We start from the raw sequence: 57193 nt of genomic DNA on the forward strand, positions 1-57193 counted from the left end.
TGTCCTCTGCACAAACCATGATATATCTGCATATATGCATCCAACCAAATCAGTAAAACTATTTGGCACTTTTCAGTAAACTTATTGCATGTTAACTTTTCAACAATATATATATATATACATGTATATATAATTATATATAACAGATCTTGAAAAAAACACACATCAAACTTCAAATTGTATTAGTAAATTAAAGGCTTTAATTGGTATTGTGACATTGACACCACTCATGCATGATACTATACAATTATACAACTATGGAACACATTATTTATGAGAAATTCCAATACATCAACATATCGTCTCAGATTTAAGGCAGATAATCTAGTGCTTTTTTGCTGCCATTTTTACTATTACACATATTTTCATTTTATGTTATGATGCATTGATTTTGTTTCTAAATTAACCAAGCAATCATGTTAAACTTTTGAAGAAAGGTGTTGTCTGATAAATATAGAAAATATAATCACTACAAAGTGAACAAAATTCAGTTGAATACTGTGACCAACAAAGATTTGCCAAAGAGCAATTCAGATCATGATTTAAATTAAATACAAGTAATATGAAAGTCTGCCTATTGGATCCCAGTTAAGACTTATTTGTCAAATCTGCACATTAATTTTCCCTTAGCCATGTAGAATTGGGGACTAAATACCATCAAGTCATGTAAAAAGGAGCAGGGTATAGCACGCTGCTATTGATCTCTTGAGCTTTCACATGAATTTTACGGGCAATTTTTATACAACAAATGATATTATATAGTGTAATGATAAAGCATTATGAGCACAAATTATACCTCTTACTAGTGGTGCAAAAATCATTTAAGTGTCACATTTCAAAAGAAAATTTATATAAAAAGGTATTATTAATTGTTAAAACGTTATAAAAGGTTATTTCAATTCACTAAAGCATTTAATTACAAGAACAAGTGCATTTTATGTCCATTACAATACATGTAACAGTATTGGCATTGTATTTATCTGCATTTGATGTGCATTTAATACACTTAAAAATGCAGACAAGACACACTTCTAACAGAAACAAATGTATTTTTTTCTGCATTTTTCCAGCATTAATACTCTTCAAGTGTATTTTTTATCATCCCAAATACACTTTACAAGGAAAAAGGTATGTTAAAATGCATTTTTAGTTTGTTTTAAGTATATTTTCAAATGCATTAAGACACTCTTTTCTTTTGCAAAAAATGATGAACAAAAACTTGAAAATATTTAATATACTAAAGTGTAGTAATTATTAAAGTTTTGTATGAGCATCAAAAACAGTGTCAAATTCATACCAGTGCCTATTTAGTAGCAGTAGGCCTTATATGGTTTACTTGTGGTAGAAATAATGCATTTTGTATAATACAACATACATAAATTAAAAAATATAGCTGCCCATACAGTTCAATACAATGTTCAATTAACTACACTGTGCAAAGTTGAAATATGACATCAAGCTTGGAATAATCTTTTCAATAATGAATAATATGCTGTTTTAATTTATAAGTGAAATAAACACTTGCATATAAAAACTGATTTTACATCAAAACTAAATGTTTAATTTGATTTTTAGCTCCACTGGCCAAAGGTCCTGTGTCCATCGTGCATCCATGCATAAACTTTTCCTTTAAACATCTTCTCCTAAACTACTGGTCCAATTCTGATGAAATTTCTTAGGAATGTTCCTGGGGTGAACCTCTTTCAAATTTGTTCAAATTATGCCCCTGTGTCAAATTTGACTCTGCCCTGGGGGTCACAAAATTGAAAATTTGCTTAAATAAGGCCTATTTTGTGAAAACTTTCAAAATCTCCCGTCCATAACCATTGGGCCTAGGGCTATCAAATTTGGTATGTAGACACATCTAATAGTCCTCTACCAAATTTGTTCAAATTATACCCCTGGGGTCAAATTTGACCCTGCCCCGGGGGTCACAAAATTGAACATATGCTTATATAGGGTATATTTTGTGAAAACTTTACAAATCTTCTCGTCCATAACCATTGGGCCTAGGGCTACCAAATTTGGTATGTAGTGGCATCTTATAATCCTCTACCAAGTTTGTTCAAATTATGCCCCTGGGGTCAAGTTTGACCCTGCCCCGAGGGTCACAAAATTGAACATATGCTTATATAAGGCCTATTTTGTGAAAACTTCAAAATAATTCTTGTCCATAACAATCCGGCGTAGGGCTATCAAATTTGGTATATAGTGACATCTAATAGTCCTCTACCAAATTTGTTCAAATTTAATCCCTTGGGTCAAATTTGACCCTGCCCCGGGGGTCACAAAATTGAACATATGCTTATATAATGCCTATTTTGTGATAACTTAAAAAAAAATCTTGTCCATAACCATTAGGCCTAGGGCTACACAATTTGGTATGTAGTGACATTGTATAGTCCTCTACTTAGTATGTTCAAATTATGCCCCAGGGGTCAAATTTGACCCTGCCCCGGGGGCCACAAAATCAATTATATGCTTATATAGTGCCTATTTTGTGAATATTTAAAAACTCTTCTTGTCCTTAACCATAAGGCATAGGGCTACCAAATTTGGTATGTAGTGACATGTTATAGTTCTCTACCAAGTTTGTTCAAATTATGCCCCTTGGGTCAAATTTGACCCTGCACGGGGTCACAAAACTGAACATACACTTATATGGGGCCTATTTTGTGAAAACTTTAAAAATCTTGTTGTCCATAACCATTGGGCCTAGGGCTACCAAATTTGGTATGTAGTGACATCTAATAAACCTCTACCAAATTTGTTCAAATAATGCCTCTGGGGTCAACTTTGACCCTGCCCCAGGGGGTCACAAAATTGAATAAACGCTTTTAAAGCGCCTATTTTGTGAAATCTTTAAAAATCTTCTTGTCGAAAACCATTTGGACTATGGCTACCAAATTTGGTATGCAGTAACATCTTATAGTCCTCTACCAAGTTTGTTCAAATTATGCCCTTTGGGTCAAATTTGATCCTGACCTGCATGTCACAAAATTGAACATTATATACGCTTATATCTTGCTTATTTTGTGAAAACTTTAAAAATATTCTTGTCCTTAACTCTAGGACCTAGGGCTACCACATTTTGTATGTAGTGAGATATAGTAGTCCTCTACAAAATTTGCTCAAATTATGCCCCTGGGGTTAAATTTGACCCAGCCCAGAAGGTCACAAAAGTGTACATGTGCTTAAATAGGGCCTATATTTAAGTATTTGCACATGCAGAGAAATTTGTTTCAGCCTTTTTTCAGCAGTGGAGCGATACAGGGCCATCATGGCCCTCTTGTTTAAATACTCAAAAAATGAAACCGGTTTCATGCTTGCATGAACACAGTTTATAAATGCTGTCAGAATTATAAAATATGCAATTACTATAAATACAAATGCCAGGGAAAAGTGCTTTTTGTACTAAAAAATTCGAATGAAAATTACAAAAATACATTCTGAATACTTTAGTATGTAATTAACAGTTTTGTCTGAGAAAATCACTAAATTTTATATATTTATTCAAATTCACATAAATCATTTTTCAAAAACACATAATTACTTCAAATCCTTCCACACAATACTGAAAAAAATGCACAGTTTCTGATTGTTATTGATTCTTTATTAATTTATACATGTACCATTTTTTAATCTGCATCCTCAATTGTATAATGCACATTTTAATCTGTTTTAACAATTATAATATAAAGATTAAGGCTGACTCAGTAAAATAATAATCCATGATTTCTGCAGTACTTGCAGACAAACTAGGAATACTGCTGTGATATTATCTATCTATCTAATAGGATATAAATTTGGCTTCAATAGAAAAAAATCAAAGCATACACATGTATAAAATGTGTATGTATATATTAGTTAAACTTAAATTGATTGGCCATCGATAAAAAGATATTATATATATATATATATATATATATATATCCTTGTAAAACTAAAAATTAAATATGTATGTTTCTATTACATCATTTAGGACGTTTATTTTCAGACAAAGTAGAGTGAAGCTTAAAACAGTATCCAATTGTAACAGTCAATTTTGAGAAAATCAACCTTATAATTATTTTCTGTGTTGGCCAATGTCATAATTGGTATAAAATGTATATTGAACTGGAAGTTTTCTTTATTTTAAATGATAACATTTGCTTGGTCAGCCATAATTGTCACAATCAAGTGGTCTTTTTACACTGTAGTTTTCTCACTGACTATGGGTTTGTTCCGAGAATGAGCCACACAAAGTATCGTTGGGGAGATGAGTTGTCAATTTTATGTTTATCAGTCTTTCATAATCCAGTAAACCTGTAAAAAGGGAATTTGTAACTAATAATCACACAATATACACAATTAAAATTGTATGCATTTAGATTTATTTAGTACTGCACATTAATCATTTTCCAAAAATATGTAGCAACATTACATTATATAATGCTGCAATACTAAAGTAATTTACTAATTAAAGGTCGCTGATGTGTAATGGATGTGGTGTCCACCTAATGATCTGGAGGTCACTGGTTTGATCCCCAGTGTGTGAGCATTCTTAAGAAATCTCCAAGAGACACCCAAGTACTGGTTCTAGGCCCAGGAAACGAACTCAAGAACATTTCACATACATGTACGTAGTTAGTACTTTAAATTTAATCGAACTAAAAATGGGTTAAAACTAACAACTGAAACCCTTATTAAAACATTTTATTTTGAATCAAGCAAATGTGCAAATTCATTAAAAACAATGAGTAAAATTTAAAAATTCTACTTTAAAGTAATCATGATAATTGAGATCATTTTCAGAATATTTAATGATGATAATGATACAATTATATATTCCCTAAATGATAAAAATAAAACATGTCATGTTAATTTATGAAAAAAACGTTTTAATTTTATCAATATCATGTTAATTACAACTAGATACAGGCAATTAGATCAGAAACGTGCATTAATTATATTAATGAACAACCCAGACATTTGACATTTGTAGTGATTTATGGTCACTATTTGATTAACGTTCTATACATGACCTGTCATAAAAGGTATTTTTTTAGCCAGTACTACAATCGGCAATGATAGTCTGTATTGCATACATATTTCAACGTCTATTATCGATTCGCTTCCTCAAACTGAACAAATATTTAATGTTTACATCGCGAAACGTAATGCATCCAGTTTCACTTTCGGTTTGGTTGGTTTTGTAAACACCGTAATTTTATCTTAAAAATTGGATGATAGGGTGATTAAATAAAAATGGAAAAGTAAATCACTTGGATAATAGGTCAAAATGCAACACAAATGAACGTTAATAGTGCTATTTATATCAAAGTTTCGGTAAAAAGTTTGGCGCTAGTTCAACGCGCATCGTATACAGCCTCATAACAATAGACTGACAACCTTTTGGGTAGTAAAGTAGTAATACAAGGCAATATGGCGACCGTTAGCCACGAGGCCTATCTTACGGAGGAATCCGAGATAGCCGATGTATCACGATTGCTGCTTCCACTCAATATAAGATGGGGCTGAAAAAACAACATGTACATATTTGTTATTATTAATAATATATTACATTAAATATGGTTGGTAATGTGATAATGGCTCATTTATTTAAGATATCAAAATTCATCTGTTAAAATATTATGATGATTCTAGAAACGATATAATATTTATTTATCACTGCAAGTGATACATTTCCACGTACACCTATCAGAAACGTATGTTACAATAAGTTTGAGGGTACTGACTCATGAACTTCGATGTTATTGTAAACTTAAAAAGAATTTATCTTCCGAAAATGGGTCAAGTGTTTCATCATTCTAGATTTAACTACGTCAAAATCATTACCCAACTCTTAAAATTGACAATAATTAAGAAAAACCAATGGCAGCATCATTGTTGTACAAAAGCAAACTTAACAACAGATATATTTAAATAATGTTGTTATCGACATATCGGTATGTAGTTAAAGCGGTGTCATAAGCATATAATATTAACAAGAAATATCTTTAAAAAAGATATACGGCGTTGATAGTTCAACGAATGAGATCAAGGATAGCGAATGTCTTTTTCTGTGCAGCTCTTAGCTGCATCACACGCAGTACTGGATGTTACGCGGAGTTTTCGCGGCTTATTTTACATTATTACATATTGCTGGTCATAAACCTATAGATACAAAACAGAAAACCAAAAGAAGAATGGAAGTGAAATTAAAACATACGAGTCAACCGGCCACACGCGAAGTATCCGTATTTATAGGCGCGTTCTTCGAACAAAACCTGTTTAGTGGTTTGTCGGGCATTGCCATGTGATTCGATTATTAACAGTATCGAGAATCATCGCGCTCATGCTTAATACATAAGTCAATACGGTGGAATAATTATTGTTTAATTAATCAAAAATAGTATTTATCATTGTATTGTTGAAAACACATTTAGAATCAATTATTGACATACCATAATTATATTGCTGAATATCTTCATTTAACATATTTCTGGTCTTAAGAACATTCCAGGTCACCTAGTTCATGGATAGCGTCTTTATCATATAACGATTATTTTACTAGCCGTGAACTCCGGTGATGACCTGCACAGGTGGAAGTAACGTACCCAGGATAGTATTTTTTATATATATATTTTTTAGGAGCCCAATATATTCAAATTAATATATAAAATCATGTTTAATGAGAAAAAAATTGACTAAGAGCCATGAAAAAAAATCCCCACCCTCTGATATTGGAATCATAACAAGGTCATTAACTAGAATTTATCATAGACCTGTCTTCGCGGGCCGCAAAAATGTCAAAAGTAGCTTTAATCAAAAGCATCAATTTATCCTCCTATGGGCAATTGGACAACCTTTCAAAAAAAGTTCACTTTAAAAAAATCTGTCCAGCCGTTAACTCACAGTCGGTCGAAAACCGAGCAATATTTCGAGTCCGTTTGTCAACCCGAATAAATCTTCTACAGACTTTCAAACAATATTTTTGAGTTTTTGACCCTTAATCGATAGCTCGCGTCCTATTCCTTTAAAACAACGAGGCGTGTCAAATAATGCATGCACATGCAACCACTTAACCCTAAAAACTTATTCCAATACAATCAGAATAATAAGTATTTTTCATTTATTTACATTTATTAAAACATCGTTGTTGTTGTTGATTGGATATTTATGTGCCTGGCTCTGTCAGTGTAATTCACTGCTAAGCCGGGTTCAAGAGCGATGGCTACTTTCGTTTTCAATTAAATCAAATTTAGAGTTATAACAGTTGTTGCAAAGAAAATATAACATTTTGGAATAAGTTTTTAGGGTTAAGTGGTTGCATGTGCATGCATTATTTGACACGCTTCGTTGTTTCAAAGGAATAAGACGCGAGCTATCGATTAAGGGGCAAAAACTCAAAAATATTGTTTGAAAGTCTGTAGAAGATTCATTCGGGTTGACAAACGGACTCGAAATATTGCTCGGTTTTCGACCGACTGTGAGTTAACGGCTGGACAGATTTTTTTAATGTGAACTTTTTTTGAAAGGTTGTCCAATTGCCCATAGGAGGATAAATGGATGCTTTTGATTAAAGCTACTTTTGACATTTTTGCGGCCCGCGAAGACAGGTCTATGATACATTCTAGTTAATGACCTTGTTATGATTCCAATATCAGAGGGTGGGGATTTTTTTTCACGGCTCTTTGTCAAATTTTTTTCTCATTAAACATGATTTTATGTATTTATTTGAATATATTGGGCTCTTAAAAAAAATAAATAACAAAAAAATACTATCCAGGGTACGTTACTTCCACCTGTGATGACCTGTATATAAACTCTGACATTCACACACTAACCGCGAATTGACCCGATACCTCGCGGGTTGAAATGCAATGCATTAAAGTGAGGCCTCGCTTCCACTGCTCTTTATACTTTTGCATGTTAACATGTTGACAGGAATATGAAAGTAAGTACTAAATATGAGAATATAGCCTCTAAGTATAAACGCTTTTGCGCTGGTAATTCTCTGAAAATAAAAGGTGCACGCACAAACTGTATTAATGTCGAGAATTGAGTGTTAAACTGTTCTATCTATTAAGCCTTTTCATTAGAGATAAAATTGTTTCATGCAGTAAAACAGTTTTACAAAGAGGCGGATATGTTTCCAATGTTCTGGTGGTATACTCAAATCAGCCAATGGAATAAAGGAAGTGTATTCATTCGTACCTAGCCGCGGGAAATTTTATTTGAATTTTATTGGACACTTACAAAGGTCAGGTAAGGTGAAAAGCTGGCTTAATACAGCTTATGCCGAACAAAATAAGACACGATGAAATAGCATGTTCGAGCGTGACAACAACAACAAATACATTGGTATTCACAAGTGAAATAGAATTGATTCATATATTTGTTACAGCGACCTGGCGGGTTTGTGACTAAATTCTGATCTGGTTCATAAATAAAAAGGTTTGATAGTTTGAAGTCATGCACAAACTGTATCAGTCTTTTTTACTATAACCACGAGAAGTTACCGAGCGAAATCGAATTGGGAGAACAAGAGAGATCAAAAGACCACACGCGCGATAACAATCCCGAGGGCTCTATATTGTAGCATGCATTTTTGTACCTTGTATAAAAAGGAACTTATTAACAGACTCGCTATAAATTATCCAATCGTTAACTTCTACATTTCAACAGGATTAACTGTAACCTATGCTATATGTTCTACTGCTTATTTAGGTGCGCTTGATTTCTCTGCAGCAAGCTTATGAGATTTCCTCATTAACTGAGCTTATTCGTGCAGGCAAGATTTAATAAGTAACACGTTCGTCCCTTACTATTTACCGAACCATACATAGAAAACGACATTTGGTACAGTAAAAATGGTATAAAAAACTTCGAGGAAACCAACCTACACTGTTAAGCTTGCAAGACTAGTCGATTGTGCATGCAAACTTGAACTCCGTGATTTCAACATATCATGGTATTTCTTAGCATGAAGGGAGTGTTCTTTCTGTTGGTTATCACATGTATCGTTGTGGAAGCAGGAAAGCGGCGCAAACTACCGCCGCCGACAACGACGACAAGGCAAACAACTAGACCTAACCTGGCAACGACGCCGACGCCGCCAAGAGAAGGTAGCTACGAGCACGAACAGTTGACGGAAAACATAGAAAAACAACTCAAGGAGATGAACTCAACTTTGGACGCCATCTACACGCTTGTAAGTTCAATAAGTTTTCGTGTTTCATATTAAAATTAGATGTTTAACCCGAAGGAAATATAGGAGTATAGGAATAAAGTAATATTATGGGCATTTTTCACTGTTGAATTGAGCTGAAAATAATTAACAGGTCAACAGCATTAGTAAAAAATGTGGTTACTGACCAATTATCTACAACTCATCTTGCTACCAGTTGTTTATAATATATATATATATTATTTTCGATATTTTACATGACTCACACAGTCATCTTAGCCGAAATGATCCGTAAAAACAAAAGTGTGTCTTTGTGTCGTATGAACGAATCTGCATGAAAACTACATTTAGACTCACATCTTACATCGAATCATTTCTGTCGTCAGTTGTCAAAACGAAAGTACGGTTGATATTCAAATGGATTGTTTTTCTTTTTCTTGGATATTGTTTTAGTATGTTGATGCTGCAATAACAAACGTGTGTATGAAGTGATCATCATCATCTCATCATCATCATCATCATCATCATCATCATCATCATCATCATCATCATCATCATCATCATCATCATCATCATCATCATCAATATCTGTATGATTATTTTCTTCTTCGTCGTCGTCTTCTGGTTCTTCTTCTTATTATTAGTAGTAGTAGTAGTAGTACAGTAGTAATAATAATAATAGTAATAATCATAATAATCATAATGATAATAATTATTATTATTCAATGCGTCCAGATCCCGTCTTTCAAACAAGCTGGAAGTCCCGTAGTCTCCTTTATCTCATTTTTTTCAAATATAGGGAGTCGACATTCACAAACGCATTTAATAATAAAACTAGCATAGTTTACAGCAGACTGACTTGCAGTTATTGTTCCTAGCGTAGCCAAAGCAGACTGACTTGCAAAACTGCCTATCTTCATTATTCGACATGCACTTATCTTAGGAACGATTAGTTAAAACACGAACTTTGCCTCGTTTTTAGACCTTACCTGCCTACGTCCATTTTTGGAATGTTTCTTTGGATTTCGTTCAGATTCAGTAAAGAATATGGACATGTATTTTATACAACTGCCAAAAAAGGACATGCTGGAATGGTCAAAATAGATTGTTTGCCTTTTTATCAAAATCCTAATGGATTCCCGGAGGTTTCAATTTTCATTTACGTGGCTTGGTGCTGGTTATTGGCTATGAGGAATTCAATATCGGGCTGGGTAATGTGAATTAGAAATTTCGCAAATATCGCGACATATAAATGCCCATCTAGGTATAAGGACTTTTGCAAATATCGAGCCAGGAACAAAAACCAACGTGGGCATTGGGTTTTTTAACTAAAGCAAAAATCGAACCAATGTCAATTACTCCTTTTGGTTTAAGGTTTATAAACATGAGTGGATATCGCTCTAGGGACGAAAACCCTAGCTGGGTATTGTACTGAGCAACTTCTTAAATACCCAGCAAGGTATTGAGCATTCGAACTTGATTGTCGAGGAATACACAGCTGAGTATCGGGTATTCAATTTTTAGAGAATATCGAGCAAAGGTCGAATACGCGAAAAGACCAGGACAAATATTACGCTATGTATAGGGTCTTCGAATTAAAGTAAATATCCATCCAGATGCGAATTACCAATGGTATTGTAAATTCGAACATTAGCGAGTATCGATTAGGAAATATATGCCAAGCAATGTGGTGCTCAGATTTTAGTGTATTCGGACTATTGTGAAAACTGAGCCAAAACCATATAACCGGCTGGGTGAAATAAAAACAAATATCTGGTCAGGTTTAAATACCTAGCAGGGTATTTGAACCTGGTTCATAAAGAATACAGCGAAAATAATGATAGGGACGAATACACAGCTGGAAATGGGTATTCAAACTATTGCGCATATTTAACAATAGTCAAATTACAAACTTGATATTGTGTGTGAGAACTTTTGTCCGAAAGGAAAATCTATTTCGGTATTTGGTATTCACACTTTAGTGATTATCAAGCAAATGTCAAATATCAAGCTGGCTATTGGGTTTATGAACTTTAGTAAATGTCAAGCTAAGGTGCCAAGAAAACCTGAAAACTGAGCTTTGCACTTACCGCGTAAGGGGAGAATTCACAGCTGGTTATTCGAAACTGTGTATGGGTTTTTTGAACTTTAGCGAATATCGAGCTAGGCACTAATACTCTGCTGGGTTTTGGGACATAGAACCTAGAGTCAAGGTCAATTACTCAGCTGGTTATTGACATTTGAACTTTTTTTAAATTTCTAAATAAGGTCGAATGACAAGCTTGTTGTATATACCGAGAAGGATATTGAGTATTCAAACGTTTGCGAATATCCAGAAAGGGACGAATATCCAGCCATGGGAAAATATCCAGATTGGTTCTAAAGATATCAATCTTATTCAAACATCGAGCAGAAGCCAAGTACACTCGGGGTATTAGGTATTCCAACTTCAGAGAATTTTAAGCCATTCGAACTTAAGCGAATATCGATCCAATGTGAAATACTAAGCTGTATTCAAATAACTAGTAAGGAATTCAACACTGACTAGATATTCGCTTAATTGAATACTTTTTATTCGCTATAGAACCAATGCTTTATGCTCAACTTGTTTTTTGCGTTGGCTCGATATTTGCTGAAGATCAAGTTGGGCATTCTGCATTTGCTCAATATTTGCTTTGCTTCATGTGACCAATACACAATAAGGTATTTGAGCCTGACATGTTATTCGATTAAGTTCGAATACCTTTTACCCACCTGGGTTTTCGTCGTTATTGGATATTGGTAAAAGTTCAAATGCTCGACCACTTGCTGTGTTTCCGACATTGGCTTAATATTCGTTTTTCGAACATCAAATTCCCAGCTGGGGATTCGACCCTGATTCGATATTCGATAGTGCTCGAATACCAAATATCCAGCTCGAAACCTTATACCCGGCTTAGTTATTGGCCCGATCGAAACACGCAGTTATTTGAATACAAAATAACTAGCTTGGTATTTTTTCACGGTTTGCAATAGTACGAATACCCAACATTCAGTTGAATCTAACTTTGCTCGATATTTGCTACAGTTGGTATTCCCCCCCAAACCAGGCAGGCATTCGACGTTGCCTCGGTATTGAATTCCCAAACCCGATACCCAATTACCATAATAACATTGCCAACACTATGGACTTTAAACCTTTTGTTATATTTTTTTTTGGCAATGATACGTTAAGGTTTATATTTCAACTTTGTCAATGTAAATATCAACAAAACAAATGGACTCGTACACATCAAATTATACCAAAATTTGTAAAAAAAATCCTTTCAAAAGATGCATTTGCTGAAAGAAAGCATGGGTGAGTGAACAAATTATACAAATGCGCACTTCTGGTAATATGCTAGGAGAGAACTTCAAATTGATGCACTTTTGCAGACGAACAATTTGGTGTTAATTCCCGTACTTGAAATATACATGTAACACTTAAAAGTATGTATCATTTATGATTGCAAGTATGTATCATTTATGATTGCAAGTATGTATCATTTATGATTGCAAGTATGTATCATTTATGATTGCAAGTATGTATCATTTATGATTGCAGTCGAATGAGATGTTTAAAATTCGGAACGCGTGTCTGGATGAGTACAAGACGACAGGATAAGGTATAAAACTCGTTGTCGGAAATGTGTTTATAACGTATATTGTGCGAATATACGTTCCATTTTGGTTCTTCTGTCGAAATCATTTACGTTACCGTACATGCTACATGGGCATACTGTTATTAAGTTATGCGAATGACTATAGTATTCTGTTCATGAAATATATAGATTAAGGAAATTCTTCATTTTGATTGTTCATTTGTTAAGTGCAATCGTCGGAGGCGTGTTTATCCCTTTATCTAACCAATTTACGCACACAAGTGTAAACTCAATATATCGCAATTGTGCAAAACCTGTGTCATTTGATAAGCAGACCCGTTAAATAGCAAACGAAAATCCAGGACAATTTTGACTTTGGTCAGGTACGCCAAACAAACATAAGAAATTAGAACATAAATATATTGTCATATACAAATTATAAAGAATCTTGCATTTTCAGACATTTTCAGGAAACGCATTTGCTTGACTAAAACACATTATTATTATTATTTGTGTTGTTATTATTATTATTATTATTATTATTATTATTATTATTATTATTATTATTATTATTATTATTATTATTATTAATATTATTAATATTATTATTATTATAATTATTATTATTATTATTATTATTATTATTATTATTATTATGAGATAAAATAGAATAATATACATATACAGTGAAGTTATACACACGATAGGTCGCAGTGGCGTAATAGATATGGTGTCCGCCTAGTGACCGATCGGCCACGGATTCGATCCCCACTCTGGCGCGTTATTTACCCCAAAGACACCAAGTACTGGCCCGAAGCCAAGGAAACGGATTCGAGAGCGATTCAATAAGCCCGAGGCTTTCGACGCAATCGAGCTTAAATAAATATGTTTGAAATAACTAATACATACAATCATGTACCTTTGGTACATTTGATGAATCGCAAACTAGTAATTATACAACACATTAACACAATTTAAGGTAGTATCGTTGTTAGTCTGACAGTGCGTTAAATAAAGGTTTAAAAGGATTAATCGTTTCCGTTTGACAATTCGTTTTGTTTTTATTTCAGGTTTCGATTGGGCTGTTCCTGTCAAAATGCCCTCTATTGGCTGTGTTTTGTTGATATATTTTTTAAATTATTTTCTGGTTCAATAATTTCAAAAATTTATACATTCTTCTTTTTTATTATTAATAAATATTACGAATTAATTTTTCAAATAAACATATTTGCAGTAAATGTTTAAAAACAATCATCATCGAAGAAATATTTGTTAAATTCTCTGAATTATTTTTGTCATTTTCTCTCAATAAACGTAGATGTCAACAGTGGGTTTTTATTCTGTATAAAGACACAGAGAGGAACTACATCTCGAATCGTTGTAATAAAAACCTATTCGACCGTAGAATGTTTCTAATGTACGTTTTGGCCTTTATAACCATTCGTCCTAAACGTGCATGACAACTATCTTGAAAATGTATGATGCTATGTCTACGATTAATCCTTTTTTATAAAAAACATAACGTAGATACCTTTATACTTGATTTAGATTCATTTCATCGTGTCTCAGAAAGATCAGTTGCTCCGTTGTGCATCCAACCTTTGATTAAGTAAATGGTTATCAAACTTTAAAAAAAACATTCTCTTTAATTGGAATTTAATTTTAATAGTGATGTTGTGATGTAAATATTTATTTAAAACTAATAGTGATGTTGTGATGTAAATATTTATTTAAAACTTAAATTGTTTGTCAATAACTCTGACCAAAGGGTGAGGTTTGGAGCTCTGGTTAACAGGTTAAAGCCTTAAATAGCTTGAAATTGCCGTTCCAAGACGGTGATACTAAAACTGTAATTTTTAACGATTTCCGACCGAAAGTTTGGGTTGGTGTCGTTTTTTTCAATTTGGTCGAAAAGATTTACAAGCAACACATTCTACAAAAAAATCATTTGTTTATTCACTTAAGCAATTTTTATCCACAAAGCAGTGGCTTTTAAAACTTTGTTCATCACAAATGATCAGCAAACTTCTCCAGTTGCAATTTTTATTAACAATGCGATGTTGTTCTTTATTTTGCATATAATAAGGGTCACATAAAATCGTTAAATTCGCGGCCTTTATCTTTATTTATATGAGGGTCTTACATACCAAGACACGCCCTGTTCAATTGCCGGTATGATTCGTCTTCTATAATTTAATCTCAATTTCAATAACCGCGTAGCACAAATTCTGGAGAAGACGCTGCCAATAACCACTTTGCCTAATGTTTGCAACAGAAAAATAAAAACAAACAGTTTATCCCGTATAAAATCAGTAAAATGAACTTAACAACACACATATACCTTATGTGATAAATAGATCGCATTAAGGGGGTTTGCAGTGCAAACAAACCATAACTCTTACTTCTTTTTAGTGTAGTTGCTCTTTGTTAGTTTGTGTATTTAACTTTTGCAATGGTGCAAAACTTAAAAACTAAAACATGTATCAATATAATAAATAGGTAAATCGACCACGGGATGTGCCGTGCTAAAAAACATAATTCCTTTCCCCAATTGTTTAGTAATTATCCTTTGTTAATTATTGTGCTTAAATATCGTCCGGAATAATCAAGAAAACTGAAATAGGTGTCAACTTTAAACTTGAAAATAATTTAAAACAAGAGCATCGCATAACGGATGCCAACGCTCGGCTGCGGGTGCAGTTGTGAATAAATGAAAGATTGTCAGAATTTTGTAGTAGGTGGAAGCACTTTGATTTTAGAGGCAATCTTCAAAAGGTTAACAAACTGTTAAGGTTTTAGCATGACGCGGACGGCGGACGACACGACACGACGAGCTGGCTATGACAATACCTCGAGCTGTCTCCGAAAACAACCCAGCTTAAAACGAACAGCAGCATCATAGTTGTACAAGAACAAACTTAACAACAGATACCCCCAGTGTATTGGAAAATGTTTATATCGACATATCGGTATGTAGTTAAAGCGGTACCATAAGCATATAATATTAACAAAATAATACACGATGAAATAACATGTGAAATATAATAGATTCATACATTTGTTACAGCGAACTGGCGGGAAAATTTTCATTTGATACCACGTTATTTTCACAAACAAAAATCTCATAAAAAGGGTCAATCGACTATGTCGACTAGGTTCTGATCTGGTTCATCAATAAAAAGTTTCGTTATTTTTAAGTTATGCTCAAACAGTGCCAGTGTTTTCTTCCTATAACCACGAGAAGTTACCGAGCGAAATCGAATTGGGAGAACAAGAGAGATCAAAGACCACACACGCGATAACAATCTGAGAGCGCTATATTGTGGCTGCATTTTTGTACCTTATATAAAAAGGAACTTATTAACAGACTCGCCATAAAAAATCCAATCGTTAACCGCTACATTTCAATAGGATTAACTGTAACCTATGCTATATGTTCTACTGCCAATTTAAGTGCGCTTGATTTCTCTGCAGCAAGCTTATGAGATTTCCTCATTAACTGAACAATTAAATCCCAGATTTATTCGTGCAGGCAAGATTTGATTAGTAACACGTTCGTCTCTTACTATTTACTGAACCATACATAGAAAACGACATTTGTTACAGTAAACTGCTATAAAATACTTCGCGGAAACAAACCTACACTGTTTATCTTGTTAAATAGTCGATTGTGCATGCAAACTTGAGCTGCGTGAAATTTCAACATACCATGGTATTTCTTAGCATGAAGGGGGTGTTCTTTCTGTTTGCTCTAACCTGTATCGTGGTGGAAGCAGGAAGGCGCAGATACCAGACGACGACAACGCCAAGACAAAAATATACACCGGCAACGACGCAGACGCCGCCAAAAGGAGGTAGCTACGAGCACGAACAGTTGGCGCTAAACATAGAAAAAGAACTCAAGGAGATCAACTCAACTTTGGACGCCATCTACACGCTTGTAAGTTCAATAAGTTTTCGTATTTCATAATAACTGTGATGTTTAACCAGAAGAAACTATAGGAGTATAGGAATAATGGGACCAGTTCTCAAATGTACGAATAGACAAGGTTTGACGCAGATTGAAAAGTACAGAATTTTCTTAGTCCGAATACCAACAGTCTTTAACTCAAGAAATCATCATCATCATCATCAACAACAACAACAACATCATTATCATCGTCGTAGTCATCGTCATCGTTTAATATTATTATTTTTTATTAGTATGATTATTATAAGTATTTATATTATTATTATTATAAAAATAGTTATAATATTAAAAGTTATAATAATAATTATTATTTGTATTGTTCAATGAGTCTCGTTCCCGTCTTTCAAACAAGCTGGAAGTCCCATAGTCTGCCTTTATCTCCTTTTTTAAATATAGGGAGTCGACATTCACAAACGCATTAAAAAATCAAATATTCGAGATGCAATTATCTTAGCAACGCTTTCATAAAAACACGAAGATAAAATTTCCTCGTTGTTAGACCTAACCTGCCTACGTCCATTTGTTGAATATTTCTTTGGTTTTCGTTCGGATTCAGCGAAAAATATTGACATGAATTTAATACAACTGCCAAATAAGGACACGCTGGAATGATCAAAGAAGTGTTGGTAATTGGCTTTGTGGAATCCAATATCGAGCCAGGTAATGTGAATTAGACATTTCGCAAATATCGAGACAGGTTCGAATGCCCATCTAGGTATAAGCCATACGAACTATTACTAATATCAAGCTTGATACAAAAACCAACGTGTGCATTGGATATTCGAACTAAAGCGAATGTTGAGCCTAGGTCAATTACTCCTTTTGGTATTATGTATATTAGCTTTAGCGGATATCGCTCAAGTGACGAAAACCCTAGCCGGGTATTGTACATCATAATGTAAGCGATATCTAAACCAAAGTCGAATACCCAGCTAGATATTGAGCTGTCAAACTTAAGCGAATATTGACGAGGAATACCCAGCTGAGTATTGGGTTATTTATGAGAATATCGAGCCAAGGTCGAATACGCGGAAAGACCAGGCCAAATATTAAGCTGGGTATTGGGTCTTCGAATCTAAGTAAATATCGAGCCAGATGCCAATTACCAATGGTATTGTAAATTCGAACATTAGCGAGTATCGTTTAGGAAACAAATGCCCAGCTTTATATGTGGTACTCAAATTTTAGTGTATTCGGACTATTGTGAAATCTGAGCCATAACCGAATAACCGGCAGGGTAGAATAATAGCAAATATCTGGTCAAGTTAAAATACCTTGAAGGGTATTGGAAGCTGGTTTGATATTTGCTATTAATTTAAACTACAGCGAAAATAAAGCTAGGAAAGAATACACAGCTGGGTAATGGGTATAAAAACTATAACGCATATTCAGAAAGATCAAATTACAAGATTGGCATTGGCTGTTAAAACTTAAGTCAAAAAGGAACACCCGTTTCGGTATAAGGTATTCACACTTTGTTGATTATCGAGCAAATGTCAAATACTAAGCTCGATTTGGTTTTTGAACTTTAGTAAATGTCAAGCCAATGTGCCAAACCAAGCTGAAAACTGAGTATTTCAGCTTTGCGCTTACCGCTCAAGGGAAGAATGAACAGCTGGTTATTCAAAACTGTGAATGGGTTATTTGAACTTTAGTGATTATCGAGTTCGGTACTAATACCCAGCTTGGTTTTGGCAAATAGAACATAGAGTAAAGATCAATTACACACCTGGTTATTGGAATTTGAACTCTTTAAATATCGAAATAAGGTCGAATAACAAGCTTGTTGTATATACCGAGAAGGATATTTAATATTCAAATGTTTGCGAATATAGAGAAAGGGACAAATATCCAGCCATGGACGAATATCCAGATTGGTTGAAGGATATCGATCTTATTCAAACATCGAGCAGAAGCCAAGTACAGTTGGGGTATTAGGTATTCCAACTTCAGAGAATTTTAAGCCATTTGAACTTACGCGAATATCGAGCCAAGGTGAAATACTAAGCTATATTCAAATAACCAGTAAGGAAGTCAACACTGACTAGATATTCGCTTAAATAAATACCCCTTATTCGCTATAGAATCAATGCTTTATGCTCAACTTGTTGTTTGCGTTGGCTCGATATTTGCTAAAGATCAAGTTGGGCATTCTGTATTTGCTCAATATTTGCTTTGCTTCCCGTGACCAATACACAGTAAGGTATTTGAGCCTGACATGATATTCGATTAAGTTCGAATACCTTTTACCCACCTGGGTATTCGTCGTTACTCGATATTTGCAAAATTTCAAATGCTCAACCACTTTCTGTGTTTCCGATACTGGCTAAATATTCGTTTTTCGAACATCAAATTCCCAGCTGGTTATTCGACCCTGGTACGATATTCGATAGTGCTCGAATACCAAATATCCAGCTCGAACCCTATACCCGGCTTAGTTATTGCCCCGATCGAAAAACGCAGTTATATGAATACAAAATAACTAGCTTGGTATTTTTCCACGGCTTGATGTTTGCAATAGTACGAATACCCAACATTCAGATGATTCGCACTTTGCTCGATATTTGCTACCGTTGGTCTTCCCCCAAAATCAGCCAGGCATTCGACGTTGCCTCGGTATTGAAATCCCAAACCCGATACCCAATTACCATAATAGCATTGCCAACACTAAGGACTTAAAACCTTTTGTTATATTTTTGGGGGGCAATGATACGTTTAGGTTTATATCTCAACTTTGTCAATGTAAATATCAACAAAACGAATGGAATCGTACACATCAAAGTATACCAACATTTGTGCAAAAGTCCTTTCAAAAGATTCATTTGCTCAAGGGAAACATGGTCGAGTGAACAAATTATACAAATGTGCTCTTCTAGTAATATGCATGTCCCTTAGTAATTCAAATTGATGCACTTTTGCAGACGACCAATTTGAAGTTAATTCTCGTACTTGAAATATACATGTAACAATAAAAAGTATTTATCACTTATGATTGCAAGTATGTATCATTTATGATTGCAAGTATGTATCATTTATTATTGCAAGTATGTATCATTTATTATTGCAAGTATGTATCATTTATGATTGCAGTCGAATGAGATGTTTAAAATTCGGAACGCGTGTCTGGATGAATACAAGACAACATGATAAGGTATAAAACTTGCTTATTATTATAATTATTAGATATTATAGATTATTTAAGAAAATATACAAGTTCAGTACAGTAATACACAACATAGGTGGCCGTGGCGTAATATATATGGTGTCCGCCTAGCGACCGCTCGGTCACTGTTTGATCCTCACTCTGGCGCGTTCTTTATATCTTCCCAAAAGACAAAGTACTGGCCTGCAGCCCAGGAAACGGATTCGTACATTTGATTAATTGCAAACTAGTAATTATACAAAACATTAACACAATTTAAGGTTGTATCGTTGTTAGCCTGACAGTGCGTAACAAACTCATGTCAGGTTTAAAAGGATTTATCGTTTTCGGTTGACAATTCGTTTTGCTTTTATTGCAGGTTTCGATTGGTCTGTTCCTGACGAAATGCCCTATATTGGCTGTGTTTTGTTAATGCATTTCTAAAATTATTTCCTGGTTAAATAATTTCGAAAAATTAACACATTCTTGGTTTTCTTTGATAAATAAATATTACGACTTTACGTTTCAAATAAATATATTTGCAGGAAATGTTTAAAAACACTCATCATCTAATAAATACATTTGTCATTTTCTCTAAATAAACTCAGATGTCAACAATGGGTCTTTATGCTGTATAAAGACACAGAGGAACTACATCTAAAATCGTTGTCATAAACACCTACTCGACCGTAGAATGTTTCTAATGTACATGTTTGACCTTTACACACATTCGACTGGCATGGCCTTCTTCCTGAACGTGCATGATAACGATCTGGATAAATATTTTATTTTATCGTGCCTCAGAAAGACCAGTTGCTCTGGTTTGCATTCAACCTTTGATTAAGTAAATAATTATCAAATTAAAAAGCATTGTCTTTAAATCGCATTTAATTTAAATTGTGATGTTCTGATGTAGATGTATATTTAAAACTTAAATTGTTTGTGAATAACTCTGACCAAAAGGTGAGCGTTGGAGCTCCGGTAAACAGGTTTAAGCCTTACATTCCTTGACATTAGCTTTCTAAGGCATTGATACTAAAACTGTAATTTTAAACGATTTCAGTTTTGGTTAGTGTCGTTTTTTTATATTTTGGTCGAGAAGATACACGCAACGCATTCTACAAATAAGCAATCATTTGTTTATTTAATAAAGCAACCTTTATTCACAGAGCAGTGGCTTTTGAAATATTGTTGAAATATTGTTCATAACAAATGATCAGCAAACTTTTTCTCCAGTAGCAATTATTATACATATTGCGATGTTGTTCTTTATTCCGCTTATAATAAGGGCCACATAAAAGCGTTAAATTCGCGGCCTTTATCTTTATTTATATGAGGGTCTTACATACCAAGACACGCCCTGTTCAATTGCCGGTATGATTCGTCTTCTATAATTTAATCTCAATTTCAACAACCGCGTAGCACAAATTCTGGAGAAGACGCTGCTTATTACCACTTTGCCTAATGTTTGCAACAGACAAATAAAAAAGTTTATCCAATGCAATAAATAAGTAAAATGAACTTAACAACACACATACTGTATACTGTACCTAATGTATTAAATAGATCGCATTAAGGGGGTGTGCAGTGCAAACAACCATAACTCTTATTTCTTTTTAGATGTAGATGCCCTTTGATAATTAGTGTATTCAACTTGTGCAATGATGCATATCTTTAAAACTAATACATGTATCAATATAATAAATAGGTAAATCGACTACGGGATGTGCCGTGCTAAAAAATCATAACTATTTTCCCTAATTGTTTAGAGTAATTGCCCTTTGTCAATTATTGTACTTAAATATCGTCCGGAATAATCAAGAAAACTGAGTTTAAACTCCACGTGTACATCTTAATTTGGGTGTGTGAAGTGCACGAGAATCATAATTGTTAATTCCATATTGTTTGAGTTATTGTCTTTCGTAAATGTCTACATTTTTATTTTGTCATGAGCATATTTCAAAAGCTTTAAAAATGATCAACTGTTAATTCCCTTCATAAGTAGATATTTTTCTTCCTTAATTTAAGATATATTTTCAATTGTTAGTTGTATAAATAAAATGTTGTCCTAAGTTCATCTTTCAAGTTAAAAGAAGTACCAACTTGAAACTTGATAAGAAGGTAGATATAATTAATAGAATTATCAGTGCACACGAACCAATTAAGAGTTTTAGGCTTTTGTTTATTTTTGTTAACTTAAATTACTTCCTCATGAAATCCCGAAAAAAAGGTATCCACCTTAACTTCGCAAGTGTGTAGCTATCATTGAAGGGGTGTGCAGTGCACACGAACCATAACTCATGAAGCCCTACTTTAAGAGGAGGAATTGCTCTATGTTAATGTCTGTTCCTAAATTTTGTCCCGAGCGTATCACGAAAGCCTGAAAAGCTTTGTAGTTTGAAACTTAACATTTAGCTCGACATTATCATGGGAATGTGTAGTGCTCAAGAAATGTATTTATTGATTCCATTTATTTTTATGATAGCTCTTTGTTGTCTTTTAGTTTAAATTTTATACTAATAATATTGTTAAACCGAACTATGTACAATATTGAAACTTAATAACTAATTAGATAACATTACTTGGATGTGCAGTGCACAAGCACAATGCCTCTTGTCTCCATCTTTGAGAGTAATTGCCCTTTATTATACCCCCACAAACGAAGTTTAGGGGGTATATAGGAGTGAACTTGTCGGTCGGTCGGTCTGTCGGTCTGTCTGTCGGTCCGTATTAAGTGTCCGCTCTCTAATTCAAGTAGTTTTCATCCGATCTTCACCAAACTTGGTCAGAAGTTGTATCTAGATAATGTCTAGGTAAAGTTCGAACATGGGCCTTGCTGGGTCAAAAACTAGGCCACGGGGTCACTTAGTGCGTTTTAAACATTCAGCATGTTGTCCGCTCTCTAATTCAAGTAGTTTTCATCCGATCTTCACCAAACTTGGTCAGAAGTTGTATCTAGATGATGTCTAGGCCAAGTTCGAACATGGGCCTTGCCAGGTCAAAAACTAGGTCACGGGGTCACTTAGTGCGTTTTAAACATTCAGCATGTTGTCCCCTCTCTAGTTCAAGTAGTTTTCATCCGATCTTCACCAAACTTGGTCAGAAGTTGTATCTACATGATGTCTTGGCCAAGTTCGAACATGGGCCTTGTCGGGTCAAAAACTAGGTCACGGGGTCACTTGGTGCGTTTTAAACATTCACCATGTTGTCCGCTCTCTAATTCAAGTAGTTTTCATCCAATCTTCACCAAACTTGGTCAGAAGTTGTATCTAGATGATGTCTAGGTCAAGTTTGAATATGGGTCATGCCGGGTTAAAAACTAGGTCACGGGGTATCTTAGTGCGTTCTAAACATTCAGCATGTTGTCCCCTCTCTAGTTCAAGTAGTTTTCATCCGATCTTCACCAAACTTGGTCAGAAGTTGTATCTACATGATGTCTAGGGCAAGTTTGAATATGGGTCATGCCGGGTCAAAACAAGGTCACGGGGTCACTTAGTGCGTTTTAAACATCACAATGTTGTCCGCTCTCTAATTCAAGTAGTTTTCATCCAATCTTCATTAAACTTGGTCAGAAGTTGTATCTAGATGAAGTCTAGGTCAAGTTTGAATATGGGTCATGCCGGGTCAAAAACTAGGTCACGGGGTATCTTAGTGCGTTCTTAACCTCACCATGTTGTCTTCTCTCTAATTCAAGTAGTTTTCATCCAATCCTCACCAAACTTGGTCACAAGTTTTATCTAAATGATCTCTAGGACAAGTTTGAACATGGGCCATTCCGGGCCTAAAACTAGGTCACGGGGTCACTTAGTGCGTTTTTTAACATTCATCATGGTGTCCGCTTTCTTATTCAAGTAGTTTACATCCGATCTTCACCAAACTTGGTCTGAAGTTTTATGGAGATGATCTTAAGGCCAAGTTAGAACATGGGCCTTCTGGGTCAAAAACTAGGTCAAGGGGTCACTTAGTGCGTTTTAAAAATTGAGCATGGTGTCCGCTGTTTCTTGTGAAGACGACAAAATATTATGTGTCAATGCGGCATGTGGGGGGTATTCGTCACGTCTGTGACAAAGCTCTAGTTTAAATTTGAATGGGGCATATCGTCAGACCAAACGTCGCACAAACTTGACATAAATAACTTGATAAGTATCAATAATGGGAAGTGCAGTGCGCATGTGCCTTTACTTTTCCTTTCATGATTTTAAAGTATTTCCCTGGTAAATGTTTATGAAATTTTATCCAGGCAATATCTCAAATATAATAAGGGGCATAAAGGCGAAACTACAGAGTATGAAGCTTGCTTCGTTGGGAATCCAGTTCTAAAAACAGAACTACCTGTCCTTTCTGTCAAAGCGACGTGCGACGTGTATTTCAGGCAATACGAGGACAGCTCTATTTGTTATATTAGCATTCAACTTAACGATCAACCTTCACGTCACTATATACTTTTTTTCATATAGTTTTAAGCATTCCTATATTGATTCAGCCAGCCAACCATTATTAGAAAACGTATATTTCTTAAACAACTCAAAGTTAATTTAATGTTCTGAACACATAGATGTCGTTGTTGTTTCAAAAACGTGAATTAACATTAGTCTGAGAAAAAAGTAAGCAATTTCCACAGATGTTGCTCTAAGAGTAAGAATATCGTACATATTCACTTTGAAACCGTTTGGTATAATAGTATAAGAGAATGTGTTTTACGGAATAAAGCAAAATATGTAACATATTTTTCTGCTCTTATAACAAAATGATGACAATAAAGATTGAAACAAAACAATCAAAAACATGCTTTTGTGAGTCAGGGGGAAATATACAATTTGTCAATCTTCCGGACTAGTTGATAATGATGATAATTGTTATGTTTGATAATGTTTGTTTTAAATAAGGGACGCATTTCATATGTAGCAAATTCCTTGCAACTTAAACATGATGCTAAATTACTTTTAACACGTTTATAAAGAGTATAACCGACACCATCGAGAATCATTCATTGAAACATGACGGTCTATCTCCATCGGTGGAAGACCAAACCCAGACTTGAAATTCGCTATTGATATTGACCTCATGGGCGGCACCAGCAGTGAACTTGAAGATCTCACAAACATATTTTATTAAAGAGCAGGAGCACACGGAATGGAGGTCAGCACAGAAAAGTCGTAGATTATGGGGAACCGCATGACGAACACCAGTGCAGACATCACCATGAACGGCGAGAAGCTTGAAGAAGTGACCAGCTTCAAATACTTGTGCGCAACCCTGTTCGAGGATGGTACCATTACCGCTGATGTCCGAATAATAATGGCCAAGACGACCGCAGCGTTGGCCAGGCTGAGCAGGTTGTGGACAAGCAGTTCCATCAGCTTAAGAACAAAGTACAGGCTCTACAAGTCCCTCGTATTCACCATTCTACTCTACTGCTGCGAGACTTGGACGCTTCACGCGGGCACAGCACGCAGGGTACAGGCATTTGAACATAATGTCTCCGAAGACTGCCCCTCATCTACTATACGGAGCACAAGACCAACGAGTACGTCCGGAACATGACTGCAACACTTGTTGGGCCGAGAGAGCTCCCACTGGTGACCGTCAAACGACAAAAGCTGGCTTGGTTTGGACATGTCACCAGGCACAACTCTTTGTGCAAGACTGTTCTCCAGGGCACACTAGAAGGGAGGTCGATGTCGAGCCTGTCACAAAGATGTATGGACGATGTAAAGAGAAGGAAACTTGGTTAAGAATAAATGACAAATAAATACATAGTATCCATTAAGACGTCTTTTTTAATTGTTTAATGTTGTTTACCACAAAAGTAAAAGAAATGTAATTAGACAATCTTTTTCTCGTAAACTCATGATTAGTCAGTAACACGTATACTATTACGATTTCCATAACTACACTAAACCTGTGACCTGCTAAATGAACATATTCTGTTTAACTGAGCATAATAATCCAAGATATTTCTAGATAAAAATGATTCCGATTATTCAACACGTTTGCAAAGTAATTAATAGATATAATACACGTGTCACACATGTTTATTGTAAACTGCGTCAAGTAAAACGTCACGTAATTATTCTACATTGGACTTGTGGGAAGTACGTGAGCGTTTTAGTTGCAACTAGAACTTAATACGAAACGGCATAACTATGTATGGACAATGTGTTTTTTGGTCGACTGAGACCAACACCAAGACTAAAACTCCAACATATCGACCGAGACCGAAAATCACATCAATGGCGACATATAGACAGCGACCGAAAAAAAGGCCGACATTGCAGTTGGAGTTTGATAATATCTTATTCAAAAGCTTATAACAGTATAGCTTGATAAATATTTGTAGTTTGCTGGACTTCGCCTTGTAGCCCAAATTCCCCAAAATGGATAGGGACTGTCAACCAAGAATGACGAAAAATGAAAGGTTCTAAAATACCTTATTTTTTTACAATTATTAGTTTATATTGATTAAAATTTCACGACTGGTATATTACATTACTTGAAAAAAAAATCATATTTTCAGTATATTTGGTAATACAATTTCCTGATGTGAAATCGAAAGTACATCGCGAAAATAGGTGACATAATGATACACACACTATAACTATTGCAAGTAGACTGATCATTTTATATATTAGATATATACAATTCACTACGCATGCACAATTTGCATTGCTGGGTTTACCACGTGACGATTATGATCAATCTACTGGCGTTATTTATAGCTAACTGGTAGTTACCTGGTAGACATACTCAGTAAAATTTATTAGCAAATAAACCGAAAATATGAAAACTTAACAACTTTTTTTCAAGTAATGTAATATACCAGTCGTGATATTTTAATCAATATAAACTAATAATTGTAAAAAATAAGGTATTTTACACTTTTTCTTTTCTTCGTCGTCGTGGTTGACAGTCCCTTTAATTAAAGCTTGATAACATATATTGCCATATAGTTTATAAGAATCAGTCGTACAAGCAATTAAATTAGGTCGGAAGCTCTTTATTGCACATTTGAAAACGTAATGAAAATGAAAACGTAATATATTGACCGTAGAACTTTTTAATGGTACGGTTGACCTTAAAAATTATGGTGCATGTACCTTAAGTGTCTTCTTTACAGACGCACTAATTGAAGGTTAGAGCATTCAATAAATTTATATTATCATCAAATGAGCTTATATTTTGAAAGTTTTTTGCAACTTCATTACATCTTTTATTTTAAGAACACTTATGTTCAATCAAATATTATTTATTACCTTCTTTAAACAACGATTTATACAGTTGCTTGCGATATATTATTATACCAGGCTGAATATTTTTTATCAATGGTCAACATAAATATACACGTTTCATTCGCAAGAGATTGCTGCCTTATATGAGCTTCTTGCAAACTAATCTAGTAAACTAATATATTGCAAACTAATCTAGTAAACTAATATATTGCAAACTAATCTAGTAAACTAATATATTGCAAACTAATACAATAATACGCTATGTTTGTTGTTATTTAAACGTGTAACTTCCAGTATACTTCGTGATGTATAAAGCTAGAGATGCATAATTTATAAGTTATTTACCATAAAACACATTCTGAACATTGTGAATAAAGGCAATTGGTATCATGCAATTCTACATACCACATGACCTGAATTTCATGACAGAAACACAACAACTGAACAAGAACGGAGTAACATTTTATTCATTTTAGAAATAAATACAAACGAACATATAAGTACAAACACACTCTTTGTCTTAGGTACCCCAGACGATGTGCTGCAATACCCACCTACAGTTATTTCCACTCTTGTGGTACCAGTCTTTGTCAATGGCGCTCCTGAATCAACTGCCAAAACTGACACCTCATACCTGGTCAGGTTGAGGAACGTCAATGAATTGTTGGCTGTATATATGACTCCTAATATGGCGTCAATCGTAAATGATTTCTGGTCTGCGTTTCCGGAAAGCATGTACGTTATTCTTGTGTTGAAAATATCCATATCCTTTGCATTTACGGTTATTAGCGGTGTACCTTGAATAAAAATACATTTACGATTACGTCATATACAATATACTGTGTAACGAACACTAAAAGTTCGGTGAGTTGGCGTAACAGACAATGAAGAGCAATATGTGATAAAACTTTCATAAATCAGTTTGATTTTTTGTGGTCCATTGATAATTGCGTATCGCTGATCGTGGTTTGTTCAATTTAACCTAATCATGCCTTTGCTTTATACTCGTTACGTTTACTATTGTTCGACGGCATACTGCAACGCTTTTTGTACGTCACAATTCTAACCCGGGATATTTCTGTTTGCACACTAAAAAACTTCAGAATAACATCAAGCAGTCGGTATTATTTTATTCCAAAAGGGCAATGATATGATTACCAGGCGAAGGGGACTCTTGTAAATTGACGCAGTAGTTGCCCTGGCTAAACTGTGGACTATATTCGTTGACGTCAGATATATTCACGGTCAAATAATGGCGTTGACTTACTCTGCAAAGCATCAGCGATAAATTGTTGTTCATATCATGCACAATAGACGATTGCATTTATTATATCGTTTGATATCACGGCCATCAATAGATCATATACTATCTAACGTATAAGTAATCCCTGAGATAATATACGTGTTAATTGTAAACATATGTTAATGCTCAAATGTTTGATAATATTATTGCTTTTTTAAAATAATTGTATGTGTCTAAAGCTAAAAGACTGCTACTTTAAGGAGCCGTTAAAAGTTTGAGCAACCGGACCCATATCGTTAACAGCAGAATATGGTGTAAGTTATATGAGACATTATAAAACACGGATGACAACCGTTGTAAAATGAAAACAATACACGCGACCAAGTATCTTGTACATGAATTTTACAGTTATAGATCAAAGACTCACCGTGGGATTGTTATCGTAAATGCTTCAAATATAACATGTATAACCTTAAAACTCTCGTAATCTAGCTCTTCTTCAATGACTATATCTCCGGACTGTGTGACGGTCACTCCGGGATGATTGAAGTACAGGCTCCGATAATTCACTGACGCCGCAGATATTACTTTTCCAATCGTTGTTCCCATTGCTATATTTTCAAAGACTGTATGTGTTTGATTATAACGAAGCTCTGAAAATAACCATTCGTTCGTGTTAAGCTCTTGAAAATATTTGTAATGATGTAATGTGGACGCACTGTTATTTAATTACATGTGAAGTGTATTAAAACTTTAGAAGTTCTACAATACATGTTTGTATAGACTTCTCTTTAAGTCGGTAACCATTAGTTTATGTGTTGGTCAAATCGAAAAGAAACGCAAAATTGAAAACATGACGTATGAAAGAAAATTGCCCAAATTACCTAAAACACAAGTGGGCGTAAAGCCTTGGAAGATTCCATCTTCGTTGCACACCAGTTGCACCATGTTTGTTTTTGAAAATGTATTTAGAACTAGTCCATGTGTACACCAAACATACAGGACGTCGCCGATAGAATATACACCATTTACTGTTTTAGGACTTTGATCCAAATACGGTATGCTTTTACTAAATACACAACCAGGAACACACACTGGAATTGAAAAAGTCCAGTCTCCATTGTTTAAGCAGGTTGATGTTTTATTTCCAACCATTTGGTAGCCATGATTACAAGTGAATGTTAACGTTGTTCCATAATGAGGCGTTATGGTGTTGGCGATAGAGTGTCCGTTCTCGAGGTCTGGCAAAGGTTGACACACTGAAAAAATCTAAGATGTGTGACGCAAAAGGTTTACATTAACACAAAAGCATACATTTATTTCCTTCTTAACAGATGCCGAAACTTGCCGATTTTAGTGAATAGATGAAATAAATTCAAAAATGATAAACAAGGACTGAGAAATATTGTTAAATTGGGAAAATGATATTGACACTTTATATGGAGAATAATAGGTTAGTTTTGATTATAGATCAGGTTTATAATGCTAGGCTTAGAAAATAAAAAGCACGAGCCTTGGCGAGTGCTTTTTCGTTTTCGTGCCGAGCATGATAAATCTGATTTATAATCAACACTAATCTAATATTCTATGTATCCAATTTTTTATTCAGTAAACCTTTTTATTTAAACAAAATAAGTTTTCATGGGTGTTTGTCGTACTTTGATAATAACTGTAGTGTAACCAAGGTCAGAGTATTACTTCGCGTTCCAAAAATAACCGCTGGTCAAATAATCATTTTTTTAAATCAGAATATCGTTCTGTGACAAAGAGCTTTGCGTTATTAATTACAATTTTATTCATATTGAATTGCAAATCTAAAAGTTGTATAACATCATTAAACATTTATTTGTTATATACAAGGAAATACATTTGTTTTCATCGCAGCCTAACAACGTAGCACGTGCCGTGGTTTATAGCAGAAATTTAATCAACGGGGCTTTAATCAGTATTATTTTCATGTATTTATTATTATTAACATAGTATTTAATATTCATTTATTACTAGTGCCTCTCTATGTCGTGCCACCAACAACAAGGACCACAATGGAAATAAGGGATATTGCTCTTTTTGTGTAATCCTTGGCATTAGTGTGCATGCCATAGTGCATTCAAGGCATGTACTTTTCAATTATGATTGCTTTTTTACTTCATATTGTTTAATGTACATGTTGTTTCAATGAATTGTGTGTATGTATGAAATAAATCTATCTATCTTATCAACCCATTTCGCTGTAAAAGTGGGATAAATGTTGTTGCGACCACGGAAGGTGCTTAATAAAACTACGTAATATCGTAATGTATCACTACAAATCATTTGTCTATATTAACTAATTGGACGCCAATAGAAATTAAAATGTATGACTGAAAATACCTATGAAAGTCATGTTCAACAGCCCACAGGTATCGCAGCAATCATCACCATGGCAACCCCGCCACTCACAACCTAAAAGTCGGTCGCCATATTGACAGCTACCAAACAACGACTTATTTCTATCGTATTTTCTGCACGTCTTGCAGCACTCTGTCTCGTACTGATAGCACAGATATGCGTCGTGTGGGCTTTTAATAAGACTCGGGCACGCCAGCCCTGTAGAACCAACTGCACCAGGCTGGTCACCAAACGGACATGTTTGCATGTCCGCCACCTTACTTTGGTCCGTGTTTATTTCTAAACATTCAAACAAAATAATAATATAAAACAACGTCAAGCAATAAATAATAATTATAAGGGGTTCAAGTCATGCACACATAAAAAGCATGCGAATAAAAACCTTTCTCGATGCTGACACAGGACCCTAGGCGGCATGTCTTGTGGTATCCACAAGCGGTTCCATGCATGGACAGTGTCGGTATAACCGTCCCTGGTGTTTGTGGATCCGAACACTGGATGCTGGCACACAGTGTAATATAATCCTTGGTCTGAAATTTGAAAAAAAAAAATTCTTAATATGCACTTATAATTGTACAAATCCTTACTTTACCAGAAAACAACAATAAACAAATAATGTCAATGACAGAATAAGTCATCAATATTTAAATTATTTTGGTAGAAAGTTTTAAAGTTATACTAGATGTCAGAGATTTTCTTCATTAAAATTTGATCAACAAATGTGACGTTGTTAGATTTTAGTATACTAAACGCAATGTTAAATAAATGTGTCGAGCCGAAAACGTGGAAGCTTATCCCGTCAAAACTAGCACGCGGTGTTTTGAAATTAATGTGTTTATTAGCCATCACGTGATTTTATAATTTGCACATTGGAATCGGCATAGAAGAGCGTTGTTGTGTGATCGGCGACTTCGTTAAAATCCTTGTAGTACCCTTTGGCCTCAATTAATATATTCATTTATTATCTTGTTCGATGTTATAAAAAGCGTACGTTTATTTAATTCATTTCACCTACTCTAAAGAAGAATCGATTGGATTCTACTCGTGATTGCATGGTTTTGATAGTTAATTCTAAATAAAAGCTTATTCGAGCAATGCACGGTGCACCCTACTCTGATCATGTACGAGCCATTGCCGTGTTCGAACGAGCACTGTTCATCGGGAGTGAGAACTCTAGTTGATGCGTCAATGTAGTCTGCAATGTTGTATCGTCCGGTCAAATCGGACAGACAGTTGGTACCGTTGGCATTCAAGTGATCAATATAAAACTCGAAATACAAAATACTGCACAATGAAAACTGCCAGTAATTCTTGTTTGATTCTGAAATTGTGAAAAAAACATTGAGTAAAAATTCATGGGATGATATTCACCTATGTACGCTACTGAAAATTTTACTAATAAGCAAGATTACCATACTTGCCATATTAATAAACGCCTTTAGTTATTCAATTACTGGTCGACACATTAATCTTTTTCTATTAACTACTTTGGAGTTTAATAATTTCAAGCACAAACCAGGTGATTTCGATGTTTTAGCGTCCATGATAAAACCCTGCCCTATCTCGCATGTCACGTGACGATCTCCATATCGCACTCTGGCCGGGTACCCGTCATGCTTGGCTCCCAAACTGCAGTCATACGCGATGTTGCGATGACGATAACATGTTGATATTGAATTTCGGTTCACCCATATTTACATTGACTTTGATTTACATATCCACGTGAGTAAACGCTTGACGTATTCGTATTAATCTATGCGTCTAATAACTTTCATATTTTGCATACTATAGGTATTTCTCATAAACATCGTTCTATAAACATAGAATCTAGCTCCCTTGAAAGGCGCTTGGTTATGCCTCACGGTTATTTTTATAATTGTATATACAATTAGTAGAAAGTAAGATTTTTTCAGACTGTCATGCAATTTAATTTACCTGTGTGCCAATTCATGGGCGACAATGTAACTGGTGAAGGCGATATTCTCATGGTACTCAACAATGGAGATACTTCTGTCCGTGCACATGCTCTGTGTGTATCCGAGACCCAGTGTCTTAACGTTATCTGAAATGCCAGCATGCTGCCATTTCATATAATTTAGACTAAGATGGTGGATTTTCAAAGACCATGTATAATTTTATCGTTCTTGAATGGTGAATGCGCACATTTGCCATCACATAACATGACGAAATTGATGATTGTGGTTATGATAACGACTTACACCAATAAGCACCATTTTACAGTATATAGTTTTCAAATCGTTGCAAAACATATCATTCCTTAAGTTCATTGTTAGATACGGGTATTGTCGATGCATCTGCGCATCGATTAAAACACATGACCACTGTTTTCAAGAGTTAATGCGGTCACTTCATACAACAATTGAGGCAACACATCACTACTATTTTGAAAATTGTACTCTGCCATTGCCATTACCTTATCAATTGATGCAGCACATACACATATTTTGTAGATTGCATGCTGTTATTGACCTTGCATGATAATATCGAGGCAACATATTACCTTTATTTTAAAGGTTATTGCCTTTGCATGATCGACTCGATTAAAGTTGCTACTTTTTGGATGGTTGTTTGTGGCTATTGATATTGCATGATCAAATTGCGGCCATGAATTGGTATCATTTTGTATGCGGTTATAACAAGTGTGTTATCAAATTAAGGCAACACATTACCACTGTGTTGAAGTTTTTATGCGGTTATTACCAGAGTGTGATCAAATTAAGGCAACACATTACCACTGTTTTGAAGGTTGTACGCGGTTATTGCCATTGCATGATCAAATCGAAGCAACGTGTCCCGGTTGCCATGCAGCCAGTTTCCAAACAGCTTTAAAGACTTTTCGGTCACAATATGGTCTGATATTCCCGGTCTTTTATCATCTTCAGACCAAGTGGATTCATTTTCATTCTGTACAAAATAAGAATAACTTGAATTATTTCTAATATGTGTTCTAATTAAAATGAGTTGGCTAGATTAGATTGGCACTTGTATAACAGTATTTATATTACATTAATGAATCAAAGAGTGTAAAGTAAAATAAAGACTTGTAAATAGCACTCAGGTATATTACTTATATTCCGAAACAGGTCGTTCCCGAAATGTCATATAAATCGACAGTTATTGTGCATAGTATTTCCAACCAACAATTAAATTAGAATAACCCGAATTAAAAAAAAAAACCACAAACACAAAAACAGAAAACTAAAATGACCAACGAAACGACACTTTACCCCCACATTTATTTTCTGGAAGAGCTTGTTACATTTGTGTCAATATTAAGCAATACCTTCGCAATAAGTGTATCCACCAGCAGAATATTGATCGCATAATCTAAGCCGTGCATGGCGTCGAAACGGACTTGTACACCATCAAGCATCATGACAAAATGGTGTTTCATTCGGTGACTTATTGAATCATCGCTTTCATTGGCTGTTCTGTTTGTGTCGTATAATGTCGAAAATCTGTAATGTTAAAGTTTTAAAAGGGAATCAAGGGTCGTGTTTAGATATCTGATTCGCATAGCTGACGTCAATATTTTATGTTGTTAACATGGCTTGTTCGACATTTGTACTGGTCATAATCACATATTGTATAGCTTCGACAAAGTACCAGATGGTTGAAGACAAAGACCCCGACACATGACTAAATGTGTGTGCAGCGTTATATGTAATTTTAATACACATGTATGAACTTTTTTACCTATGTCAAACGTGTTTTTCTTCTATCAAGTTCGTGCTATTATCACTGGAACAACATAACTTTTTGTATAAGGTTTCATTTAAGCTAGTTGAAGAGTGTTTTCACATTTTAGAGGTTGGTGTGCTTGTTAAACGCTGAAATATGACGCAATGGCAATAAAAGTAACTGATTTTATAGCATTATCTGTCACAACCAAAACACTGTTGAATTGTTCTTCAAATACGAGAAAACACAATACTAGTACTTAATAATAATAATAATTAATATGACGTTGAGCTGATATATTTTGTATGAAAACTATGAATGATGACTTGTTTTTCAAATCCACATCAAAGTACCAGATGGTTGAAGACAAAGACCCCGACACATGACTAAATTTGTGTGCAGCGTAATATGTAATTTTAAGATGAACTTTTTTACCTATGCCAAACGTGTTTTTCTTCTGTCAAGCTCGTGCTATTATCACTAAAACTACATAACTGTTGTTGTATTAGGTTTCATTTAAACTAGATAAAGAGTGTTTTCACATTTAAGAGGTTGGTTTGCTTGTTACACTCTGAAATATGACACAATGGCAATAAAAGTAAATGACTGTATAGCATTATCTGCCACAACCAAAACACACAGGTGGAAGTAACGTACCCTGGATAGTATTTTTTTTTTTGGAGCCCAATATATTCAAATAAATATATAAAATCATGTTTAATGGGAAAAAAATGACAAAGAGCCATGAAAAAAAAAATCCCGACCCTCTGATATTGGTATCATAACAAGGTCATTAACTAGAATTTATCATAGACCTGTCTTCGCTGGCCGCAAAAATGTCAAAAGTAGCTTTAATCAAAAGCATCCATTGATCCTCCTATGGGCAATTGGACAACCTTTCAAAAAAAGTTAACTTCAAAAATATCTGTCCTGCCGTTAACTCACAGTCGGTCAAAAAACGAGCAATATTTCGAGTCCGTTTGTCAAGCCGAATAAATCTTCTACAGACTTTCAAACAATATTTTTGATTTTTTGCCTCTTAATCGATAGCTCGCGTCCTATTCCTTTGAAACAACGAAGCTAGTCAAATAATGCATGCATATGCAACCACTTACCCCTAAAAACTAATTCCAAAATGTTATATTTTCTTTGCAACAACTGTTTTAACTCTAAATTTGATTTACTTGAAAACGAAAGAAGCCATCGCTCTTGAACCCGGCTTAGCAGTGAATTACACTGACAGAGCCAGGCACATAAATATGCAATCAACAACAACAACGATGTTTTAATAAATGTGAATAAATGGAAATTACTTTTCATTCTGATTGTTTTGGAATAAGTTTTTAGGGGTAAGTGGTTGCATATGCATGCATTATTTGACACGCTTCGTTGTTTCAAAGGAATAGGACGGGAGCTATCAATTAAGGGGCAAAACTAAAAAATATTGTTTGAAAATCTGTAGAAGATTTATTCGTGTTGACAAACGGACTCGAAATATTGCTCGGTTTTCGACCGACTGTGAGTTAACGGCTGGACAGATATTTTTGAAGTTAACTTTTCTTGAAAGGTTGTTCAATTGCCCATAGTAGGATCAAGGGATGCTTTGGATTAAAGCTATTTTTGACATTTTTGCGGCCCGCGAAGACAGGTCTATAATAAAGTCTAGTTAATGACCTTGTTATAATTCCAATATCAGAGGGTGGGGATTTTTTTTTTCATGGCTCTTTGTCAATTTTTTCTCATTAAACATGATTTTATACATTAATTTGAATATATTGGGCTCCTAAAAAATATATATATGAAAAATACTATCCTGGGTACGTTACTTCCACCTGTGCCAAAACACTGTTGAATTGTTCTTCAAACACGAAAAAACAAAATACAACTACTTATTACTAACAATAGCTAATATGACATTAAGCTGCTTCATTTTGTATGAAAACTATGAATGATGACTTGTTTTTCAAATCCACATATCTTGCAGCACCAAAATTATCGTAAAGAAAACAATATAACAATCTATATTCTGATTCAAATCAGATTCATAAATACGCTGCGAATTAGCATAATGGATTTAACCCATTTATGCCTAGCGTCTAGAAAAAAAGGCCTTGGCAAACAGCATAGACCCAGATGAGACGCCGTGCTGTTTGCTTAAAGGAATTTCTGTAAGAAATATTATAAATATAGAAATACATATACAAGGCATCCCTAATTTTGAAAATAAATTGATCCAATTTAGAAGGATGGGAGAGTCCACTAGGCATAAATGGGTTAACGTTCCTTACATGTTCGATTTTTGCGCATGCAGCACAAGCTGCCTGGTGAAATACTCACTTGACGTATACAGAGTAATCGACGACCAAGAGAAGTTCAATTTCATACAGAAGCGTTTGTCGTCTGTTTCTTGATCGTTTGTTGACAGGTAGATCGCCGAGGTCTTCTGCTACAGAAATGCTCGGAGAATGCTTGCCAGACGATAATTGTAAGGTTGATACAGAACTCACAAGAACTGAAACAGAACATGGTCTTTATTAACACGGTCTCCAACATTTGTATAAAGTATTTATTTGAAGATTGCCTCATTAAACATTAGGACAAATGAGTCGTGTCATGCCAAAAATGGATCTTGTTCCATATGCGAGATGCGTAGCACGTTCGCGCAGTGTGGTCAGGAGCCATTCCGTCCGCTCATGAGATCACAAAACCGTGCATAACTTGCAGCGTAACTATTGTGCAGACTTCGTGACTGCATAGGCTGGTCTGGAGCTTTGCTGGTCGAATATGACAAACGATTCATTATCGCATGACGCGGATCATACAGCCGTGTAAGAAGTCTGATCAACACCAGCACTATCGTCATCAATAAAGTAACCACATGCATTTTATCAGACATTTGTCGGTATTTGTCTAACCAGTTTTATATGGGCCACCATTCTTAATTTTCCAGATGTTTACGCTTTGATCATTACCATTTGAAGAACATAAAACAAAAGAAGAAATAAAAGAAAAAAACTAAAACAGAATCTTACCTTGAAAATAAAATAATACTCCACAAAGCGTACATCGAACGTTATGAAACATCATTTTCGAATAAATGTGTGTAAAAATGAAGTAAAGCAGAGTCAAAATGTTGGTGGACAGAAAAATGTCGAAACTGTCGAACATAGCCAATACTGCCGAATTAGCACTTTATCAGACGTTCCAACTAGCAGCTATTAAAGCGGTTAGCTTTCTCTTATACAACATGTTGTAAATGGTAGGCCAAATACAACAAGTAATGTTCATGTACTACCTCATGATATAGACCTTCGAAATATAACGTGGGTTTGAAAAATAACGTTATATGTACTTAAAATTGTATTCACATAATAACATCGTTTCTAGCATCTGATTTTTGACAAATGTTATCTTGTTCAATATGACGGATTCTATATTGTCATATCTTGCTGATTGCCAATACAATTACACATAGGTGAAGAAATTATATTGCATACCAAAAAAATATGGCAAAATTTGGATTTTATAACAAATTTAACTTCAATATCATGTTCTTCACGTGAACTTGTTATCAAAGATTATTAAATTATGTATTTTTTATTTATTGTTGCATATATTATTTATGTGTAGCTTTTAATTCGTGCATTTTAGATATAGGCCGCCGTTAGTTTTCAATTCCATGCATGTTTTTTATGTTCATGTATAGAGTTATAGCCATATATAATAATTATTTAGCGTGCAATGAGATGCTACTGCTTGTTCCATTTTCGAGCGCATGCACCTTTAATCATTCGCGAAGGTGTTAATTCTGTTATCTCGGATCAAGAGTAGTAAAAAACAATGCCCAAGTGTATGCATATTTAATGTCCAGTACATTCGTAAGCGTCTTAAAGGAGCGGTGTATTTGATTAAATTGGCTTTCTGCATATGTAATAAGGTTCGTGTCCGGGTACAGAAGTTTGGTCAACATGTCAATAACTCAATACCAAATTGGCAGGATTGCCAAATGTAACCTGTTTTATGTTGAACTAGAATACGCCCACAAAGTTCGGCTCTTTGTTCCTACTGTTGTAATTGATTATCAAAGGGACAAAGTCTGTAAAGAACATAACATTACTAGTATTTGATACATTATATAAACCCTATCATTTATTTGAAACACTAATACCTAAATAATGTATAGTATATTTTTAATTTACTTGAAATAAATACCTCATACCATCAAATGCAAATAGTTCAGTAAGACCTATATATGAATAAATGTAATAACTCACCAGACATATTCACTTTTAAGTACAAAATACGTACATGAATACAAATTTCAGTACAACTTACCGACCGTTAAGCTTATTGCAAAGTATAAGAAAAATTAAATGTATATAATACAAAATAAGAATCATAATTTTAAGTTTGCTCAAGACTATATCAAAGTAGATTCAGTTTAACTATAAATAATTGTTAACAATTAGTCGTTCAATTATCCAAACAGTCTTACCTCATGAACCTGATCAACAGGTTTAAGGATTTAAACATTTAAACACGGGTAACAAGTAACATTTCACTTAATGATATTTATTGTGGCCTTCATCAAGTGTATATGATTTTCATTTCGACCATTGATTCCGAGAATGAACAGCCAATACTTAGCAAAATAATTAATACAGTAACTAGATCAATAAATTAATTGATGATAAATATATATTAATGGATTTTGATATTAAGATACAACCATGTTTATTAATAGTATGCAATCATTGTTCCATTTTGGGATGCTGCAAAACCATAGCTATTATGTTTATTCGATGATTAAATCCAAAAGAATATCATACAAAAAAACAGCTCTGCTTTAGTGGACACTGTCGATGGTCATTTTCAAATATTCATCAACTTAAGTATAAAATATCGCACGTAACAACCATGACATCATGTTATGTCCGAAAACATGTCGTTATGTATTAAAAATAACACGATCTGGAGAAACGGTGTTTAAAACATGTGCGCAAAACGTCATCGCATATTACCCTTCAGAGTCTGCACAGGCTAATCAGACAAAATACTTGCCGCCTAAACTGTATATTTGCTAAAAAGATACTCCATTTAAAAGAAAAAGGTATGTTCGGACTGCAGAAGCTAATCTGATGCGACACTTCACGCACATGATTTAAGCATCGTGTTCACAAAGCCATAAGATAAGATAGATAAGATAAGTTTAATTTATAGTCGGCAAGACAGCAACATATACAAACATTAGCTCATGTAAGCTTTTGAACCGACTATTGTACAACAAGTGTATATAATAAAACAAGTGTAAATCAGTTACAATATTAAGAATGTAAGTTACATGAAGGTTACATAATTGTAATGGAGGCATAGTATTTAGTTATAAGACTTCATAATTGCAACTAAACAGTAAAACAGCTAGCATGATATTTAAAAACCATGAAAAATGCCCATCCGCTTATATATACATGTTTAAAGGAGTACTATCTAGTTTAGCTAAGGAATGACATAAAAAGTGAAAACAATTAAAAGGACTGTTTAAGAATCTTCAGTAAGAAACACTCAGAGATTTGGCACATGTAGCAGATTGGCAGTAGTCATGATTTGCAGCACTAATCACAGCACATAACTCTAGGCAATTTAAAGTTTAATGCGATGCTCAAAGATTTTTACAGTTCCTAGGATAACCAATCTTCCGTCTAACACAATAAGTCCTTTCCATTAGGCAAACTCACATTATAATTACTTTACACAGTACTTGAGGTAAAATGGCAATATACATGTGCAGTGCACGGTTTGATGTGGAGGGAAAGGTAGAAATATCAAGCATTCTCGACAAAACGTGATGATTTGGCAGCGTTGCCTTTCAATAATGAACATGTGTTTTTCAACTTCAAGTGCGAAATGTTTCTAAAAAATAAATATATGTTGTCAATAATAATAAGATTGGGTTGGTACCGGTAAGTTCATTATCAAAATACGACGTTTGTCGAGTGTTTGCACGTACAGTCCATTTTAAACCACTTGTGAGATTCTTATTATTTCATCAAACAAAGTCCGTGGGCCGTTGAACACTTCAAACTGTGAGATGAATCCCTAAATTTCTTGGACAAATCCTTCTTTAAAAGTATATGGTGTTAGCTTTTATCCCACTTGTAAAGTGCCCGTATTGATCACGGGTAAACAACGTCAGGACACAACTCTGCAATAGTTTGGTGAAATGTAGCCCATTCACGGAAGCGCGTCGAAAATTCGATAGCAATAAACAAGATGGCAGCGTCCTTAGCTTGGCTGTCAAGTTTGGTTTGAAAAAAATCGGTACTCGTCAAAACAGTCCATTGGATTCTATGTTAACAATTTTGGTAAGAAATTAATGATTGATTAATATTTTTTAATTGATTCGGCAGCTTTAATTTCCCATTCATCTTCGACTGCATCAGTTGCAACCGATTTTACAAATTTGTGAAGATGCTCCAAGTTCCAACTGTTGATCTGACAGGGGAGATAATGCTGTAAACAGTGATCCCTTAATGGCGATATAGTCTTTTTACTTTACTTTACACCTTAAGGGTTTCGCGGGATGGAATGAGTGGGGAGATCAAATCAAATTGAAAACCGATTATTTTGAAAAAAAATTGGTGCAAAAAATTTAGTTACAAAAAAAATGGTTACGAACAAATGGGTACCAAAAAAAACTTGGTACGAATAAATTTGGGTACGAAAAAAAATTGGGTGCGAAAAAAATGTGGGGTAGGAAAAAAACAAATTTGGGTACGAAAAACAAATTAGAGTACGAAAAAATAGGGTACGAACACATATTTGGGTACGAAAAAAATGGGCACGTATAAAAATTTGGGTATGAAACAAATTTGGTACGAAAAACAATTTGGTACGAAAAAAATGGGTACGAACAAAAATTAGGGTACGAAACATTTGGGTACAAAAAACATTTGGGTATGAAAACAAATTTGGGTACGAAAAAATTTGGGTACGAAAAAAACTGGCAACGAAAAAATGGGTACGAAAAAAAATGGGTTAGAAAAAAAGGCTACGAAAATAATTGTGTACAAACAAAATAAGGTACGAAAAACATTTGGGTACGAAAAAAAATGGGTACGAAAATCATTTGGGTACGAAAAAATTTGGGTACGAAAAAAAGTTGGGTACGAAAAAAATGGGTACGAAAAAAAATTGTCTTACAAAAAAATTGGTACGAAAATAATTGGGTACAAATAAAATAAGGTACGAAAAACATTTGGGTACGAAAAAAAATGGGTACGAAAATCATTTGGGTACGAAAAAATTTGGGTACGAAAAAAAGTTGGGTACGAAAAAAATGGGTACGAAAAAAAATTGTCTTAAAAAAAAATTGGTACGAAAATAATTGGGTACAAATAAAATAAGGTACGAAAATCATTTGAGTACGAAAAAAAATGGGTACGAAAAAAAAATTGGGGTACGAAAAACATTTGGGTACGAAAAAAATGGCAACGAAAAAAATTTGGTTACGAACAAATTTGGGTATGAAAAACATTTGGGTACGAAAAAAATGGAAATGAAAAAAATATTAGGGTACGAAAAAAAATGGGTACGAAATATATTTGTGTACAAAAAAATGGGTACGAAAAAAAATTTGGTACGAAAAAAAAATTGGGTACGAAAAACTTTGGGTACGAAAAACATTTGGGTACGAAAAAAAGTGGGTAGGAAAAAAAAATGTGGGTACGAAAAAATTTGGGTACGAAAAACATATTGGTACGAAAAAAATGGGTTACGAAAAAAAATCGGGTACGAAAAAATTTGGGTACGAAAAAATTTAGGTACGAAAAAATGGGTACGAAATTAAAACTGCGTATGAAACAAATATGAGAACGAAATATTTTGGGTACAAAATAAATTATTTAAAATCAAATTTGAATTGTCTAGCGCGTGAATTGTCTCCTGGGGGTGAATTGTCTTGGGGTTGCTATTAACGCTACATGTACTTCCGGCCAAGCCACGTGTTTATAGCGATTGCGCAATAAAAAACACCACTTTTTCGGGATTGAATCAAAAACTGGATTTTTCCCAGACATTACGAATACTCCAACAGGTAGATCGCATTCTGGTCCATATGCATGTCAAATTTCAGCAAACATGTTGGGCCAGTTTTCAACACCCTCAAATCGCTGCTATACGCTGGAGCTTATCGAATTTTAGTCGCCATTATCATTCGTTCAATTGAACGTCATCAAATGATGACGTCAATAAATCACTCATTCCATATAAGAAACGCAAAGAATTAAGTGATACTTTTTATATGGGCTAAATTCTTTGGAACGTCTTATCGGCGAAAGACCAATTACATGGTGGAAACCAGAAAGTAAAAAATTTAATCAATCAGGGCTCGAATTTAACTTTTCTTTCTACTAACAAAACATTGCGAGCAGCTTAAATACCAGCTCGCAAAATCAAAAACATTCTCGCAAATTTTGCTGGAAACATAAATAAAAGCAAGTTGGGACATGAGTACTATGAAAACTATATAAAATATGAAATCAACCACAAGTTTTGGTGTTATATATGAAGTTCTTTTTCCCACTTTTTCACTGTTTTCGTGGAAGAATTTAATTTGTGTTTTTTTTTTCTCTCAACTCAACGGTTAACTTCGCTTTATATTTCATTGTTATTTCAATTGGTGGGCAAAAAGAAACTAGTTATTTTACGCTTCGACGACATGACTGTTCAGGTTTTTTGTCTTTTATAGTGAACATGTGTGGATAATCGACTGTTTCATTATCTTTGTACCAAACTACCAATACCATCCACATTAATATACTATAAGTATACCAGTCTACATACAAGGTGCGAGCTTCCGCATATGGGTATTCGGACGTTCTATTAATTGACCTGCGGTTTAGCATTCACAACGTCGAGCGCATTTAGCAATATAAGTCTTTTTTTTTCACTATTTCTTCACTCGCAAATTTTTTTATAGTGGCTTAAAACTTTACTAGCAATCGGTATTTTTCACTTGCATTTTGTGAGTGTTAATTTCGAGCCCTGTCAATTTGCGTTAAATTGCAAAATAACATAACCAACTCATTCAGTTTTAGTTCAGAAGTCCATCTTTGCCTCAAATATCATCGAATTGAAGTTAGAAAGGCAATAATTCTTGAGTTAAACGTCTGCTTAAATCGCAACACAATTACTAACCTTACGCCATGTTTTGAAACAGATTTAAATGTCAACCAATCAGAAGAAGGCATTACGGTGTAATGTGTACGCGTAATTTGTCTATTTATGTCATCTTAGTAATGCATCAGCGAGTAAATTCGGAATGATTATTTATGTACCCAGGGATAATTTTTGGCCTGTGTCCTGTTAGTCCATATAAACAGACTCCCAGAGCCTTTGATAATTTTTGCCATGGCGGCTCTGGCAGTCCTTATGCCCCCCTTCATAAACATGGGTGCAGTTCAGCGCAACGAATCCGTGCGCTTCACTAAACAGACTTTGTTCAGGACAAATTGAGGAAAATAATGAATAAACTTTATAAACATGTTAAATTTACCTGAATGGCAACCTACGGATGTTATCCTTTGCATGCACCGTATAAAAACTTTACTCGCTGACATGTTTATGTTTAAATTTGAAGCAGTGTATTCTGTATCGAATACCACATGGGTATCGACTATAGGCTCGAGCACATAACCCGACGTGCAAAATATTGGTGTACTGGGACCTAACAAATATTGGGTCAATTATCCAATATGGCGGATACAGCGTACAAAACAAAACCTAAGTCAATAAAATCAATTATTTCTTGCTTTAATGGTACCATTTAGATAAGTTTGTGGTTTTGATAGGTAAACTTTAATAAGTTCTTGCAGTTTCAGTGTTCCTTAACCCTTGCATTGTTGATAACATTTTGCACCCATGGACAAGAGGGAGCACATTGCAACTCGAAGCAGCCCATTGGGCTATAAAGCTTAGAATTGAATTATTGCAACTAGCTTCCTATACACATAGAAATCACAGACAATGCAAACATTTGCTATATATGAGTCCCGCTGACGCGGACGTACAATCCTTAAAGTGTATAAATTATGATACTGAAAAATATTTCACAAACGGAGAAAAAAGAATTTAAGACCAAAAAACTTGCTAAACGACCAAAAATGGTCACCATTTAACTATTGCGCAATCAATAATCAGGGTCATTGGAAAGCTTAATTTTGAATTCAACAAAAGGAAGCATCATTATGATATGAAGCATGGGTTGCATAGCACTATATTTTTCTGACAATTTTGTAATTTTCTAACAACTAATTAACAGTCCTGGTGCATTTCAAGTAAAACATGCAAAAAATAAGGAATCATTATGCATCTTTTGGTGATTTAAAAACCTGAAAATTATAAAGCGTTGCAACGCGAAAAGATAAGTTCTTTTGTTGTCGTTATATTTTGTAAAACTACGAAGATTGCTTATATAATGTATAAAATACTATTTATGTTGTCAAGTGGGGTAAAACATTTTAATATTAGATATAGTGTAACTACATGGAGGTCATGGCTTGAGTCCCAAATATAACTCCTGTATGACAAAAATAAACCACCTTAGTGGAAATATAGTCCATCTTTTTGTTGGGCAGCTCTAGTTGTAATATACATGTATTTATATATTTTGTATTGCACAATCATAATTGTGTTTACCAAAATCTATATTATGTTTAATTTTTACTAACACACATTTAACAATTATTTTTTGTAGGTGACATTAAGCAATGACGATGGATAAAATCAGGAATAAAATAAAAAAGCCAGGAAGGATTGAAAATATAGATGGTAAGTACAGTGGCTATGATGTTTGTTGCCTTTTAAGTTTCTGCCATGATTTTAAACAAAAAACATATTTTTTCAAATCAAGACCACACTTTTGAAGGTACAATAGGCAAGTAAGTTTGAAAAATCTGCTGCTCAAAACCACATTTAAGACTTCAAAATACTGATTATGATTTGACGAAAGTATAACAGAAGTTGTGCGAAATACTTTAAAATTATGAGGACTTCAAATAAAGTTTGATACAAGAATGAGTCAACTAATATAAAATTGTGTCCTTAATTACTGTAATAAGTCTTTAATTAATATTCAATCATTTTCAGACTCCGATCTGTTGGAATTCCGCAGGTCCTCAGAGGGTGCCCCCTCCTCATCTGTATCATCCAAGGCTGTTCTGCCACGGTCAGTGCCTAATCACCTGCTGTTCATCTCCATCTTGGAGCAGCTCTGCACCATGTACAGCCGCGACACCAAACAGGCCCAGGATGTCTTCAGATGTAGGTTACACACTCACACTGTCTTCAGATGTAGGTTACTCAATGTTTTTAGATGTAGGTTATGCAACACTCATAGCTTAAAAAAGTCAAATTAATATCTATAAATGACAACACACTTTTTGTTTTAAATGGTATGCAGTAGACATGTACATAGTGCTGTTTCCTGCGATAATAAATTAAAATTTTGCCCCCACACACATACAAGCATGGGAATCCTCTATGTTTAAATGATTGACATAATGGGTTATGGCACTGAAAAAAGCAGCATTTATTTATTGAATTAAACCAATGTTGTTTTTACTCTGCACAATCACTATTGTTTTTGCGTAGCACAATGAATGTTGTTTTCATATATTCACAATCACTGCAGGCCTCGAGACTAACAGTGTCCCGGGAACCCGAGACCCCCAAATTTTGGTGAGGGACACCAGTTTTTTCCAGGATTTTGCTCTAATTTTAATTGGCAGGGTTCCCTGTGGACAACAATCTGTAGAAGTTAGTATCAAGGGACTAACAGTGTCCCAGGAACGCGAGATTCCCAAATTTTGGTGAGGGACACCAGTTTTTCCCACGATTTTGCTCTAATTTTAATTGGCAGGGTGCCCTGTGGACAACAATCTGTAGAAGTTAGTATCAAGCTCTGCACTGTTTTACCAATGCGGCCACAGTGTGGTTTTTATTTTACTGTGCTTTATGTTTTGCAGTGTTGTGTGAGCAGCTCGAGAGACTGCACGTGGTGTCCCCAGTGCTCAGGTTGGACGAGATGTCCAGTTTGAGGGCCCAGTACCGACACAGTGTTCACCGCATGCTGGTGGCAGCACTACACAAGTCAAACAGTGTAAGTCCACATTACAGATGATGTACTAATGCTTTTAGTTGGAACCTTTTTTATTTCAGCCTCTCTGGAAAAACAGGGGTAAAAGCTTGTGCATAAAGTGTCGTCTCAGATTAGCCTGTATAGCTGCTAAGAAGAGCCTGTGCAAACTGCACAGGCTAGTTTGGGATGACACTTCTCACACGCATTAAGCCCATTTTTTCCAGAACAAGGCTAATTTAAGTTTCATTCAATGAAAAACTAAAGGCCAACTGAGATACTCTTGAGAACGTTTCTTGATGGAATTTCTTCAGAAAACTCCTATATTGGGGAACATACTTGGGAACTTGTGGTTGCATGGCCAACACCGTATCCACTACACCTTGGCAACCTTAAGATCATCCAGTACACATCAGCACTCTTCACAGTCTGTTCTCTTAAATGAGTTCAAGTACAAACATCAAAATCATCAGTGCCTATGTTAATGAGCATTTAATAAGTATTTTGTGAGTACTGTAGGGTTAGTGTTCTGGTAATGCCATGAGGGAAAATTTACAAACTGAGTTAAATCTACAAGGAACTTTGTCACCTGTTGTCTATTTTTTATTTAACAAATAATTAAGGATTTAAAAAATGCAATTATTATGCAACTGTTTAGTGAAAGCAGTATTAAGCCATTTAAAGCTTCTACAAAATATAATAGCAATTCACCTACTTAAACATTCACAAATGAGTTTAGAGATTTGTATACTGTTTGTTACTTTCAGATAGGCAAGAATCTCTCATTAGCAGCTCCTGGCCATATAGCTCCATTAAACAGGTAATCAATAATTTTATTTTGGTCATGATTTGATCTTCCGGCCTCACCCTGGGGAAACTGGCTTCAAATATGTGCTTTCAGTGTAGTCCAAGATAAGCATGTGCACTGCATACATGCTGTACAGTTATAGCTCCTAAATGGCCCAGTATTAGTGCATATGATTTTTTAGCTCGGCTGTTTTCGGAGAAACCAGAGGTATTGTCATAGCCAGCTTGTCTGCCGGCTGCGTGATGCTAAAACCTTTACATTGGCTCTAAAATCAAAGTGCTTCCACCTACAATTTTGAAACTCCATATGTAGCTGCACCTTGATGAGTTCTACACGCCACACCCTTTTTGAGAAACAAGGTCAAAGGTCAAGGTCACTGTGACCTCTTAATATATATTAAACAAATCTTCTGACAAGCTTTCATTTATTCAAAACTGCACCCGCAGCAGAGCATTGGCACCTGCTATGCGGTGATCTTGTTTAAATCAAAAATTGATTTGAGATTATTCTAAAAATATTTTACTTTTGTTTGTAAATACAGTAAATTACATGTTTAAAAAAATGAAAATCTGTAAAGTACCTGCTAAGGGAAGTTTTTTATAATGTTATACACAATAACAATTAAAAAAAATGCTGATGTAAAATATGCAGAGGGGATGCAGTAACAAGCGAGGAGTGTGCAAAAGGAGACACAGAACAATTTCAAATTGAGTTGCGCTGTGGACAAATTAGGTTAAAGACATATGCTTTAAGCTTCAGTGTCATCCCTGTGCAGTCTTAACAGGCTAATCAAGGTCAGGACTCTCCGTCTATACTTGATTTTGTTTTAAAACGGGACTTCCTTTTACATTAAAACTACATTAAAAGTGTGCACAGGCTTATCTGGCACGACACTTTACAAATATGCATATAGCCCCATATTCCTTGAGCGAGACTCAATTATGTTATTACTCAAGAGTCCTGTTCATACAATCCCAATCCCATTTGTGTGATTGCAGTTTCAGCCTTCACCCTCAACCCTCTTGCGGTCCGGAGAGCTTCATCAACCAGACATCGCGCTATGAGACAGAGTTTGTGGAGATAGAGAAGATAGGCAGGGGTGGCTTTGGATCTGTCTACAAGGTGACTAGTCTGATCTGGGAATTAGGTTTGAGAAACACTAATACATTCTTTCTTTTAAGCCTTGATGCAATTTTTAAGTTAACATTTTATACTTTTTGTTATTAATAGAATTTTGGAATTTGTATTTGTCAGGATCTAGGTGCGTATTATTAAAGAAAACAAAGTTATTTACAATTCGAGCTGTGCTCTGAAAAAAATGGGGCCTCACTCATTTCTGCCTTAAATTGTCATCTCTAAATAGTCTTTTGGGACTGCACAATCTTTGGAATAGTCAAACGCATGTTATAAACGTGAATACTGATCTGGGAAGACACTTTACGCCTATGCATTAAAGCCCATTTTCCCAGAACGCTGCTGATTTCTAGGGAAAAGGTGGGCTTTGTCTCTCACACTTTCTGCATGCTTCAGAGCCGGAACAAGCTGGATGGGAAGCTCTATGCTGTGAAGGTGGTCAAGTTCAAACACTCAAAGCCGGAGAATATCTTCAGGGTACGAGGATTTGAGTAATAGCAATTGTGAACTTCACAAAACACCTGATATTATAACAGTATTTGTCGCATATACACTTAACAAAAATATTAAATTATATTTAAGCCCCCCTTCGAAAAAGAGGGGGTATATTGTTTTGCTCATGTCGGTCGGTCCGTCGGTCGGTCCGTCCACCAGATGGTTTCCGGATGATAACTCAAGAACGCTAAGACCTAGGATCATGAAACTTCATGGGTACATAGATCATGACTGGCAAATGACCCCTATTGATTTTCAGGTCACTAGGTCAAAGGTCAAGGTCACAGTGACTCAAAACAGTAAAATGGTTTCCGGATGATAAATCAAGAATGCTTAGGCCTAGGATCATGAAACTTCATAGGTACATTGATCATGACTGGTAGATGACCCCTATTGATTTTCAGGTCACTAGGTCAAAGGTCAAGGTCACATTGACTCGAAAATGTAAAATGGTTTCTGGATGATAACACAAGAATGCTTACGCCTAGGATCATGAAACTTCATAGGAACATTGATCATGACTGGCAGATGACCCCTGTTGATTTTCAGGTCACTAGGTCAAAGGTCAGGGTAACAGTGACTCGAAACAGTAAAATGGTTTCAGGATGATAACTCAAGAATGCTTACGCCTAGTTATTACATGTATCTACCTAAAGAAGTATGTTTTGTTCATAGATTTTGAGACATAATCATATTATGTGGTGGTTGTACATGCATAACTTTTTTATCTTTGGTTTTGTGTTATTTACTATATAGCCTTGCATCATGCATAGATTAGTGTACAAGTAGTACTGTTTTGTTAGTTGTAAAATATTTTATGTTAAAGAATAAAATAAACATAAATTGGGTGGATTTGGTCAGCTGTATGGGGAGGAGGAGGCTGAATATGTCCCGAAATTAGTCAGTGAAAACCAAGATTTGGTCAGGGAAAAGTCAGTGAAAAGTCAGGGAATTTTATTTCATCAGGTTGGTGGCAACCCTGATAAACTACATAGCAACTTTATATTTGGCTTACTGGGGGGCATAGTGTTTCTCAAAGAAATCTTGTTTGAATTAAGTAAATTTAGACGTACGCAGCAAAATATTAATTTCTAAAGCTGGCCCATTTGAAACCCTTTCAAAATCTCATACCATGTAATCCTTTATTATTTGAGTCATGTTCTGAGAAAACTGGGCATAATGCATGTCCGCACAGGGGAATCAGGGACGACACTTTCCGCTTTTATGACATTTTTCGTTTAAATGAAGTCTCTTCTTAGCAAAAATCCAATTTAGGCCCATATGCATTATGCCCAGTTTTCTCAGAACACCACTCATTTTATAGAAACTACCAAGTACACAATGGGTTTGCATTGTATATACCTTGCGTATGTTTTTTATGTGTCCAGATCAAATGATCGGGGATATATTGTTTTTGGCCTGCCTGTCTGTTTTGTATGTCTGTCTGTCATTTTGTCACTCTGTCATGCTGTCCCGAACTTAAGTCATGGTTAAAATTTTGCAATAACTTTTGCAATATTGCAGATAACAACTTGATATTTGGCATGCATGTGTATCTCATAGAGCTGCACATTTTGAATGGTGAAAGGTCAAGGTCATCCTTCAAGGTCAAAGGTCAAATGTATGGCTTCAAAGCGACGCAATAGCCTTTTAGGGGGCATTGTGTTTCTGACAAACACATCTCTTGTTTATTTAAGTATTGCAATATGTTACTTTAATGCCATTGACTTATAATCCCTTCCATTTGCAATGTTGCTAAAATGGCCAAAATTAGCATATTTGCTCCATTTGGCTAAAACTTTTTTCATTAAACCCTGCAAAACAGAAAAAAGCACAAAAATGTTAACACAATACGATACGTTTGTCTGAATAAAATAAGTGACATTTACCTTTATGGATCAAAATCTTCTTTTGCAATAAATGAATATCAGCATATGTTTTATACTGTAATAGAGTAAACTAGAGGATATCTTTCTGATTTATCTTGTGAACATTTCGACAAAACAAGGCAAGTATGAATACAAAAAAGTGCATTATCATAAATGATTCCAGATAGATTTTATGATAATATTGTTGTTGTTGCCGAGTTCTGAGTGCCCAACTTTTGCAGGTGCTACGAGAAGCCAAGGCCCTTGCTAACCTCCAGCACACAAACATAGTGGGCTACAACTCCTGCTGGCTCGAGTATGGACCCAAGCCGGCTGTGCCTAGAAATACATGTGAGGTCTAGATGTGATCCACCTGTAGTACTGTAGTCTATTGCTGTTTAATTTTGAGGGCTTTTTGCATTTAAATGTATAAAACAAATATATATTATCAGAAATTTAATTTATCTTTTGTAAGGAGCAAAAATGCAAATATTAATCAATTAATTATGCATATAAAATTTTACATTTTCCTAAGGAGCTATTTCATTAAAAGGAAGTCTCTTCTAAACTTAAGTCCAGTATTAGCAGAAAGGGTCGTCCCTGATTAGCGTGTGGGACAACACTTTTTGTACATGCATTAAGCCTCATTTTTCCAGAGGGTCATTCATTTACTGTAAAACATTACGAAGTTTCATGCTTTCTGTTGCTGTTTCAGCTCTAAGAGCTATGGTTGATGGGGACCAGAAGAGCGACTCTTCATCAGATGATGGCATTGTCTTTAAACACGATGTTGATACAGTGGACATTCTTAGGCCATTAGGCAAACCCATAACTAACGGACCAAAAATCAAAGAAATCAACTCAAATTGCTCAAGTCTAGCAACATCTCCACAAACTGAAATTTTTCGAAGTCCACCAAAATGGACTTTAAATGTTCGTGAAACTGAGCAAGAATTTAGCATTACAGAATCAGCCTCCATCTTTCAAATGAACAGATCTGTGGTGTCCCAGCAATGTTCAAACATGACTTCTAGTTTGGATCCTTGTTCACAGTCATACATGACAGTGTCCCAGTATAGTCAAGACTCAAGGCTAGCTGGTCGAAAGGTGGAATTTGAAATTGAGTCCCATAGTGATTCTATAGAAATGGATGGAAGTGCTAGTCCGAAGCGTCAAGGACGTTCAGATAGAGTGTACACCAGAAGCATTAGCTGTGATCCATATGTCTCAGGGGAAGTGAATGCTCCAAAAACGAATCTAATCAAGGATTTCAATGAAAGTGATTTCCCTTTAAAGGTATTAAAAGTGTATTGAATTTAAAAATCGAAATGAAACATTAAGGCTTTTGATATGTATAAGTAATACAATTGTAAGTACTTTTAAGTTCTGCCAATTTTTCATGGATCTTTCTCATAAATATGATTTTATTATGTACACTCTAATATCTGAACCAGATATGTGTGATTTTGCTTTTTTTTTGTGTAAGAGTCAATTTGTCAAAAATTATCAAAGGTATCCTTTTGAAACTTTGAAATTTTAATACACTTGGTCAGTATCAAAAGAATCAATAGATGCTGTAATCATGGGATATGCATTTCTTGAGTTATCTGTCCTTGTATTTTAGTACAACTTCAGACATTTTGTCATGTTTACATGCAGTCCAGTTTTACCAGAGGGGAGTTTAGGTTTATCAATCATCTGTCATGTTTGTCCATCTTTCTTTTTGTCACTAAGTCCTTCAACAAACCTGTATCCTTTGATTTCACAAAAGCATGGTAAATACTTGAGTGAAACTTTGTACAGTATTCATAAAATTGTATACTTCAAATAAATTTTTTAGGATAACTTATATGCACATCCCCTTTTCTTTATCAGAGGTATAGCTCAGGTCATTCTCACTATAGAGCAAACTTAACATTCAAACAACTCAGAGAGTACGAAATATATTATAACAAAAATAGTATACAAATTTGGCTATAGGTTTGTATATACATACCTTATACTGAGACCACACATAGAATTGCATGTTGAAAGATTGGGGTCAAGGTCACTTCAGACAAAATTGTATAAAACTGGTCCAGGAAATTTGTTAGTAATCTTGCCAAAGACTTGCTCACTGTATTGTGCAGTCCAGTATCATTTGTCATGTACTGCAATCAGCATCCAGCGAAATGATATACACCTTTACAATGAGGGAACTATCAAAGTGACCATGTTTCCATGGTTTTTAGTTTACACATTGCATTACTTTTGTCACTGTGGATTACAAAGTTTCCTGGTTATTTCATGCAAATCTCAAGATTGCAATTCCAGTGATTGATTGTGCACAATTAGAATTGATTAAGCTGATTATGCCGAAGAAGCAAAATGACTTTCAAATGCATGGTATTCAGTCCTGTTTTTGTCCTGTCATTTCAAAGTGTCTATTTTCCCCTTCATTTGTGAACAAAATGCATTGCACTTTTTAAATTCATGAAAATTTGAGTCGGGAACTTCTCAAAGATGTGAAAAATTGAATTGGGAACTTCTCAAAATTGTGAAAAACTGACATTTTCTTGGAAAGAAAGAAGAAATATCTTTAAAAAAAGATATACGGCGTTGATTGTGGTTGGATTTGGTGAAAGGTAAAGAGTTCAATGAATGAGATCAAAGATAGCGAATGTCTTTTTCTGTGAAGTTCTTAGCTGCATCACACGCAGTACGGGATGTTACGCGGAGTTTTCGCGGCTTATTTTACATTATTACATATTGCTGGTCATAAACCTATAGATACGAAACAGAAAACCAAAAGAAGAATGGAAGTGAAATTAAAACATTAAGTCAACCAGCCACACGCGAAGTATCTGCACATATTTTAAATATTCATACGCGCGTTCTTCGAAGAAACCTGTTTTAGTGGTTTGTCGATTATTAACAGTATCGAGAATCATCGCGCTCATGCTTAATACATTAGTCAATATGGTGGAATAATTCTTGTTAAATGAATCAAAAATATTATTTATCATGGTATTGTTGAAAACACATTAAGAATCTAGTATTGACATACCATAATTATATCGCTAAATATTTTCATTTAACATATTTCTGGTCTAAAGAAAATTCCACAGTCCATGGTATATGCCAGATTTTTGAGTCAGATAGACTTCAGCCCTTATCAGCAATACAATAATGGTCTGTAGCTGTTAATGAGATAACATGCTGAGATTGACACTTTGGGAAGGTTAACCCGAGAAAGTGATTTATTGCTGCTGACTACAAGTCTTCCAGATAACCCAAACACTTCACCTAGTTCACGCGATAGCGTCTATATTATATAACGATTATTTCACTGGCCGCGAACTGAACCTGATACTGGCGCTGGCAATCCTCTGAAAATAAAAGGCGCATGCACAAACTGCATTGATGTCGAGAGTTGAGTGTAAAACTGTTCTATCTATCAAGCCTTTTCATTAGAGATAAAAAAAAATTCATGCAGTAAAACAGTGTTACATAGACGCGTCCATGTTTCCAATGTTTTGGTGGTATGTTCAAATCAGCCAATTTAATAAATGAAGTGTATTCATTCGAATCTAGCCGCAGGACATTTTATTTGAATTTTATTGGACACTTACAAAGGTCAGGTAAGGTGAAAAGCTGGCTTATACAGCTACGCAGAAAAATCCCTGGTATATGTCTCAACATAACTAACATACTTTTTCAGACCACTGTGAAGCTGTACATCCAGATGGAGCTGTGTGGACTCACACTGAAGGACTGGATGCAGGAGCGCAACTACAAGCTCAGTCCCAGCGAGATGGTGGCCCGCACCAGCCAGAACATGAACATCTTTAAGCAGATCCTGAAGGCAGTGGACTACATTCACTCACAGGGAATCATGCACAGGGATCTGAAGCCAAGAAACATCTTCCTTATGGAGAATGAAAATAATTGTGTGAAGGTGGGAGACTTTGGTCTTGCCACAGATGACATTCTCAGTAGTCCTGTATCCTGTAGCAGTTCCTTCTATGATCTTGAGGCGGCTGCAACCAGATTGGTGAGAACTGCAAGCGTTTTGTCTGACCACACGACGGGGGTTGGAACGTCGACTTATGCAGCGCCAGAACAGCTTGAGAGCTCAATGTACAATGCTAAGTGTGATGTGTACAGCCTTGGGGTGATACTGTTTGAACTGTTCCAAGTGTATGGTACCGAAATGGAGCGACATCGCAGTATAGCTGATCTGAGAAACGGAACTATTCCTGAGGCAACGCACACAAACTGGCCTGTCCAAACTAGATTTATCCAGTTGATGACCAACCCGAATCCCGAAGTCCGCCCATCTGCCAGAGATATGCTTCAAGGGGAGTTGTTTGTGAGCAAGGACCAGATTATAGCGGAAATGAAGGCCAAGGAAGTGGATTATGTGAGGACAATTGAATGTCTGAAGAAACAAGTGCAGGAGAGAGATGAAATTATTCAGAAACTATTAGATGCATTAAAAATTGAGAGTTTACCAACTTGAGGAAATAATAGTGAATTTAGTGAACTTATTGAATGAAAATTAATGAAAAAACATACTAGTGAGCTTATACTTTTTTGTTTGATTTTTGCAAGCTTGTTATATTTCCCAAGTTAAATAAATTATTTTAAGAGTATTGATGGATATCACACATAATTGTAGATAAAAGCATGGTTGTGGGTTAAGTTTCGATCTCAGTGTCTTAATCTGCGCTGGTTCCGTCAGGATTTTATATCCATGTTTCAGCGGGAAGACTACATGTTCATATTTTAATGTTAAAGTAGATTGCAATTATAGTATACTTGATTCATGAGAATCATTTGAAGGTTCTCAAAGGTTGTGAATTCCAATCGGGCTAGAGCTTTTTGCATAATTTTTTAATGCATACAGATGTGTTTGTCTGGTTGAATGCACAATTTGATTTCAGAAGAAAAAATCTAATAAAAGATTCAAATTTTCCTTTTGTTATATTGTTTGTGTATTATGCGGCTTCAATATTGAATACGTGTATACATGTAGATGGTCAATTGATATATTTCAAAGTCTTCTGTTGCATTTATTGCTGCCTCTCCTGTTAATGCAACAGTTGGACAATATTTGTACTTTTGTATAATGACAAATGTCATTGAACATTGTAATGCGTCTTAAGTTGTGTTTCATGCAGAATCTCTTTATGTGTCATGTTTACATGATTGGCAATTGCACAATATTATTTTTTAATATACGTGTACACTCTTTGTTCATTGTTTTGCATGTGTGTGTTTAAATGTTAAATTGTTTGGGAGATTATCGATATTTATAGTGAAAAAATATTCAAAAGCTACTACCATTGACATAACTGTTGTTGATTCTTTGATTAAACTCAACACAAAAATCATATGTTTGAAGATCATGTGAAGTGCGTGTCACATGGTTCGGTTCAGTTTATTGTTGTGTGTAAGATTACACCTAAGCAGTCGCTATTGTTAATTGTGTTGGTAGTTTGTTACATGGCAATATTGTTTATTTTTGTAACATTATCAAAAGGTTGATTTAATAGTATTGCAAAGTATGAATTCTTTATCTATAAATGGCACATTGACTTGTAACATGAAATTTGTTTTCACACATTATCTTGAAGATGCCATAACATACAATTATGGGTTACTTTGAGAAGACCAAAATTGTTGATTTTGAGGTCAACATGTCAAAGCCCAAGGTTACAGGGGCTTTTAGAATAAATTTCGTTTTTGCATTATTTCTCAAATTAGTTTTTGCCTTCAATCACTCAAACTGGTATGCTGATTACATGGAAGGATGCCTATTGGTTTTGAGGTCAGCAGGTCAAGGTCACGGGTCATTGTAAAATTCGTTCACAATAGTTTGAAAACACCTGTACCTACAAGTTGGTATGCTTGATTCTAGAGAGGAGAGGAAGGAATACCAATTGATGTTGAGGTTAGCAGGTAACAGTCACAGGGATTTGGTTTGGAGTGGGCAATACTATTTTTTCTTCATTAAACATGCAGTTGTAATTGTTTTTATCATCAGGAATCTGTCACTTACTGTAGCAATCAAAGCATGTTTTCACAGTTTATGGGAGGGCCCTTATTGGCACTAGTCTGTGTATCTTTGATGGCCCCTAATAAACAGTTAGAGGGCCTTTGTCTGGCCCTAATAGGGCCCTTATGTGGCCCAAATAGGTCCAATGTTTATCTAATTGGCCCAGTGTTATTGTTAGTTGTACAAACTGTGTGAGTGTCATAAATGATGACACAAAACTGTGTCAATAATTTAAAACACTAAATTGGG

At 35.0% G+C, this 57193-nt stretch overlaps 2 protein-coding genes and 3 long non-coding RNA genes across 8 annotated transcripts; 3 read left to right on the forward strand and 2 right to left on the reverse strand.

Annotated features, from left to right (window-relative positions):
• Positions 1-4109: 4109 nt before the first annotated feature.
• LOC127845140 (uncharacterized) lies at positions 4110-5488 on the reverse strand. The gene is made up of 2 exons (XR_008033074.1): positions 5025-5488; positions 4110-4305 (listed from the first exon to the last, which is right to left on the reverse strand). It is a non-coding gene; the product is annotated as an uncharacterized LOC127845140 (long non-coding RNA).
• Positions 5489-7242: 1754 nt separating this feature from the next.
• Positions 7243-14091, forward strand: LOC127845289 (uncharacterized). Of its 2 annotated transcripts, XR_008033164.1 has the most exons (4): positions 7243-7471; positions 8390-9196; positions 12756-12816; positions 13863-14091. It is a non-coding gene; the product is annotated as an uncharacterized LOC127845289 (long non-coding RNA). The 2 variants fall into 2 exon arrangements; XR_008033163.1 differs by having other exon boundaries at positions 7243-9196.
• A 2275-nt stretch (positions 14092-16366) lies between these two features.
• Positions 16367-20777, forward strand: LOC127845288 (uncharacterized). Its single transcript, XR_008033162.1, has 3 exons — positions 16367-16732; positions 19853-19913; positions 20284-20777. It is a non-coding gene; the product is annotated as an uncharacterized LOC127845288 (long non-coding RNA).
• A 6685-nt stretch (positions 20778-27462) lies between these two features.
• On the reverse strand, positions 27463-36974 carry LOC127845329 (uncharacterized). The gene is made up of 12 exons (XM_052376187.1): positions 36804-36974; positions 34069-34243; positions 33518-33689; positions 32700-32826; positions 32281-32393; positions 31877-32085; positions 31147-31294; positions 30747-31043; positions 29261-29635; positions 28804-29029; positions 28292-28401; positions 27463-27930 (listed from the first exon to the last, which is right to left on the reverse strand). Exons 2-12 carry the CDS (start codon positions 34177-34179, stop codon positions 27554-27556), a joined length of 2265 nt encoding a protein of 754 aa, XP_052232147.1. The 5' UTR covers positions 34180-34243; positions 36804-36974; the 3' UTR covers positions 27463-27553.
• Positions 36975-40661: 3687 nt separating this feature from the next.
• LOC127845265 (eukaryotic translation initiation factor 2-alpha kinase 1-like) lies at positions 40662-55860 on the forward strand. 3 transcript variants are annotated; one of them, XM_052376091.1, is made up of 10 exons: positions 40662-40828; positions 45220-45293; positions 45612-45815; positions 46490-46623; positions 47367-47419; positions 48412-48529; positions 48938-49018; positions 51147-51255; positions 51620-52200; positions 54605-55860. In XM_052376091.1, the coding sequence occupies exons 2-10, from the start codon at positions 45233-45235 to the stop codon at positions 55403-55405; spliced, it is 2142 nt and encodes a 713-aa protein (XP_052232051.1). In that variant the 5' UTR covers positions 40662-40828; positions 45220-45232; the 3' UTR covers positions 55406-55860. The 3 variants fall into 3 exon arrangements, with proteins under 3 accessions (XP_052232051.1, XP_052232050.1, XP_052232052.1); XM_052376090.1 differs by having other exon boundaries at positions 40663-40828; positions 48406-48529; XM_052376092.1 differs by having other exon boundaries at positions 40663-40828; positions 45612-45785; positions 48406-48529.
• Positions 55861-57193: the final 1333 nt, after the last annotated feature.

This window comes from Dreissena polymorpha, chromosome 9, assembly GCF_020536995.1.
Source record: "Dreissena polymorpha isolate Duluth1 chromosome 9, UMN_Dpol_1.0, whole genome shotgun sequence".
Taxonomy (NCBI): Eukaryota; Metazoa; Mollusca; class Bivalvia; order Myida; family Dreissenidae; genus Dreissena; species Dreissena polymorpha.

Coding starts and splice junctions, on each gene's coding strand:
- LOC127845329 (XM_052376187.1), bottom strand. CDS start 34,179: ATGAAACACCATTTTGTCATGATGCTTGATGGTGTACAAGTCCGTTTC. Junction 31,044..31,146: donor CTGTGTCAGCATCGAGAAAG/GTTTTTATTCGC, acceptor TTGAATGTTTAG/AAATAAACACGGACCAAAGT. Junction 27,931..28,291: donor ACAAGAGTCCCCTTCGCCTG/GTAATCATATCA, acceptor TTTTTATTCAAG/GTACACCGCTAATAACCGTA.
- LOC127845265 (XM_052376090.1), top strand. CDS start 45,233: ATGACGATGGATAAAATCAGGAATAAAATAAAAAAGCCAGGAAGGATT. Junction 48,530..48,937: donor GCTTTGGATCTGTCTACAAG/GTGACTAGTCTG, acceptor TGCATGCTTCAG/AGCCGGAACAAGCTGGATGG. Junction 51,256..51,619: donor GGCTGTGCCTAGAAATACAT/GTGAGGTCTAGA, acceptor TTGCTGTTTCAG/CTCTAAGAGCTATGGTTGAT.